General features: G+C 35.3%; 3 protein-coding genes and 4 pseudogenes across 3 annotated transcripts in view; 6 read left to right on the top strand and 1 right to left on the bottom strand.

Annotated features, from left to right (window-relative positions):
* LOC131837867 (olfactory receptor 6C1) overlaps window positions 1–452 on the top strand; it is a 939-nt gene extending 487 nt beyond the window's left edge. Inside the window, exon 1 of the mRNA XM_059183529.1 lies at window positions 1–452. This exon is cut by the window's left edge and continues 487 nt beyond it. Within this exon, the coding sequence (XP_059039512.1) occupies window positions 1–452 (452 nt within the window).
* A 15,452-nt stretch (window positions 453–15,904) lies between these two features.
* Window positions 15,905–16,843, top strand: LOC131837866 (olfactory receptor 6C3-like). Its single transcript, XM_059183528.1, has one exon. It carries the CDS (start codon window positions 15,905–15,907, stop codon window positions 16,841–16,843), a length of 939 nt encoding a protein of 312 aa, XP_059039511.1.
* A 5,831-nt stretch (window positions 16,844–22,674) lies between these two features.
* Window positions 22,675–24,885, top strand: LOC131839741 (olfactory receptor 6C1-like; annotated as a pseudogene).
* An 8,677-nt stretch (window positions 24,886–33,562) lies between these two features.
* LOC131837865 (olfactory receptor 6C1-like) lies at window positions 33,563–34,501 on the top strand. The gene has a single exon (XM_059183527.1). It carries the CDS (start codon window positions 33,563–33,565, stop codon window positions 34,499–34,501), a length of 939 nt encoding a protein of 312 aa, XP_059039510.1.
* Window positions 34,502–42,203: 7,702 nt separating this feature from the next.
* On the top strand, window positions 42,204–43,137 carry LOC131837864 (olfactory receptor 6C3-like; annotated as a pseudogene).
* Window positions 43,138–46,331: 3,194 nt separating this feature from the next.
* On the bottom strand, window positions 46,332–46,830 carry LOC131837863 (large ribosomal subunit protein uL1-like; annotated as a pseudogene).
* Window positions 46,831–64,630: 17,800 nt separating this feature from the next.
* On the top strand, window positions 64,631–65,563 carry LOC131837862 (olfactory receptor 6C3-like; annotated as a pseudogene).
* The last annotated feature ends 6,526 nt before the right edge of the window (window positions 65,564–72,089 follow it).

The following is a 72,089-nucleotide window of genomic DNA, read 5'->3' as shown; positions in this document are numbered from 1 at the left end:
ACCTTAATTACTGTAGATCTAATATTATTGACCATTTTACTTGTGATTATTTTCCCCTGCTGCAACTTTCATGTTCAGACACAAAATTCCTAGAGCTAATGGGATTTTCCTGTGCTGTGTTTACTTTAATGTTCACTTTGGCATTAATATTTCTATCTTACATATATATCATCAGAACAATTTTGAGAATTCCTTCTAATAGTCAGAGGACAAAGGCCTTTTCCACCTGCTTATCCCACATGATTGTTATCTCCATCTCCTATGGCAGCTGCATTTTTATGTATATTAAACCCTCAGCAAAAGACAGAGTGTCTCTGAGCAAGGGTGTTGCTGTGCTAAACACCTCAGTAGCCCCCATGTTAAACCCTTTTATTTACAGTCTAAGGAATGAGCAAGTCAAGCGAGCCTTCATGGACAGGGCAAGGAAGATTGTATTTTTCTCAAGCAAATGAAATACTATGGTACATGAATTAGACACACCCATTGCAGGCAGTTTAAAATACACAAAAATGATGTGCTCGTTTTGGCAGCACATATACTAAAATATGCAAAAATGAAGTCTGAGCAACGTCTCCAATTTAAAAGGCCTTCCTGTCATCCTATTCATTACTTCTTTCTAACAGTTCAAAGGACATTTAATATATTTCCCATTCAATTGATATAACTTCAGATGTCTGTCTGGTTCTCATTCTTCTGAACCCATTGTTAGCTGAAACTTCTTGAACAATAATTATTTTAATTTGGAGAGGTGTACTTTGAGATTTATTTGGGAAAACAACTATCACCCAGAATGGAAGGGATGTTGTATAATTATTGATATGATATTTTCTTTATTGTATACAGACAATATAATCTTTCATTTTCATTGATCTTTGTCAAAAATCCCTTCACCGTCTTGCAGTTCCTCTTGGAAAAGTTTTTCAAATGCCATATGATTTTTTGAAAATTGTGAATGTTTTTATTTAAAAACCAAAAACTGTTGCTTACCTAATAGAGTATGTCCATATAATTTACCTAATGCTAAAAATTAAAAAAAAAAGACCTTTAAGAACAAAAATAGACCTCCATATTTCCAAATATCATAATGACTCAGTAGATATAGACTGTTATACAGGGTAGATACATGCATATATATATCCACAGATATACAAATACTGTAGAAATTAGTGAAGAAATAGCTGTTTTAGATGTGTAGAATAAGTTAACTTTCCCTATTTCCATGGAATGTAAGCTCTGCTTTCTGACTACAATGGAATATATATGTATAGCTCCTTTATTAGGTTTAGACTAGTTTGAAACTGAGCATGTATCTAAATTTTTAATTCCAAAACAGTAAAATCATTTCAGTTTTGTAGAAAATAAAAAATTCATAACAGAACAAAATTTAGAATGTCAGCAGTTAAAATACTCGTCCACTCATTCAGCTTAAAGTATTAGCTATATTTTGGATGATGTGTGTGTATGCACATGTGTGTGTGGTGGTGTGTGAGAGAGAAAGTAAAAGAAGATTATGGATAGAATAAAGTATTCCAAATAATATAAACGATTATTTATACTATAGTCCTAATTAGTGCTGCACAATTCCTAATTATCTCTCTGCAATATATTCAACTGAGAAATACAGCACAGTACTTGCTGAGCCCGGCTCTTTCTGTAGTTTCACTATTGTGGTCATTGGGGTCTAAGTGCCCCTTTGGATCACTACCTTTGCATCTTTGGCTAAGTGCCTAATAGTGAAATTGCTGTGTCATAACGTAGCTCTATTTTTAACTTTTTGAGGAACCTGCATACTGTTTTTCAGAGTGACTACACTACCTTGCATTCCCACTAAGAGGGTAAGAGGGTTCCCCTTTCTCTGCCACTTTGCCAACAATTGTTATTTCCTGAGTGGTTAATTTTAGCTGTTCTGACCAGTGTAAGTAGTATCACATTGTGGTTTTCATTTGTATTTCCCTGATTCACTGTTGAGCATTTTTGCATGTGTCTTTTGTGCATTTGTATGTCTTCTTTGGAGAAGTGTCTGTTCATGTTTTCTGCTCATTTCTTAATTGGATTATTTGTTCTTTGGATGTTGAGTTTGATAAGTTCTTTATAGATTTTGGATACTAGTCCTTTATCTGATATGTCATTTACAAATATCTGCTTCAATTATGTTGCTTGTCTTTTGGTTTTGTTGAATGTTTCCTTTGTTTTGCAAAAGCTTTTTATCTTGATGAAGTCCCAATAGTTCATTTTTGCCTTCGTTTCCCTTGCCTTTGAAGACATGTCTAGCAAGAAGTTGCTGTGGACGAGGTCACAGAGGTTGCTGCCTGTGTTATCCCCTGGGATTTTGATGGATTCCTGGCTCACATTGAGGTCTTTCCTCCATTTTCAGTCTATTTCTATGTGTGATGTAAGGAAATGGTCGAGTTTCATTTTTCTGCATATGTCTGTCCAATTTCCTCAACACCATTTGTTAAAAAGATTGTGTTTTTGCCACTTCATATTTTTTCCTGCTTTGTCAAAGATTAGTTGACCATAGAGTTGGGGATCCATTTCTGGGTTCTCTATTCTGTTCCTTGAGCTACGTGTCTGTTTTTGTGGCAGTACTATACCATTTTGATGAGTGCAGATTTGTAATAAAACTTGAAGTCTGGAATTGTGATGTGACCTGCTTTGATGCTCTTTTTCAACATTCCTTTGGCTATTCAAGGACATGTCTGGTTCCATACAAATTTTAGGATTTTTTGTTCCAGCTCTGTGAAAAAAGTTGATGGTATTCTGACATGGATTGTGCTGAATGTATAGATTGCTCTAGGTAGCATAGACATTTTAACAGTAGTTATTCTTCCATTCCATGAACAGAGTGGTTTTCCATTCCTTTGTGTCTTCCCCAATTTCTTTCATGAATGTTATATAATTCTGTGGGTATAGACACTTTGCCTCTTTGGTTAGGTTTATTCCTAGATATCTTATTATTTTTGGTGCAATTGTAAATAGGATCAATTCCTTAATTTCTCTTTCTTGTCTCATTGTTAGTGTATAGAAATACACCTGATTTATTTGCATTGATTTTCTATCCTGCCACTTTGCTGAATTCCTGCTTGAGTTCTAGTAATTTGAGGGTAGAATCTTTTGGGTTTTCCATGTAAAGTATCATGTCATCTGTGAAGAGAGAGAGTTTGACTTACTCCTTTTCAATATGAATGCCTTTTATTTCATTTCATTGTCTGATTGCTGAGACTAGTACTTCTAGGAGTATGTTTTACAACAGTGGTAAGAGTGGACATCCCTGACATGTTCCTGACCCTAGGGGAAAATCTCTCAGTTTTTCCCCATTGAGAATGATTTTTGCCTGGGCTTTTCGTATATGGCTTTTATGATATTGAAGTATATTCCCTCTATCCCTACACTGTGAAAAGTTTTAATTAAGAAATAATGCTGTACTTTGTCAACTGATTTTCTGCATCTATTGAGAAGATCATATGGCTCTTGTCCTTTCTTTTATTAATATAGTGTACCACATTGATTGATAGGTGGATGTTGAACCACTCTTGCAGCCCAAGAATAAATCCCACTTGATTGTGGTGATTTATCCTTTTAATGTATACTTTTGGATCCTTTGGGCAGATCCTTTTGGTTAGATCATAATGTACTGTTGGATCTTGGTGAGAATTATTGCATCCATATTCATCAGGGATATTGGTCTGTAATTCTCCTTTTTGGTCTTTTTCTGCTTTTAAGAACAAGGTAATGCTGGCCTCATAGAAAAAGTTTGGAAGCTTTCCTTCCATTTTGATTTTTTGAAACAGCTTCAGTAGAATAGGTATTATTTCTTCTTTAAACATTTTAGTAGAATCATCCTGGAAAGCCATCTGGTCCTGGGCTCTTGTTTGACTGCTTCAATTTCCTTGCTAATTATGGGTCTGTTCAGGTTTCCTATTTCTTCCTGTTCACTTTTGATAGTGTATACATTTCTAGGAATGCATTCATTTCTTCCAGCTTGCCTAATTTGTTGGCATATAGTTGCTTATAATATGTTCTTATAATTGTTTGTATTTCTTCAGTGCTGGTTGTGCTCTCTCCTCTTTCATTCATGATTTTATTTACTTAGGTTCTTTGTGTTTTGGTAAGAATGGTCAGGGGTGGGATGCCTGGGTGGCTCAGTGGGTTAAGCTGCTGCCTTCGGCTCAGGTCATGATCTCAGGGTCTTGGGATTAAGTCCCGCATTGGGCTCTCTGCTCAGCAGGGAGCCTGCTTCCCTCTCTCTCTCTCTGCCTGCCTCTCCATCTACTTGTGATTTCTCTCTTTCAAATAAATAAATAAAATCTTAAAAAAAAATAAAAGAATGGTCAGGGGTTTATCTATCTTATTAATTCTTTCAGAGAACCAGCTTCTAGTTTCATTGTTCTGTTCTCCCGTTCTTTTGGTTTCTATTCATTGACTTTTGTTCTAAACTTTATTAATTTTCTTCTCCTCCAGGATTTGGGCTTTATTGCTATTCTTTCCCCTAGCTCCTTTAGGTGTAAGGTTAGGTTGTATATTTAAGAACTTTCTTGTTTCTTGAGAAAGGCTTGTACTGCTATCTACTTTCCTCTTGGCACCACCTTTGCTGCATCTCAAAGGTTTTGAACAGTTGTGTTTTCACTTTCATTACTTTCCACATTTTAAAAAAATTCTTCTTTAATTTCTTGGTTGACCCATTCATTCTTTAGTAGGATGCTCTTTAGTCTCCATGTATGTGAGTTCTTTCCAAATTTCCTCTTGTGATTGAGTTCACGTTTCAAAGTATTGTGCTCTGAAAATATATAGGGAATGATCCCAATCACTTGGTACCAGCTGAGACCTGATTTATGAACCAGTATATGATCTGTTCTGAGAATGTTCCTTGTGCACTCAAGAAGAGTGTGTATTCTGATGTTTTAGGATGGAATGCTCTGAATATATTTGTGAAGTCCATCTGGCCCCATATGTCATTCAAATCCTTTGTTACCTACTAGATGATCTATCTATTGCAATCAGTGGGGTGTTAAAGTTTCCTATGATTGTTTTATTATTATCAATGTGTTTATACTCATCAATGTTGTTGCATATCCTTACAAAAGAAAAAAGAGAATGAGGGAAATTAACAATGATAAAATGGTTAGAGCTTGTCCTGCTGAGCCTTTCTGATGATCCTGATCTTCTGGTTGAGGTTTTACCTTTCTTATTTATCACATACATATTATGTGTCACTGGCAACCTGGCTATCATTACTTGGTAGACTTCCGTCTACAGCCCCCTATGTGTTTCTTAGCTGAAACTACTTTATCTTAGAAATCTCATTTACCACTGTATGTATTTGTAGATTTCTAGGGACAATCATCACCATGCATAAAATCCTTTCTCATAAGAGTTGTACCATCCAATAACTTTTCCTTATCTTCATGGAGGTGAATGGATTTCCCATTCTAATTGCCATGTCCCTTTACCCCTCTGTTGCTATTTCTAAATCCCTTTATTACACCACATCATTAGCAGGAAACTATACATCCTGTTTGTGCCCTATGCATGGCTGGGCAGGTTCCTGACCATTTTTCCAGGTGTTATTTTTCTGCTCTAGCTGGAGAAGTGTACATCCAATATCAAGGATAACTGCCTGTGCATATCTTTTGCTTGTATAACTATCTTCTCAGATACATGATTCCTAGAAGTAATCTGTTTTTCCCTTGTTTTGGTTACTCTGTTATTTATTTATTATTTATTTGCATTGTGATTTTCTCCTAATATACATCACACATGCCAGTGAGAGAAAAAAGTTTTATTCCACTTATATTTCTCACCTGATTGTCATTGCCATTTTCATATATGCTAATTACTCAGCAGGGAGAAAAGGGGCTTCATTGACCAAAGAAGTAGCTATTCTCAATAGCTCTGTTGACCCTATGCTGACCTCCTTCATTTACTTCCTAAGGAGCTGGAAAGATACAAACCTTCAAAGATTTGACCCTTATAGTACTGTCTCATACAAAGAAATCAAAATTCTGATTAATATGAACTAACGTTATTATGAAGATTTAACAATAGAAAAATGAAATTTAAAATTTCTAATCTACTATCTTCTTATATCAATGTCACAGCTATAGGAAATGCTGAGATTATTTGTTAAACATTCTTTACATCATGGCTGAGTTGTGTCTTTCTTTACTGTAGGTTCTGTGTAAGTGATTAATAATTATGAATATAAAGTCCGTGTTTATGGAACATCAATCATTTTGCTCACTATTATAAAAAATATATATATTATATCAAAAACATTAGTTCTAAAAGATATATAACCCCCCACACTTTTACAGTATTCAAAATGCTCAAAATATGCAAGCAGCCTAAGTGTATGTCTATAGATGAATAGAGAAAGAAAATTATACATATACATATACACACAATGAAATATTGCTCAGCTATAAAAAAAAGAATGAGATCTTGCCATTTACAGTATCAAGCGACACAGAGGACACTATGCCAAGTGAAATATGCCAGATAGAGAAAGACGAATACCATATGCTTTCACTTATATGTAGAATCAAAAGCAAAACAAACAGGTAAACCAGAAAACAAAGCAGAAAAAGACCCATAAATACAGAGAACAATACAGCGAACACATATGATGACAAAATCACAAATGCCCGATGAAAGATTTTGGAGCGATGGGCACAATGGGGGAAGAAAAGTGGGAGGTACACGCTTCTATTTATGGAATAAATAAGTCACAGGAATAAAATGTACTGCAGAGGGAATGTAGTCAATGCTATTGTAATCCTGTTGTATGGTGACAGGTGATAACTACTCTTATGGTGAGCATAGCACAATGTATAGACCTGCTGAATTGCAACGTCATAAACTGAAGATACTGTAACATTGTGTGTCAGCAATACTCAATAAAAACAAACAAATAAAGCATTATTGATGAACAAGTAGAAGTGAACTGAGGTGCCAAAGGGGAAAGACCTTATGTGACTGTGAACATCCTAAAGGAGAAGTAAAAGTAATATTATTAAAACAATAAGGAAGAAACCCACAGGTATTCTGGAATGGAAAAGGTGAGGGTGGATGGGGTGAAGTGAAATTGAAGAAAAGGGTCAAATACTACTATGCTTTGGCCTTGGTAAAATTAGACACTTATATTGAGGATACTAAGAAACCTTTTTTCTTTTCCTGAAAAATGAGAAGTATGAATTTCTCAGACACATTGTAGGGGTCTGCTTGGCCGGAGGACCTGTTTCCTTGTAAGCTTGGATTGACCCTGCCCCTCCCGGAGGAACTTACTTGCAAACCCTGGATATAGGGGCGGGCCAGGTGGATGGAGACATCCAATCAGTGAGGCATACATATATTTGCTATGGTGAATTAGAATTCAATTGGCCACCCGTATTTCTGATGGAGTATGACTGTGCACTTTTCCCTGTGTGTTGCAGTCTCTTGGCTACCTATGTGTGGGCCAGGCTCAACCACCTCTATAAAGGTTAGTCTGTGAGGCAAGAAGGGTAGTCGTAGGGAGCAGCGCCAATAGAAAGAGTAGTCGTAGGGAGCATTGGGGTTGTTGGGGAGCGGCCTCTGCCTGGTAGGGGAGCTATAGGGTAGGGGATCCATGGGGTAGGGGAATCATCTGAGTTAATGTCCTGGTCATCGTTGTCTCTTTGTAAGAGATGGCCCAGACTGGTCGGTTTGATTTTCGATGCTTGGCGTGAAATAAAGCTTTGCTTAACTTTCGCTTTTTGTCGGTCTTGTTCCTTTGATCACGGATCCTAACAATTGGTTCTCTGAACTAGAAACATTACTTGTAGGGGATATCATGGCTTTGGTGTTTTAAGTGATTCACTGTCCAAAGTCTTATGTTATCCCTAGCCTAATGATATTAGAGAAGTTGACCATTTATTTAAAAAGAAAAAAAAAAGATTCATATCTTACATATGAATAAATTCCGGATGGATTAGGAAGCAAATGGGAACAGCAAAACCATAGAAACAGTGAGCACATGAATGTGTGGAAAGGTGCTCTAAGAAGAATAGGTTACCAAGAATTCATGATACTTTTTTTTTTTTTTTTTTTGAGTAGAAACACCTCATAAATAAGTTAAGGAGAGGCTCTGAAAACTTGATTCAGCAAAAATTCACCATGGGTTTATATCCAAGTACATAAATATCTCCTACTATTAAATAAGACATAATCCCCAAAAAGTGAACATGAGATAGGAATAGACAATTCATGGATGAGAAATAGAATTTTTAAAAGTGTTCAATCTCTCTAAAGTATGCGAACTGAAATAAGTGTGTCAGAGAAAGACAGATACCATATAATTTCAACTCCTAAGTGGAATTTAAGAAACAAAACAAATGTGCAAAAGCAAACAAAATAGAGACAAACCAAGAAAGAGAATCTTAAACTTTAGAGAACAAACTGAACTTTACTAAAGGAGAGGTGGGTAGGGGAATGGGTGAAATAGTTAATGCAGATTAAGGGGAACACTCCTTCGAATGAGCACCAAATGTTGTAGGGAAGTTTTCAGTTAGTATAATGTACACCTGAAACTAAAACGACACTGTATGTTAACTAACTGGAATTTAAATAAAAAGTTTTAAAAAAAGATGTGATTATAAACTTAAGTGTAGAAGTATATGGGGATTTTGCTGTGTTTTAGCCATCAAAACTCCACTATTTATAATCTTTCTCTCAAGCAGCATCTTCTTTTATTATGCTCTAAGTGTCTATAAACTTAAGTGTAGATGCATATGGGAATAACCCTGTGCTTATTATACACCCTATAATCATTCTTTCAAGTAGCATGTCTTTCATTAAAATACAAATGCCTGTAAACTTAAGTGTAGAAGCATATGGAGATTGCCTTATGCTTAACTCATCGAAATGGCTCTATGTTTGATCAATTGTTCAAATAAAATCTTTTTTAATTAAAATATATGTGTTTGTAAACAAACTGTAGGAGCGTGTGGATTACCCCTGTGCTTAACTCACTAAAGTTACATTAGGTACAAAAAATGTTCAACCTTGGGTGAGCCTGGGTGGCTCAGTCAGTTAAGTGCCTGAGTTTGGCTGAGATCATAATCTCAGGGTCCTGGGATAGATCCCCACCTTGGACTCTGTTTCTGCCTCTGCTCTGTACTGCTATCTCAGTCTCTTCCTTTTTTCTTTTTCTTTTTTTCCTTAAGATTTTATTTTTATTTATTTATTTGATAGAAACACAAATAGAAAGGGAACACAAGCAGGGGAAGTGGGAGAGGGAGAAGCAGGCTCCTTGCTCAGCAGGGAGCCGGATGTGGGGCTTCATCCCAGGACCCTGGGCTCATGACCTGAGTTGAAGGTAGACGCTTAATGACTGAGCCACCCAGGCAACACTCTCTGTCTCTTTCTCTCAAATAAATAAATAATATCTTCTTAAAAGAATGTTCAACCTCTCTAACAGTTGGGGAATATAAAATTAAATGAGTAAACATTTTTCTGTTAAGAACTTCCTGTATCCTAACTAGTCTGTAAGCACTTTCATTCATTATTTCATTTAATCTTTAGGATATCCTAGGAGTTAAGACTATTAGTCTTCTCATTTTATGAGTAGACTAATTAATGCTCAGAAAGGTTAATTAATTTTTCCAAGTTTACAAATATATTATGTCTCTTTACCCTTAATATCTGGGCTCTGTGATCTGGTCTTCACATGACTATCTTTAGTAGTATGTGTACTGTGGCTTCGTTTCATCTTTCCATTTGTAGAATATGTAAGTGATATTTACACTTACATATTTGAAGAACAGACATCTAATATCAGACATCTAATATCAGATATTAGATGAAGAGACATCTAATATCTGTGATGCTTGGCTTGCAATGGTGTTTATTCTTGTCTGTGGGAGGGAAATTTTGAAATATCTATCAAAATTTAGTTCTCACATATATGTTCTACCAGTACTTGTACATATGCAAGGGAATGAATGCAAATGGATTTAGCACTGCAGCTAATGATGTGATATTGGTAGCAACTGATTTCCTAAAACTTAACCAACAATGAAACTGCTAAGTTATATACAAGTCTCTTCTAATATCCTCTGCAATTCACTTGTATAATAAAAAAAAAAAAAAAAGTTAAAGTTTCAAATACTCTTCTGAGTTTTCAAGATTTTAAAATGCATCTTTGATAGGAGAAGATGGTGTGTGGGATGACCCTGAACATGCCTCCTCCACAGACCACACCAAATTATGCCTATTAGTAGTACGATTCCTCCTGAAGAACTAGGGCTGACTGAACCAACAATGAGCAACCAATGACAAAGACAAAGGCAAAAGCACAGAAGAAACAGGAGACACAGAACAAAGGGAGCCCCCACCCCCTTACTGAGAACATAAGTGGAAGAGGTAGTACTAAGGGACTGGGAATAGATTCCTCTGTCCTTGGGCAAGAAAAAAAAAAAAACAAACAAACAAAAAAAAAAAACGATGCAATTTAAAAACACCAAAGAGCTGCAGTGTTGCTGTCTCTCATCTACCTTAAAAGCCCAGACTGGACTAGCATCTGCCTCCAGTGAGCAATACCTATCAAAGTACCAATAGCATTTTTCACAAGAACAGATAATCATAAAATGATATATTACAAAGGTATAGTACTCAAAACAGTATGGTACAAAAATAGACACATAGATCATTAGATCAATGCAAAAGACTACAGATCCAAGAAATAAACCTGTGATCATAGGGTCAATTAATCTATGAAAAGTAGATAGGAAAATACAGTGGAGAAAGAACAGTATTTTCAATAAACAGTGCTGGACAGTTACACGTAAATGAATGAAACTGGCCATTTTCCAAAACCATGTACTCAAATTAAAAAAAAGTTCTAAAAAATAAACTCAAAATGGATTAAAAACCTAAATGTGAGACCTGGAACCATAAGTAATCCTAGAAGAAATCACAGGCAGTAATTTCTCTGATGACTGTAACAACAATTTTCTAGATATATCCCCTAAGATAAGGGAAACAAAAATAAAAATAAACTACTGGGACTGCAGAAAAATAAAAAGTTGTTACACACACACAAAAAATGAAGCCATCAACAAAACAATAAGTTTACCTACTGAATGACAGAAAATATTTGCAAACGATATATCTGATAAGGGTTTAATTCCAAAATACATAAAGAACTTATGAACTCTACACCAAAAAAGCAAACAGTCTGTTTAAAAAATGGGCAGAAGACCTGAACAGACATTCCCCCAAAGACATATAGGTAGCCAACAGACACATGAAAAGATGCTCAACATCATGAATCAATAGGGAAATACAAATCAAAACCACACTGAGATGTTTCTTTATACCAGTTAGAATTACTGAAGTCAAAATGACAAAAACAAACAAAAAAACAAAACAAAACAAAAACACATGGTGATAAGATATGGAGAAAAAGGACCCCACATGCATTGTTGGTGAGAATGTAAATTGTTACACCTACTGTGGGAAACATTATGAAGTTTCCTCAGAAAATTAAGAATTTAAAGAATTTAGGTCAAAAGTACTTTTTGACCTAATGGTTTTATTATTGGGTATTTACCAGTCCCCCCAAACCCACTAATTTCAATAATATATACACCTCTATGTTTATTGCAACATTATTTACAATAGCCAAGATATGAGACAACTTAAGTATCTGTCAACAGACACAATAGATGAATGGATAGGGAAGAGGTGATTTTATATATATATATAAAATATAAATAATATATATAATATATACAGTTGTGTGTATGTATGTACATATATATAAAATAAGGTGATACACATATATGTATGTGTATACATACATAAGTGTATGTGTATATATGCATATATATAATGGAATAATACACAGCCATAAAAAGGGTGAGATCCTGCATTTGAAATAACATGGATGGATGTAGATGGTATTATCATAAGTGAAATAGCTCAGACTGAGAAAGACAAACACCATATGATTCTCCTCATAGTCGCTACTTTTAAAAAAAAATGAATAAACAGTGCACCTGGATGACTTAGTTAAGTGTCTGCTTTCAGCTCAGGTCATAATCTGAAGAACCTGGGATGGAGGCCCAAATGGGACTCCCTGTTTAGTGGGAGAGTTTGCTTCTCCCTCTCCCCTGCCCCTGCTCATGTTTTCTCTCACTATCTCTCTCACAAATAAATAAATAAGATATTTTAAATAAACAACAAAAAGCAGAACCAAACATGTAAATATGGAGAACAAACTGATGGTTGTCAGAGGAGAGGTGGGTTGGGGGTTGGGTAAAATGGGTGAAGGGGAGAGGGAGATACAGGCTTTCAGTTACGGAATAAGTAAGTCATGGGAGTAAAAGACACAACAGAAGGAATACAATCAATGATATTGTAATACCAGTGTAAGGGGACAAATGGTAGCTAGACTTGTGATGAACATAGCGTAATATATAAACTTGTCAAATTATTAAGTGTGTACCTGAAACTAACGTAACAGTGTAGGTCAACTATAGTCTTTTTTTTTTTTTAATTAATAACAAAAAAGAAAGAATAGGTAAGTTTGTTGAGCATAGAGCAGACATTTCCAAGGGAATAATGAGATCCAGAACTGGTCCCATGGATTGTGGATACAGTAAGTAGGTTGGGGCTGAGAATTGACAAGATAAAGGAGGATTTTAGATCTGGCAGAGGATTTAATTCTCTAGTTTTTGGAAGAAGGTGATCAATAGCCTAATACTAAAGTCTGAAAATGTTTCTTGGGTTTGTTTTTTTAAACAATGAACTTGGTAATTGAGGCATTTTCATTTCAAAGCCCCATTTTCACTTTAAAGTTAGTAACAAAAACACACAACAAAAATAAATAAATAAAATAATTTGCTTATTCATTCTACTTTTTACAGGTGGAGGTGTATCATTTAATAAAGTCTGGCTGCTACTTTTGGTGAAGGATCCACTACTGTGTAGCTCAGCCCTGTATTTAACCAGTCCCAAAGGAACTAAGAATAAACGATCTCCTGAGTGTAGACTGAGCTCCATGAGCATATCAGGAAAAAGAAGTACACACAAATGGAAACTAGTCTGATTGTGTTGCTGCTAAGTATACTTTTGCTTTTATGTCACTGCATTGCTAGCTTTCTAGGAAGATGAATGTCACAGCATCACTATACTTCTTGAGTTTATCACTTTTTGCAACTTTTCCTTTCTTCACTCTGGTCATTCAGGGATTTATACAATGACCAGAGAAGGTAAGATTGTTTAGTATTTGGATAGTATTCAGTCAATCTTCATCTTATCCAGGGAGCTGTGAAATATTTTACCTTCCAATCATAGGGTTTTACCCCGTGGAAATCTCTTAAAGAACTCATAGGCTTACAATAGTAATTCTTGATGTTCAGGTCAGAACAATGTTTATGGTAATATGGAAAGATAAAAGTGATAAAAAGAAATTCCTTTGATTGGAGCAGAGGCTATAGAAAGCTTGTGTGCAATGAAGCCTGCATTTTCTCAGTGTAAGAGGCTTTTACATGACAGAGACAAGGATAAACTCATGACAAAAACCTCCTGAAGTAGATTATGAATGCACTGCCTCTCACATTTTAAATAAAGTAAGAAAATCTGGGGTTATATTTATGACTTGAAACATTAGACATAACAAAAAGTAAGTATGTTCCATACTTGTCAGTGAATGTGCTTACCTCCCATTTCTGAGGTTATTTTGTTGAAATATATTGCAGGGATCCCCAAGTTATCACATTAGTATATTTATAATAACTAATTTTATGATTTAATACTTCAGTCATTTTTCAAAATATGGTAGCAATCTCTGTCTTTTGATCTGACAGTTTTGCTGGTGTTTTATAATAGTAGTGTGTTTATTCCTGAAGGAAGAAAAGTTGATTGTCAGGAAAAATTAAAAGAAAAAAAGAGGCACAATATAAGCTTGACACTTATCCCCTACAGGATGAAAATAATACCGCAAATATTATTGAGAACTTATAGCATAGATAAAATATTGGTTTCTAAGAATAAAGACAGAACATGATGGATAAAAGTCATATAAGATTACATTTTTTTAATCATAAAAAGACTACAATTTTCTGCATTGAACATTTCTCTAAAACCAAATTCACTGAATTTGCTAAAAAAGAAACTTATTTATTTTGGTTAACTGTTTTTTTTTTTTTAATTGTACCAAAATGAGCTTCATTTTTAAAATAATTCTTTAAAAATTTTCTTATTATGTTCAGTTAGCCAACATATAGATTACATTTTTTTAAAGGATTTTATTTATTTATTTGACAGGGAGAGAGAACACAAGCAGAGGGAGCTGGAGGCAGAGGGAGAAGTATGTTCCTAACTGAGCAGGGAGCCTGATGCCAGACTAGAACTTAGGATCCTGGGACCATGGCCTGGCTGAAGGCAGATGTATAACTGACTTAGCCACCCATGTGCCCTATATTGATTACATTTTAATAATCTATAGTTTCTATAATGTACATTTTACAGAGAATTTTATTAATTCTATTCATTTACTCTTCTGGAAAGAAGACAAGGAGATATTTTGTGATCCAAAAATTCCCTTATGAACTCATCTTGTCCTCAAATATGGAGAGTAACAAAACAAAGTAAACATAGTTTAAAATGAAAAAAATAAAAGGGATGTCAATTGTTAATTTAAAAAAAGAACATGAAGATGACATGAATGGATCACTATGTTGTAAAAACTATGTTATTTATATTGCTTTTTCCATGTATTAAATGATATTTCTGGCTTCTGTTTTCTTTCATACAAATAAAGAATTTTACTCTCATTTACAACTAAGGCAATTCTAGTCTCATATTTCTAAGACAGGAAATACATTTATTTCTTCTGGTCACATTTAAAAAGTATATATGTTAAGAATAACAATAATCGTGTTCTTAATAAACTCAGGAATTATAACAGAGACATCAGCTTCCACCAAAATCAGAAGATGAAGTTTGTAAGTGGAATCAAAGTTAAAAATCAGAATTAGGTATTTCAGTCCTAAGAACACACAATCTTGGAAACTGGAAAACAATGCTTCAATATCTAAATTACAGATGTGATAACTAGTATTGCAGGAATGAATCTCCTTTGCCTCTGGAGACGTATCTAAAAAATGTTACTGTGGCCAATTTCAGAGAGATTACTGCCTGTGCCCTTTTCTAGGAGTTTTATGCTTTCAGGTCTCACATTTAGATCTTTCATCCATTTCGAGTTTAGTTTTGTGGATGGTGTAAGAGAGTGGTGTATTTTCATTCTTCTGCATGTAGCTGACCAGTTTATACCACCATTTGTTGGAAAGACTCTCTTTCTTCCCATTGGATGTTTTTTCCTCCCTTATGGAATGAAGACACTCTTAACTGTAGAGAACAAACTGATGATTACCAGAGGGGAGATGGGTGGGAGAAAGGCAGAAATAGGGGATGGGGATTAAGGAAGGAGTACACAGGCCCTGATGAGCACTGGGTAATGTATGCAATTGTTGAATCACTATATTGTACAAGTGCATTGAATATAAGTGCGTGTTACCAACACTGGAATTAAAATAAAATAAAAATTAAGAAATAAAAATTAAGACATATGTTGCATATATAGACAATTTGCTTACAGGTACAGGTGTTATGTAAAGTCACTCATGAGGGGACTTTTAACATAGACCTAATGATACGGTTTTCCTTTTCAAGAGAGGATGTATAAGATATATGTGCTTTAACAGACTGAGTGGATATTGCAAAACTGCACACAGGAAAAGTTCCATTGCTTCATTTCATTGGAGCTACTAATATGAACATTAAAATTTTTTAAACCTTTAATTCCTTTACTATTCACATACTCTTTCTTTTTGTCTTGTTTCCCAACAGTAGATTTTGCTTAAAGAAAATAAAAGGCAACATGAGAAACCATACAATGATTACAGAGTTCATTCTCTTGGGCATCTCAGATGACCCACAGCTTCAGGTTGTAATCTTCATCTTTTTATTTATGGCTTATTTATTAAGTGTCACTGGAAACCTAACCATCATCATCCTCACCTTGATAGACTGTCATCTCAAGACTCCTATGTATTACTTCCTGCAGAATTTCTCCTTCTTAGAAATCACATTCACCAGTGTCTCTATCCCCAGATTTTTGGGGGCAATCATTACAAATATCAAGACCATTTCCTATAGCAATTGTTTAGCTCAACTATTTTTCTTCATCTTCATGGGTGTTTCTGAATTTTTTCTTCTCACTGCCATGTCTTTTGATCGTTATGTTGCCATCTGCAAGCCTCTTCATTACACCACCATCATGAGCAAAAAATTTTGCACCCTGCTTGTCTTTGGGTCCTGGCTAGGAGGATTTCTTACCATTTTCCCACCGCTCATGCTCATCCTCCAGCTAGATTTCTGTGCTTCCAATGTAATTGATCATTTCTCTTGTGACTATTTCCCCATCTTACAACTCTCGTGCTCAGACACATGGCTTTTGGAGATGATTGGCTTTTACTTTGCTTTTGTCACTCTGCTCTTCACTTTGGCATTAGTGATTCTCTCCTACCTGTGCATCCTTAGCACCATCCTGAGAATCCCATCTGCTAGTCAGAGGAAAAAGGCTTTCTCCACGTGTTCCTCTCACTTGATTGTCATTTCCATCTCTTATGGGAGCTGTATATTCATGTATGTCAAGCCTTCAGCAAAAGAAAGAGCAACACTGACCAAAGGAGTAGCTATTCTCAACACCTCAATTGCCCCCATGTTGAACCCTTTTATTTATACCTTGAGGAATCAGCAAGTAAAACAAGCTTTCAGAAACTTGCTTCATAAAGTACTACTTTCTAGACACAAATGAAAATATATATTAACATGAATAGATGTCATTGTGAAGTCCCAATAAAGGACAAATAAAATTTCAACTTCTATAGTATCCTCCAATATCCATCTCACAGATATTTGTAAGGCAAAGCACTTTAATTTTTCTACAACTACATTATATCTTTCTTTCAAACCCTCCATAGGTTCCATTTCTTTATTGAGTTACAATTCTATACAGAAAGGCAGTGGCTATAAAATATACCTAATTTTGCTGATTGTTATGAATAATACAAATATTGTATGTGGTAATAGCTAAAGGAGTAAACATTTTAGTCAGCTTACTCTTAAATATTACTTTGTTACTGATATTGCAGTTTATTTCTTAAAGTTATAAAAAATGAAATATATTATCTGCAACAACCATATTTTTTACATAATATCTGCAGTGTTTGTCCAATTCCTCCCTTCAAGTATAGGATTGAATGTTTACTTTACTGCTTATAAATTATTTGAAGGTCATATATCTTCTATTTTGTAGTTATGCTTAAGGTATATGTTATGTCTTATTTTACATACTCTCCTTGTTTATCTGTATTATATTTAAAACTATGAGATAAGTGAGTATTCAGGCAGTCACTGTTACACTCATGCCACCTGGAAGTCTAATAGGAATTTCACAAATAATAATGTCTCTTTTGTAGAGAGCATTTATTCTATGCCATATACTCAACTAAGTATGTCCTCAATCATACCATATTTAGTTTTCAAAGCTATATGGCAAATTAGGGTGATTATCTCTTTTTCACAAATATGTAAATTGAGAGGTTGAGGTTTTGATTGAGGTCTTGAGCTATAACAGCTGATATAATAATCTGATTTGAAAATGAAACAAAATAAAATGACTAAAAAGTTATGCTTGTTCTACTTTACATTTTCCAAACTCTTATTGACCTACATATATTGCTTAGTTTTTACTAAAGACAGGCACAATTTTATTGGTTTTTTTACACTCACATTATATCATTTGGGGATGAATATATTATCATGATCAAGTCAAGGAAGGTGCCAATATATACTGGACATTAATCAATCAAAACAAGAACCTCCTCAACTGACATTGCTGGTGAGCAACAGAGTGAGAAAGGAAAAAGTATAAAGCACTAGCAGTATTAGAGTAGCAAAAATTCTTCTTGGAAGGCAGATTACAGTTAATAAAGGTGGGATGCCTGGGTGGTTCAGTGGGTGTTCAGTGGGTTAAGCCTCTGCCTTTGGCTTAGGTCATGAACCAAGTGTCCTGGGATCGGGCCCCACATAGGGCTCTCTGTTTGGCAGGGAGCCTGCTTCTGTCTCTCTGCCTGCCTCTCTTCCTACTTGTGATCTCTGTCTGTCAAATAAATAAAATATATTTTTTTAAAAAGTTAATAGAGGCAATGAATGACTTGGTACAATGTGGCAGTTTACCATTTTAAAAAAATGTCATGGTGTAAAGGCACTTTTGGTAGAGCTCTGAAGTATGAATCGAGATACTTTTTTGGTATTCTCTGTCTGAAAAATAATTTCTGTCAGTATGTTTGTTTCTCCAGAGAAACAGATCACATTTAGAATGGTTGTTTGTTCATTGTTATTTTTTCTGTGTCATTGGACACTGTCCCCCAAGCTTTTTTGTCAAATCTCAATTGTAAAGTGTATTATGTTTTATATTCATTACTGTTTTGAGTGCAGTCCTGTTCTGGCAATTTTGATTCACTGAATTATTTCTGCACCATCGGCAGAGAGAACAGATAAAACATTATGTAACTCATGCTACATAAGGTCTGTGTAGAAACCACATCAGACATTTTAAAATACTCTCTGGTGTTTTTTTCTTTCATACATCTGCTCCTCTCTCACTCTCTATACTCAAGAAATAACAGGAAACTTAGGACAAAAACATTAACAACAGAAAGCAAAGAGGTACACTAAGAGGATATTTGTTCAGGAATGCTGGTTTCCCTGGATTGCAACAATGCCAACTGCTAGTATTTTTTATGTGCTGGCCATTCTGAATGTTACTGAACCTGTATGAAAATCAGACTGTCGGACATATAGAAGGCAATGGAGTCTCCCAAACTGTGTCATTGCTTCATTACTTATCAGCTCAACTTTTTTTTTTTTCTTTAGTATAATTTTTTATTTTTTATAAACATATATTTTTATCCCCAGGGGTACAGGTCTGTGAATCACCAGGTTTACACACTTCACAGCACTCACCAAAACACATACCCTCCCCAATGTCCATAATACCACCCCCTTCTCCCAAACCCCCTCACCCCAGCAACCCTCAGTTTGTTTTGTGAGATTAAGAGTCACTTATGGTTTGTCTCCCTCCCAATCGCATCTTCTTTCATTTATTCTTCTCGTACCTACTTAAGCCCCCATGTTGCATCACCACTTCCTCATATCAGGGAGATCATATGATAGTTGTCTTTCTCTGCTTGACTTATTTCGCTAAGCATGACACGCTCTAGTTCCATCCATGTTGTCGCAAATGGCAAGATTTCATTTCTTTTGATGGCTGCATAGTATTCCATTGTGTATATATACCACATCTTCTTGATCCATTCATCTGTTGATGGACATCTAGGTCCTTTCCATAGTTTGGCTATTGTGGACATTGCTGCTATAAACATTCGAGTACACGTGCCCCTTTGGATCACTACGTTTGTATCTTTAGGGTAAATGCCCAAAAGTGCAATTGCTGGGTCATGGGGCAGTTCTATTTTCAACATTTTGAGGAACCTCCATGCTGTTTTCCAGAGAGGTTGCACCAGCTTGCATTCCCACCAACAGTGTAGGAGGGTTCCCCTTTCTCCGCATCCTCGCCAGCATCTGTCATTTCCTGACTTGTTGATTTTAGCCATTCTCACTGGTGTGAGGTGATATCGCATTGTGGTTTTGATTTGTATTTCCCTGATGCCGAGTGATATAGAGCACTTTTTCATGTGTCTGTTGGCCATCTGGATGTCTTCTTGGCAGAAATGTCTGTTCATGTCCTCTGCCCATTTCTTGATTGGATTATTTGTTCTTTGGGTGTTGAGTTTGCTAAGTTCTTTATAGATTCTGGACACTAGTCCTTTATCTGATATGTCGTTTGCAAATATCTTCTCCCATTCTGTCAGTTGTCTTTTGATTTTGTGAACTGTTTCCTTTGCTGTGCAAAAGCTTTTGATCTTGATGAAATCCCAAAAGTTCATTTTTGCCCTTGCTTCCCTTGCCTTTGGCGTTGTTCCTAGGAAGATGTTGCTGCGGCTGAGGTCAAAGAGGTCGCTGCCTGTGTTCTCCTCAAGGATTTTGATGGATTCCTTTCGCACATTGAGGTCCTTCATCCATTTTGAGTCTATTTTTGTGTGTGGTGTAAGGAAATGGTCCAATTTCATTTTTCTGCATGTGGTTGTCCAATTTTCCCAGCACCATTTATTTAAGAGGCTGTCTTTTTTCCATTGGACATTCTTTCCTGCTTTGTCGAAGATTAGTTGACCATAGAGTTGAGAGTCTATTTCTGGGCTCTCTATTCTGTTCCATTGATCTATGGGTCTGTTTTTGTGCCAGTACCATGCTGTCTTGATGATGACAGCTTTGTAATAGAGCTTGAAGTCCGGGATTGTGATGCCACCAGCTCAACTTTTAGTCAGATTAAATAGGATATGTTGGAATTTCATTTTTCAACTGGATTTATTTTTAACAATGTAAAGGGATGTTAGTATATTTTGCTTTATTATATAATTTATTCATTCTCAAACAAAAGGAAGAAATTATCATCTCTGTGGCTGTGTTTCTAATTGAATATAAGTTATGTAGTACTTTCTTTAAGAGAACAGACTTTAATTTTAGGTAGTCTCTAATATATTGAACACTTGTTAACAAAACAAATATATCTAAGGTACAAAACCACAGTACCCTAGTGCTTCATTTGGGGACAAAGATAAAGTTCTATCAGGGTGTCATAAAAGTTAGTGAGATAGAATGTAAAAGTCCTTAATATTTCATTTGAATAAATAATGCCCTTGTACAATCACATTTACTATGAATATTCTGCTCAAACTTGGAAAACAATTCCACTAAAAGAAGATAAATAAACCAGCTCTTCTTAAAGCATATTTAATGCCATATGGTTTATACAGCACTTTCATTTATATTATTTCAATTAATTCCCAAAATGCCCTTGAAATTTTACATCCATGGTAAGCCGAGAAAACAGATGCTTAGGGAAATTAAGTACCAGCTAAAGTCACAAATCCATTAAACAGCCCATTTGAATTTTTAGCTCATGTTCCTCTAACCTGCAGATCCCATAAACTTTCTGTAAGAGCTATTTACCTTAGATTGTCACAAGTAAGAAATTAATAAGATTTTTATACCATGATCTTGTTATGAGTTTATATATTTTTCCTTTTTTATTTGATTATTGATGACTAAATGAAGAATGGAACAGTGATATTTTTGGAATGAAACTTGAAGGTACTTTGTGGCCATCTTATTTAACAAACACAAAGTATTATCACTAACTTTGAGTTTGAATAGCTCAAAGTATATGCCTCAGGGGTTCTTAGAAAGGGTTCTTGATTTTTAACCAAATGGGTGGAAAATAATTTAAGTTGAACCTAACCCATGTTCTTCCAGGGGAAATATGGATCTGTGTTCAGAAATAAAAAGATGGGCTAAATTCTTAGAATATCCTTCATACTCTGCATGAGTACATCCTTGGGGTGGCTTCAGGCTTGAGAAATCATATGCACCTTGTTAAACCTAGAGGTTTTTTTCTCCCCAAATCCTGCTGAATTAATTAATGAATAAATGAATGAATGAATGAATGAATAACATCCATGTTGGCAATGTTGGTAAAAATGAATGAATATAGTAAATGAATATAGTCCATTGATATTCATTAATATTTTTACATAATAGTACAGTGTGCTTCCCCCAGGTCTGTGATATTAGATCTTCTCTTGGTAGAGTTGTTTTAAGCCTATATTCACTGATCCTAGAAAATTGGCCTTTAAGTACTCCTTTTCAGTAATGCTCACATAAACGTTTCTATATATATTAATACCTTCTTTCACAGCTCTTCATACATTTCCTCGTATGTTTCTTCAGTAGCCAAAATGTGTAATTCAGTCAAGTTATTCTTTTTCAGAAAGTGTTGAAATTGGTAGGAAAGTTAGGAAAATAAAGAATATGCAAAAAAAAAAAAAAAAAAAACCTTGAAATAAGGTTAAAAATGCAGTGTATTGACACATTATTACCTATGGAAGAGTAATAATATGCCTTTTTAAAATAATATCTCCAAAGGCAGTAAATTTAGTGCAGAAATTTCAATTTGGGGATTGAATTGAAATTCAATTCAAATGAAACCAAATATTGCCTATTTGATGAGAATGCATATTGAGGCTCCCAGGTGTTATGAGAAACTAGTGCTTCATAGGAAAAGCAAACCCTGATGAAGGAAGAGCATTGTTACTGAGCAGGAGTAAAGTTAATTAAAAGAAAGCATTCTAAAGAAATTTAATGAGACCTATTTTGAAATAATGTTTAATGAAGTTTTTTTTTTATTATATGTCAAAAATTTGGGGCTTCTTTTACATGTCCTTTCTTATAAAAGAAAGGGGAAAACATCTTATAAAACAAAGACACAACCTATGTAATATGCAGCCAGGAATTGGGCATACAATAGAGAACTTCACCTGATGGGTGTTTGTGATGCAAGAACAAACTCAGAATGAATGAGTGAATTAAGTAGACAAGTAAAATAAATTTAAGCCCCTGTAACTTCCAGGCACTTGACTGTGTTGCAAAAGCTTTGAAGGTCAGACTCTTCCTAAACTTTCAGACATGCACAGCATAGTGGAAGAGTTCATAGGAGATTTCAGCAAGACGTTTGTGGGTTGGGAAGAATCAGTCAAAGATTCATAAAATCTCCCTTGTAGATGAAAGCACATAGGGTTTTTTTGTTTGTTTGTTTTTGTTTTTGTTTTTGCCAAATTCTGTCTCCAAACTTGGACCTCTGCTAATCCTCTCTTCGAGTTTCTTCCTTGTGTTTTCTCCTAGAGGTCTGGCAGGAGAACAACAAATAAGCAACTGGAGAAGGAGAAACCACACGGAACTAACAGAGTTCATCCTCCTGGGATTGTCAGATGACCCGCAGCTTCAGGGAGTGATCTTCGTCTTTCTGTTCATCACCTACATGCTCAGCATCACTGGGAACCTGACCATTATCACCCTTATCCTGCTGGATGCCCACCTCCAGACACTCACGTATTTCTTCCTCAAAAACTTCTCCATATTAGAGGTTTCATTCACCACTGTTAGCATACCAAGTTCCTAAGCACTCTGATTACAGGAGATAAAACCATTTCCTTTAATGATTGCATTGCTCAGTTCTTTTTTTTTTTTTTTTTTTCATTCTGTTGGGAGTCACTGAATTTTACCTGCTGGCTGCCATGTCCTATGACCATTATATTGCCATCTGCAAACCTCTGCATTACATGACCATCATGAATCCCAGAGTCTGCATACTCCTTGTCTTCTCTTTGTGGCTGATTTCATTCTTTTTTTTTTTTTTTTTAAATTTTTTATTTTTTATAAACATATATTTTTATCCCCAGGGGTACAGGTCTGTGAATCACCAGGTTTACACACTTCATAGCACTCACCAAATCACATACCCTCCCCAATGTCCATAATCCCACCCCCTTCTCCCAAACCCCCTCCCCCCGGCAACCCTCAGTTTGTTTTGTGAGATTAAGAGTCACTTATGGTTTGTCTCCCTCCCAATCCCATCTTGTTTCATTTATTCTTCTTCTACCCACTTAAGCCTCCATGTTGCATCACCACTTCCTCATATCAGGGAGATCATATGATAGTTGTCTTTCTCTGCTTGACTTATTTCGCTAAGCATGATATGCTCTAGTTCCATCCATGTTGTTGCAAATGGCAAGATTTCATTTCTTTTGATGGCTGCATAGTATTCCATTGTGTATATATACCACATCTTCTTGATCCATTCATCTGTTGATGGACATCTAGGTTCTTTCCATAGTTTGGCTATTGTGGACATTGCTGCTATAAACATTCGGGTGCATGTGTCCCTTTGGATCACTACATTTGTATCTTTAGGGTAAATACCCAATAGTGCAATTGCTGGGTCATAGGGCAGTTCTATTTTCAACATTTTGAGGAACCTCCATGCTGTTTTCCAGAGTGGCTGCACCAGCTTGCATTCCCACCAACAGTGTAGGAGGGTTCCCCTTTCTCCGCATCCTCGCCAGCATCTGTCATTTCCTGACTTGTTGATTTTAGCCATTCTGACTGGTGTGAGGTGATATCTCATTGTGGTTTTGATTTGTATTTCCCTGATGCCAAGTGATATGGAGCACTTTTTCATGTGTCTGTTGGCCATCTGGATGTCTTCTTTGCAGAAATGTCTGTTCATGTCTTCTGCCCATTTCTTGATTGGATTATTTGTTCTTTGGGTGTTGAGTTTGCTAAGTTCTTTATAGATTCTGGACACTAGTCCTTTATCTGATATGTCGTTTGCAAATATCTTCTGATTTCATTCTTAATTGTATTCCCTGCACTCATGTTGCTCTTAAACCTTAATTACTGTAGGTCTAATATTATTGACTATTTTGCCTGTGATTTTTACCCCCTGCTGCAACTTTTTTGTTCAGACACAAAATTCCTAGAGATAATGGGGTTTTCCTGGTCTCTGTTTACTTTAATGTTCACCCTGGTAATAATAATTCTGTCCTACATATATATCATTAGAACAATTTTGAGGATTCCTTCTGCTAGTCAGAGGACAAAGGCCTTTTCCACCTGTTCATCCCACATGATTGCCATCTTCATTTCCTATGGCAGCGCATTTTCATGTACATTAATCCAGCAGCAAAAGACATAGTGTCTCTGAGCAAGGGTGTTATTGTGCTAAACACCTCAGTAGCCCCCATGCTGAACCCCTTTATTTACAGCCTAAGGAACCAGCAACTCAAGGGAGCCTTCATGGACAGGGCAAGGAAGATTGCATTTTTCTCAAGCAAATGAAATGTTATGGTTTTACAAATTAGACACATTGCAGGGCAATTTAAAATATACAAACATGAAATTTGAGCCACCTTTAAATGGCAGTGGTCTTCCTGCTATCCTTATTCATTCTTTCTTTCTAAGAGTTTATAAGCACATTTAATATATTTCCCATTCAGATGAAATAACTCCATAAGTTTTTCTGGTTCCCATTCTTCTGAAACTTTGATTAGTTTCAATGTCTTGATTATTAATTCTTTTAATTTGTAAATGTAATTTACTTTGCATTTTGTTTAGGAAAATGATTATCACACAGAATGGAGGAGGCACTGTAATTATTGATGTGATATTTTCCTTACTCTATATAGAAAATATAATTTTGTGATTTTCAGTGATCTTTGCCAGAAATCCTTTCACAATCTTGCAGTTTCTCTAGGAAATCAATTCTTCAAATGCCATATGATTTTTTGAAAAATGTGAAAGCTTTCATTTAAAAACCACAGAACATTGCTCGCTAAATAGGGTGTTTTCACATAATTTATCTATTGTCAAAAAAAGAATAGATACTTAACATATATACTTTTGTAGATATGCTGCTAAATACATCTCCTTATTTCCAAAATCCATTATGACTCACTAGATATAGGTAGATATACAAGTAGATGCAGACATACATACATGTATACATACAAACACATACACATACTGTAGAAAATAGTGAAGAAATACCATCTTAGATATGTAGAATAAGTTGGATTTCTCTAATTCCATGGTGTAAGTTTTGCTTTCTGATAATGCTGAAATATATATGTATAGCTCCCTTCTAGTTTTGAACTAGGCTGAAACTGGGCATGTGTCTAAATTATTTGATGCCTAAAAAGCAAAATCATTTAAGTTTTATATAAAATAAAATCTTCATAACAGATCATAACAGATCACAACTTTCATATAAAGTTAGAATTTCACCTGTTAAAATACTCCTCCACTCACTCTACTTAAGGTATTAAGTGCCTAAAGTATTTTGGAAAGATGGATGCGTGTTTCTCTATGTGTGTGAGAGAGAAAATGAAAGAAAATTATGAATACAATAAAGTATTCTAAATAATATAAATGATTATTTAGTAATAGAAAATATACTATAATCCTAACTCATGCCATACCATTCCTAATGATTTCTATGTAACATATTCAACTGAGAAATACAGCACAGGAATTATAGAGAAAAAAATAAAATAAGTAATAGAAAATTGAAGGGTATTCAAAATGTAATAGACAACTTATGAATGGTTTCTCAATTTCATTCTATCTGAAGTATATTTTGTATATGAAAGAAGGCAAATAGTTGACAAAGTTAGGGTTTCTATGTCCTCTCAATATATATTTTCCCAGAGGTAAATCAGGTGTCAGATATCTGGCATATATAATGTACCATAGGGATGAGAATGAACCTTTCAAGCACACAGCATAATTAGCTATCAATAAATAGTAGCTATTATTATAACATTGTCTTTATTAACTGCTATGGTTGTGAATAAGTACAAATTATATTTATAAAGTGGTGAGAACACTTAACTTGAGATTTACCCACTTGTATTTTTAAAGGCACAATATAGTATTGTTAACTGCAGGCAAAATGTAGTACAGTGAACAATGTTCTTCAACAGTATTCATCTTCAACATCTTGAAAACTTATCCTTCTTACAGAACTGAACTTTATACCAGCTAATAGCAACTCCCCATTGCTGACCCTGCCCCACCCTAAGATAGTTGCCATTCAACTCCATTTCCATGAGATAGACTGATTTTAACACCTCATAAAAGTGGAATCATGCATTTTTTTGTCCTTCCACTTGTTTCACTTAGGGTAATGTCCTCCACATTCATCAGTGTAGTGTCATATCTTTGATAGAAATAAAAATGGAAGAGAAAGAAATAAACTACCCCACAATGATCAGAGTTTGTCCTGCTGAGCCTTTCTGATGATCCTGATTTTTTTTTTCATTTATTTATTTTCAGCATAACAGTACCATTATTTTTTCACCACAACCAGTACTCCATGCAATCTGTGCCCTCTATAATACCCACCACCTGGTACCCCGACCTCCCAACCCCCCACCACTTCAAACCCCTCAGATTGTTTTTCAGAGTCCATAGTGTCTCATGATTCACCTCCCCCTCCAATTTACCCCAACCCCTTTCTAACTGCCCATGTCCTCCATGCTTTTTGTTATGCTCCACAAATAAGTGAAACCATATGATAATTGACTCTCTCTGCTTGACTTATTTCACTCAGCATCATCTCTTCCAGTCCCATCCATGTTGCTACAAAAGTTGGGTATTTGTCCTTTCTGATGGAGGCATAATACTCCATAGTGTATATGGACCACATCTTCCTTATCCATTTGTCCGTTGCAGGGCATCTTGGTTCTTTCCACAGTTTGGTGACTGTGGCCATTGCTACTATAAACATTGGGGTACAGATGACCCTTCTTTTTTACTACCTCTGTATCTTTGAGGTAAATACCCAGGAGTGCAATGGCAGGGTGATAGGGAAGTTCTCTTTTTAATTTCTTGAGGAATTTCCACACTGTTCTCCAAAGAGGCTGCACCAACTTGCATTCCCACCAACAGTGCAAGAGGGTTCCCCTTTCTCCACATCCTCTCCAACACATGTTGTTTCCTGTCTTGCTAATTTTGGCCATTCTAACTGATGTAAGGTGATATCTCAATGTGGTTTTAATTTGAATCTCCCTGATAGCTAGTGATGATGAACATTTTTTCATGTGTCTGATAGCCATTTGTATGTCTTTATTGGAGAAGTGTCTGTCCATATCTTCTGCCCATTTTTTGATATGATTGTCTGTGTGTGATGATCTTGATTTCTGATTCTGATTTTACTCTGCCTATTTATCCCAAACATGTAAAGTGTCAATGGAAACCTAACAGTCATCACCCTAACTTGGGTGAGCTCTCCTCTACAGAGGCCTCTGTATTTCTTAGCTAGAACTTGTCTTTCTTAGAAATTTCATTTTCAATTACATGTATTCCTCGATTTCTGGGGTTAATTATCACCAGGGATAATATCATTTCCAATAACAGTTGTGTTGCCCAACTATTCTTTATTTTCATAGGGGTAACTGAATTTCAAATTCTAATTGCCATGTCCTTTGATCACTATTATTGCCATTTGTAAGCCCCTTCATTATACAACCATCAAGAACAGGAAACTCTGTAACCTGTTTATGCTATGTGCATTGCTGGGCAAGTTTCTGATCATTTTTCCACCACTTATACTGGTTTACTCAGCTGGATTACTGTGTTTCCAATGTCATTGAACACTTTGCATGTGACTATCTTTCCTTTTTGCAATGGACTCATTCAGATACATGACACTTTGTAGTAACTGACTTTTGCTTGGTTGGGGTACTTTGCTATTTACTTTGGCTTTGGTGATTTTGTCTTACATATACATCACAATTTGTTCTATTTATTTGCTAACACCAAGCCAGTCCACAGGAAATAGTGAAAGGGACCTCTAAGCAAAAAGAGAGCCTAAAAGTAGTAGACCAGAAAGGAACAGAGACAGTATACAGTAACACTCACCTTATAGACAATACAATGGCATAGCATGTCTAAATTCATTTCTTTCAATCGTTAACCTGAATGTAAATGACCTAAATACCCCAATCAAAAGACACAGGGTATTAGAATGGATAAAAACACAAAACCCATCAGTGTGCTGTCTACAAGAAATTCATTTTAGACACAAAGACACCTCCAGATTTTAAGTGAGGTGGTGGAAAACAATTTACCATGCTAATGGACATCAAAAGAAAGCTGAGGTGGCAATCCGTTTATCAGATAAATTAGATTTTAAGCTAAAAACAACAATAGGAGTTGAGGAAGGACACTATATCATACTCAAAGGGTCTGTCCAACAAAAGGATCTAACAATTTTAAATATCTATGCCCCTAACATGGGAACAGCCAACTAAATAAACCAATTAATAACAAAACCAAAGAAACACAACAATAATAATACAATAATAGAAGGGCACTTAAAACCCCCCTCACTGAAATGGACAGATCATCCAAGCAAAATATCAACAAGGAAATAAAGGCCTTAAATGTCGCACTGGATGGACATTGTAGATATATTCAGAACATTCCATCCCAAAACAACAGAATATGCATTCTTCTCTAGTGAACATTCTCCAGAATAGATCACATCTTGGGTCACAAATCAGGTCTCAACCAGTACCAAAAGACTGGGATCATTCCCTGCATTCTTGTTATCATTCTATATTCAGCGTTTTTGTATACTTTATTTGATACCTACTAGCTTGGAGTGCCACTTTTATGGAGATGTTTTAGTATGATAAAAATGTAATGTTTTCATATAAGATTAAGTTGTCCCAGTATTTTACTCAGCAAAAGAAGAATGGGAGATTCTATTCTTGAGAGAAATCCTGATTCAGGATTAGTTATTTTCTCATTTAGATTATATGCAAAATATTCCATGTGCTTCTAGCTGATTTCTTATGCACTTTCTATCTCTTTGGGCATTATCCCAAAAGTTTCTGGTTCCAATATTGGTGCAACTGTTGATAACATTTGTACAATCCTTAGTGTATTTTCCTCTAGGCCCTTGTTGGCACATTTGATTCACTGGAGTATTTGCTCTGAGACATGAGTATATATGGTAAATAAAAATGTGCATTAGGCAAGAGAAAATCCACATGAAATCTTCTTCCAAAAGATCCAAAGTAACTCCAAATCTAACTTCTCTTCACTATTTTAGCTCCCATACGTATAGGGAAAAGTGTGTAAAAGAATATTAGTTACAGAAATAAAGTAGCTCCAATGTATTGAGAAATACTGGTTTTTAAAATACTGAATCTCTTAACCTAAAACTGAAATAGTTGTCATTTTGCTTTTTTTTTTAACCATTTCAACCAGCTGATGATGTCTTTTGTGTGACAAATAGAGGTAAGATTGTAAAGTTGTAGTCAACAGAAAATTTCTTTTTCTTAGCACTGATTCATTAATGTTTACCTAACTTTATTTTGGAATACATAGAATAATTTGGGTTTCTTATGTCAGCTGTATTTATCAAGGATTATGAAAAATGAGTATGTTACATTTCCTGTTTGTCATAATATTTTATTCCTCTATTACTTTTCATACAATTATTGTCTCTCAATTTGATCTTCCTCATTGAATACATGTTTAATAAGTAGTAAATGTGCTGGTTTCAAGCAGAAAGACTTAGGAATTCCAATTCTACTATCAACTAACATCTGATGTCTGATCTTGCTTATTATACTTAATCTCTTTCATTGTCAGTGTCTTCAAATTAACATAGATAACTCACACTGAGTAAATGAGATAAGTGCATACAGTCTTTCACTGTCTCAAAAATGGTTTTGGTGTTTAACGTGGGGCTATATTCCTCAAATATGTTCATTGACTTTATTTTGGGGAGAATAAAGATAATATTAACCACTGTTTGGGAGTACATTTTATACAGATTTTGTATGATTTAATTTTACTTTTTCTTAAATTTGTCCTCATGACTATTCCATGAATTATTATTCCTATTTTTTAAATGAAGGAAAAAGTAAAATTCAGAGAGATTAAGTAACTTGTCCAAAGTCACAATACTATGAGTTGCATTTTCAATCCATTTCTCTTTGAAGGCAAAGCCCACAAGTGCCCCAATAGTATCATTCCTTATAAATAAATATTAAGGTCTGATGCTTTATGTTTTTGAAGAATTCCTTTCCTTCTTTACATTAAAAATTATACCCAAATATAGATACCTAGTTAACAAATTGAGATAATCAGGATATATGTAGAATATCTTTATGAAAACCTACAGATTTTGAGAGTAATTTATGATTACTGCTTTCCCTTCATTATTCCTATTCATACTGGTTGATGCTTTGATCTGATTTGGGATCCAAATTCTCCCTTTCTATTAGGAAAAAAAAAACAGGTAATTTTTTTCAGGGTACTGAGGGAAAAAAGATTCTGATCCAATTTGAGGAATATTCTGAGACATTACTAAAGTAATAATCTGAAAAAAAAAAAGAAACTAAATTGGTCCTTCATGAGATTTTTTATATTCACCATAAAGTTCTTGCATGACATTAGCTGTAAGCAAACATGGTCAGGAATGGAGTGAATCATTCCAGAAAAAAAAAGTTAGTGGTTGTTATAAAACCAAATTATTACTCAAGATACCACATTAAACCAATATTTTGTTCTCTTATTTGACAAATTAGCCTCACATCTAAATCTAACACCAAGAAAAGGAGTGTCACGTGAGAGAGAAAGAGAATTAGAAAATTGTGTGTTAATTTGTGGGTGAAAATAGTAAGTAGCTTGTTTATACAATATGTTAATTTTCACTTTCAATGAATGACACACTTGATTCAACAATTAGATAGATATCCATGACAGAGTAGAATTCATTGAAAAGAAAGGAGCAGGGGCCCCTGGGTGGCTCAGTGGGTTAAAGCCTCTGCCTTCAGCTCAGGTCATGATGCCAGGGTCCTGGGATTGAGCCCCGCATCGAGCCCCGCATCGGGCCCCGCATCGGGCTCTCTGCTCAGTGGGGAGCCTGCTTCCTTCTCTCTCTGTCTCTGCCTGCCTCTCTGCCTACTTTTCTGACAAATAAATAAATGAAATCTTTAAAAAAATTAAAAAAAGAAAAGAAAGGAGCAAATGGGACCACAAATCTTGTGAACATAAGTTACATATGACTGGGTAAAAGAAACCTGGATAAGTAGTTAGGAAGGAAAGCTTGAAATAATCTTTTAGAGTCTTGGATATATTTTTCATGACTCTACCAAAAACATCACAGAAATAACTTACAGATCAAAGAGTGTACACACAGTGTTAATTATTGAGGATTATTCATTGAGAAAAATGACTGCTATGATTGAAATATCGATCATACATTTGAATTGCCATAAGTTTGTTTACAAAATATGTCACTGTGATGTCTGTTTAAAAGCCCTTCAGCCTGCTTCCTCTAGTCCTGAGAAATAGCAAAAGAAATGTTCATTTCCTGTGATTTTCACATGCTTTCGCCATAGCATTGGCACTATCCATCTTCGTTGGAATTTGGAATTTGCGTTAATCAACAGCAACACTTCTTTGCTAAACAGTGTGAAGTGAGTGAAAAGAGAACTCAGACATGTTGGGGAAAAAGAGATCAAGAAACTTCACAGTATTATGATGTATTATATACCAGTAATCAATAAGTCTACATCTTAAACTAAATATCCTATTGCAAAACTTCCTTCATGACTCTGAATTGAACACTTTACTATTTAGTGAGAATACACAGATTGAGGGATATGATAATGGACTGGTTTGATTTACTGAGAAAAATTTAACTTCACTTTAAAATGCATTGTATTATTTAAGTTATTATTATTCAGGAAAAGAATATAAAGGGAGTTCATGGGCTGTCTTATCCTGTACTCCAAGGTGTTGACCTAATAAAGCTTCTATAAATGTAGATAAAAGGAAATATATAAAATTATAATATGGGATAGAAAGCAGAATTCATATATAAAGAATAATACCAACAACATTTAGATAGAAGAAACTCTGAAAGAAAAAATGTTCTATAAAATAATTTTAGATATAAATACATTGCTTCTTTAGCCCATGAATGTGTAAATCGACCTGCTAAATTTCTACCATGCCTTCTGTCTATAGTCCGAGGACATCATGTCAAAGAATTCATTAACTGTGGCTTCAGATAAGGTACAGGAGGTTGGAAAAGAAGAATGTGAACCAGAGTAAAAACTTTGGAATTTTGTCACAATGTTAAAAATTGAACTTCATTGACTTTCAAATTTTGGTCACATCCCCAGTTGAGTGACCTCCCTATAAACATACCGTCTTTTCTATGTTATACTTCTAAGTAATAATGCTAATACTAATACTAACAATACTAAGTAATAATTCACCTAATTCATGTGACAGAAATGAGGAAATGAGACAATTTGTGGTTGGAAGAGGACAAAGATTTTCTCAATGGGAAGGGAATCCATCAGGGAATTACTCTGAAGAGTCAACAGGAAGCATTTCTATTCCAGTTATCAAATATTCAGAAAAACCTGGGTTAAAATTCCTGTTCTTCTCATGTAGGGCATGTATTGCAGATAAGATTTTTAAAAATCTTTTTAGAATCAGTTCCCAATCAGTGAAATGAAGGTTTCATGAAGAAACATTCTATGTAAAACACAGAGTGTGGCACAGCTAAAAATTTACTTTAAACATGTCACCTACTCGGGGCGCCTGGGTGGCTCAGTGGGTTAAGCCGCTGCCTTCGGCTCAGGTCATGATCTCAGGGTCCTGGGATCGAGTCCCGCATCGGGCTCTCTGCTCAGCAGGGAGCCTGCTTCCTCCTCTCTCTCTCTGCCTGCCTCTCTGCCTACTTGTAATCTCTCTGTCAAATAAATAAATAAAATCTTAAAAAAAAAAAAACATGTCACCTACTTTTATTAAGTTTTCTTAAAGTTCTCTTACATTAAATTAATTAAATTAATTTAAATTAAACTAAATTAAATTAGTTTACTTCCACAGACCAACCCCAGCAGCTTCCTATATGTAATCCCCTTTCTCTAATCCTTCTGTTTGTGTTTTCTCCTCTAATCTACACAAAAGAAGAAAAGAAATGAAAAACCACACAGAAATAACAGAGTTCATCCTCCTGGGATTGTCAGATGATCCACAGCTTCAGGGGGTGATCTTTGTCTTTCTGTTCATCACCTACATGCTCAGCATCACTGGGAACCTGACCATTATCACCCTTACCCTGCTGGATGCCCATCTCCAGACTCCCATGTATTTCTTCCTCAGAAATTTCTCCTTGCTAGAGGTTTCATTCACAACTGTCAGCATACCCAAGTTCCTGGGCACCCTGATTACAGGAGATAAAACCATTTCTTTTAATGACTGTATGGCTCAGTTGTTTTTTTTCATTCTGTTGGGAGTCACTGAATTTTACCTTCTGGCTGCCATGTCCTATGACCGTTACATTGCCATCTGCAAGCCTCTGCATTACATGACCATCATGAATCCCAGAGTCTGCATACTCCTTGTCTTTGCCTCTTGGTTGGCTTCATTCTTAATCATATTCCCATCACTCATGCTGTTCATACAGCTTGATTACTGTAAGTCCAACGTTATAGATCATTTTACCTGTGATTATTTCCCCTTACTACACCTTTCTTGTTCAGACACAAAATTCCTAGAGACAGTGGGTTTTTCCTGTGCTGTGTTTACTCTACTGTTCACTTTGGCATTAATAATTCTGTCCTATATATATATCATTAGAACAATTTTGAGGATTCCTTCCGCTAGTCAGAGGACAAAGGCCTTTTCTACCTGCTCATCCCACATGATTGTCATCTCCATCTCCTATGGCAGCTGCATTTTCATGTACATTAATCCAGCAGCAAAAGACAGAGTGTCTCTGAGCAAGAGTGTTGCTGTGCTAAACACCTCAGTAGCCCCCATGCTGAACCCCTTTATTTACAGCCTAAGAAACCAGCAAGTCAAGCGAGCCTTCATGGACAGGGCAAAGAAGATTGTATTTTTCTCAAGTAAATAAAAAAAAATTAAAATGTTGTCATAAATTAAAGACATACTCAAGAACAAGTAAATAGGAATCAGGGCCCTGCAAAAGTCTATGAATATCCACATAGTTTCACTAGAGTTCTGTATCATTGCTTATATTTCTATTGCCAGCAAAATACTGAGGATATTTGAGAAATATTGTAAAATACATATATACATATGTAGATATATGTACAAATATCAAATATATACATATATTTGAATATATATATATTTCCACTTAAATTTCAATCACTTTCTCATGCATTCCTCTTCTGTGAGATAGTCTTTTCACTCTGTAACTATGAGACTGACCTTATTTCCTTCGAAATATTTTTAAATACCTTTTTTTTTTTTTCACAATAAAACTTAGAAAATCAAAGAAAGACAAAAAGACACTGTAAGATCAATGAGTTAAAATCATTTTATGATTTTACCAGGAAACATTCTTTGAAGGAATTCAGAAAATATTGTCATGTTTAACATTATTTTGATTTTACTCTACAAAAACTGTGAATATTACTTAGTCTTATTGGAATATTACATGTACCATCCTCTCCATATGATAGCATACTTAGTAACTATGTAAAAAACTATCACTAAGAAAGTGATGTATTTACTCTTTTTGAGAAGTCTCAAGTATTTTTGAAGTACCCCGTTTAAAATTTTCTGTGCCATATAATTTACCAATTTAAAATGCAATTATGAAGTCACACTTATTTATGGAAAACATGAAGTAGCCCATATTTCTAGCAACTCCTTAATTAACACATAAATCATATCAGTTCTTTAAAAAAGCCTGAAGACATAAATATTCCTAGATACCAAATATGAGTATATTTACTGTTTCTTTTTTTTTTTTTTTTAAGATTTTTTAAAAAGACATACAAATGGCTATCAGGCACATGAAAAAATGTTCATCATCACTAGCCATCAGGGAGATTCAAATTAAAACCACATTGAGATAGCACCTTACACCAGTTAGAAAGGCCAAAACAACATTTGTTGGAGAGGATGTGGAGAAAGGGGAACCCTCTTGCACTGTTGGTGGGAATGCAAGTTGGTGCAGCCTCTTTGGAGAACAGTGTGGAGATTCCTCAAGAAATTAAAAATAGAACTTCCCTATGACCCTGCAATTGCACTACTGGGTATTTACCCCAAAGATACAGAGGTAGTGAAAAGAAGGGTCATCTGTACGCCAATGTTTATAGCAGCAATGGCCACAGTCGCCATACTATGGAAAGAACCAAGATGTCCTTCAATGGATGAATGGATAAGGAAAAGGTGGTTCATATACACTATGGAGTATTATGCCTCCATCAAAAAGGATGAATACCCAACTTTTGTAGCAACATGGACGGGACTGGAAGAGATGATGCTGAGTGAAATAAGTCAAGCAGAGAGAGTCAATTATCATATGGTTTCACTTATTTGTGAAGCATAACAAATAGCATGGAGGATATGGGGAGTTAAAGAGGAGAAGGGAGTTGGGGGAAATTGGAAAGGGAGGTGAATCATGAGAGACTATGGACTCTGAAAAACAATCTGAGGGGTTTGAAGTGGCGGCGGGGTGGAAGATTGGGGTACCAGGTGGTGGGTATTAATTATAGAGGGCACGGATTGCATGGAGCACTGGGTGTGGTGAAAAAATAATGAATACTGTTATGCTGAAAAAAAATTAACTAAACAAAAAAGATTTTATTTATTTATTTGGCAGACAGAGATCACAAGTAGGCAGAGACGCAGGCAGAGAGAGAGAGAGAGGAGGAAGCAGGCTCCCTTCTAAGCAGAGAGCCTAATGCAGGGCTTGATCCCGGGGCCCTTGGATCAGGACCTGAGCCGACAGAAAAGGCTTTAACCCACTGAGCCATCCAGGTGCCCCACATTTGCTGTTTCTTAATAGTGTATTTATTTTTTAAAACAGATTTTTCTTATTTATTTGACAGAGAGAGAAGTTACAAGTAGGCAGAAAGGCAGGCAGAGAGAGAAGGGGGTTAAGCAGGCTCCCTGCTTAGCACCACATGGGGCTCAATTCTAATTGACTGAGATCATGACCTGAGCTGAAGGCAGAGGCTTAACTCTCTGAGGTACCAAGGTGCCTGTTAGTAGTGTATTTAAATGCTTGACTTTAAACTGCTCTTTTTGATAATCAACACCTAAGATAATAAGTTTCTGATACCTTTTTTGGCTCTTTTGATATAATACCTTACAAATACAATTCATTTAAGTGCAAATGATGCAAAACCTTATTTGTTTCATTATATACTTTGTTCATAGAAAAATCATTTTAACAAAATTCAGTTACAAGCTCACTATCATTGTGTTTATTCAGTACTATACTGGATGTTCTATCCAGGAGACTAGCAGGACAAGCACCAATACATTTACTAATATTGGAAAGGAAGAAAAAAATATATCTTTCTTAGCAAATCATATGATGTTTCCTCCTAAGGCCTTAGTGCATTCACACTAGATTGTATTTAAACCAGACAACACTCCTCTTCCAGATATATGCATGTCATCTCAATAAGTCCTCCCCAATTTCTCTACATACAATTATAGTAGCCCCCCACTTCCAACGTTTTTCAGTTTTCTCTTTCTTTACAAAACAGTTATTAATTTATAAAGGACCCTATAATTTAGGAATTAATTATGTTCATTGCTTATTGTCTGTTTTCTCTCACATCCCTGAGCCCAGGAGAGCAGAGATCTCCAACTCCCCTGCAGACAAAATGCTGTGGTCCACACAGAAGGGTGCAGGGCCTGACTAGATGCTTCCCAAAAGCCAGTTGTGCTGTGTCTTCTCAATTCTGCATTCAGAAAGCCCACATCAGTAGCTTGAAACCTGCCATGTGAGAGACTTCACTTCCTGGAACAGGATCAGCTCTACAGATCAGCCCCTCACCTCCACCCCCTGAGAAGCCGTTGTTAGACTTTTACCAGAAGTCACTAATACTCTTCCCTTAGAACTGGCATCTGCCACGTAGTGGGTTTTTGATAAACATGTTTTAATATATAAATACATTTGAATAATTTAGAATGGTTGCAATGCTACTGTTCTGACTAAATATTTTACCCAACATAAACACATGTAATAATGTACATAACACTGAATTAGCTTTTAAAACAGTGATTGAATAAAATGTGCATTTTATCATAACTAGACATTTTGTATGACAAAGGAATAATTAATTGAGTATTTTCTAAGACATTTGGTGTTCATTTTCCTCTTTTATTTTACATTAGGACTTTTGACAACTATGCAAAAATCAATTGATTTGATGCGTATTGAAGTTATTGAAAACAATTCTTGTTAAGGTTGGCATTGGAACTTTCTAATGGTAGGAACTTCCATGATGCAAACCCTTATTTTTTTCACACACAAAAAAGATTCTCTTAACTATATGGGCTACACCTAGAAACTTATCAGGTCCAACAACATCTGTCAATCGATACACTTCTGAGATTAAAAATTCAATTTATAAAATAATATCTCAATAAAATCATGGTAGTTAGTAAGGAAAAGGCCATCCAGACATCTTGTGGAGAGGCTTCCCTATAAAGCATGATAGTATATCACTGAAAATGATTAGTAATACATACCGAAAATATTCAGTAATACGATGCCAGTTAAGGTTTTAGAGAAAGTCTTAAAAGATTTGGATCCTTTAGCCATTTGATTTAATAAATTTTATCTTTTGATTTAGAACATGTTACAGCAAACCACTATTTGTAATTAAAATCCATCCTCCACTCTCTGAGGAGAGTGAAACCTGGTAGCTTGAACGATGTTTCATTGACCTAAAACATAATCACTCATCAACTTCAGAATACATGGAGGTAATTGACAAATTATTAAAAAGCAGATGCCTAGTAGCTTGTGGATAGGAGGGTAACAGGTGTAATCAGTCTTCATTAAAAGTGAATTATTCCAAGGCCTTGAGAAAAGCTAGACAGCTATTAGGAACTAGGAATAAAGCAGTAAGGGTAGAAAGTTAGAGAGTGAGAGGGTGATTGATCAAGGAGGAAAGGGAGAGATAATCCAGTATCTAGGAGCTTGAGAAAAGGCATGGAGAAGAAACATGTCTAATAGGATATTTCATGAAGTACAGTGCTTTGTGAGATAGAAATTCATTCCCTTTCCCTGTGAGTCACTGAAGATTGTATTGCTCCAAACACACAAATGGTGGACATCAGGTACTTTAACTTCTTTCTGCATCAGACTCTTTCTTTACCTGAATAATAATAGCACTGACCTCAGATGGTTTTGTATTGTCTGCTTGTTTGAAAAAATGAGATAATTTTATGGTCAGTGCCTGGTAATCAATAAAAGCTCTGAATAAAATATAAAAAGAATTGCTATTTGAATACAAAACTAAAGGCAAAGGAATAGAATTTTCACAAGTAGAGAATCAGTTTCACCATCTCCACTGAAATATCTTGAATAAATATTTTCAACGCCTATTTTAATGTGTAGCAGTTATAAATTCTACACATCTCAGCATCTATGTATTGTCTCTGCTGAGCAGAGAGCCTGATGTGGGGCTTGATTCCAGAATCCTGAGATCATGACCTGAGCTGAAGGCAGAGGCCCAAGCCACTGAGCCACCGAGGCACCTCTATATTTCTATACTACTTTACTCTTCTAGTAATAAAAATGATGTCTCTGATTGAAGGAATGTGGAAATAAACAAGTCAAAATATCCAATGCCAGATTTCCAGATATTTATTTTATTGATTCATAATATTCTCAATATGAGAAGATGTCATATGCACAAATATAAATAACTGTTTAATGGAAGTAAATAACACAGTGAAGAATGTCATCAAAGGCTAAAGCCACATTAGGGAGGGGCTTAGGAATGGCTTCCTTAAATTCAAAGGGTCAATATAGGTATAAACCTCCTCATCAGTCTTTAAGAGGTTGTCCATTTCTCGGGGCGCCTGGGTGGCTCAGTGGGTTAAGCCGCTGCCTTCGGCTCAGGTCGTGATCTCAGGGTCCTGGGATCGAGTCCCGCATCGGGCTCTCTGCTCAGCAGGGAGCCTGCTTCCTCCTCTCTCTCTCTGCCTGCCTCTCTGCCTACTTGTGATCTCTCTCTCTGTCAAATAAATAAATAAAAAATCTTTAAAAAAAAAAAAAGAGGTTGTCCATTTCAGAAGACAATGTCATACTAGAAATCCACAGCAGTGTTTTCCACCATTTCGTCTTGATAAATAATTCTTCTCTAGGTTGCCAAAATTCAAGAGATAACAGCACACTAATTATACTGAAGACAAGTCCAGTTTCAGGAAGAAAAATGTGGATTCCTTATGCAATCACAGAAGAGTGAAATTCTACACTTGATCTTAGCCAAAAGGCCGAGAAGCAATAGAAGTGTGAAATTCTAAATCAAGCTTTCCCATACTTAGGATCTTGCCATTTGTTTATTTGTTATTTTGCTCTTTGTACTTCTTAATCAATATTTATAAAAAGGATTCACCTCTGTCTTTAATGATTCTTCTTGGCAATCTCTTTACTTAATGAATTCCCCCAGGCCAACAAAAATACGCAGATAAAATAAGTCCAGTTCCATTTGTTTGTCAGACATAGAGAAGAACATTCCATATTTTCTGTTTCTCAAAACAGTGTTTGCAGGAAAATATAGCAGTCCATGAACTTAAGGAAAATATTACTTAGGTTTTATAGATGTATGATCATAGAATTACAAATATTGATTTTAAATGTTTGCATGAATAGAAAGAAAAATGGTTGAATAAAGAGTGCTTTGCAGCAACACACTTAGGAAAACTATCATTTAGGGCCAACTGCATATTTGTATGCTGTGCTGAGCATGGGATAAAGGCTTGGGCAAATTAGCCCAGTTAGCCTAAATAAGGTCGTTGTAAAATTACATTTCATGCATTACTGGGTCCATCAGGCACCAAAGTAAATACAATGCACACTCCTTCCCAATCCAGATTGATGGTGATGAGCAATCTCTCACCTGGGTAAAAATAAAAAAAAAGAAAAGAAAAGAAAAATAAAAAAGTGCTTTGTATTATATGAAAAGAGGCAAATGGAAAAGTAGTAGTCAACCAAGGTGTAACTGAATTTGCATGTGGAGTTTGAGAGAGACATGAAAAGCAAGAATGAGTTGAATTATAATAAAATGTTGTCAGCATTTTATGGTATCAGGAATAAGGATACCATGAGTCAAAGAGAATTATAATCCCGAAGAACCATGAAAAAGTAAAATCAACACACTTCTTTTGAGAGCACAGTAGAAACCAAATATTTTGCTAACTCGATTTACCAGCTCTGAAATTGTGTATATGTTTCAGCAAATCAGATGATAATAATTGAGACTAGGTCATCAAGAAGAATCAGGAAGTAAGTAAATTATTTATTCTTCAATATAATATATGGAATCTTCATTTTACTTAACTGTTTTAAAGATCATGTTTGCATATATGTTTGTGGATTTACAACCATTATAATATTAAAAATTAAATAATTGCTAGGGTGCATGGGTGGCTCAGTGAGTTAAAGCCTCTGCCTTCGGCTCATGTCATATTCCCAGGGTCCAGGTATCAAGCCTTGCATAGGGTTCTCGGCTCGGTGGGGAGCCTGCTTCCCCCTCTCTCTTCCTGCCTCTCTGCCTACTTGTGATCTCTGTCTGTCAAATAAATAAAATCTTCTAAAAAATTAAATAATTGCTTACTAACAAGAGACTATTAATAAAATCCTAAAGTAGGAACACAGAAATAAATATTGGGTTGTTCATTTTTTTTCTAATTTAAACATGTACTCAGTCACAAAAACAAGATTACTTTTAAAATTGGAAAGAATATCTGCCTCCAAGTTGATGTTATTTTGACCATCCACTTGTTCATTTTCCATAGCAGTATTGTAAACAACAACAAAAAAAAAAAAAAAAAGAAAAGGATTATGCATTGAATGATTTCAACTACTCTAGCAACTATTTAATTTACTAATAGAAGGTTACCTTATTGTCCTTCTGATCTTTTTATCAATAAAGCAAAAAAAAAAAAAAATTATGAGTGTGATAGCATCAACCAAACCCTTAAGAAAGTAATTTTATGAGAGAATGCCAACAAAACATTCCCATGGATAAACATGCGCATTCTACAGTGAGATGATTACTATGGTTACTAATTGTTTAACCTTGTGAAAGTTTCCTAAACAATGTAGGTCTCCAAATATAAAATGTGGAGGTAGGCCTAAATAACTCCAGTGAGATTTGAAACCCTGTATTTAGATTATCCATAATCCAGACTAGTTTTTATAATATTGAGGAAAAGAAAAATGTCAATTAGAGTATTTTCATGTTTATAAAAAAGGAGCTAAATGTTTTCAGGAATAATTAGAATATTATTTTTAAAAACATTAAAATAAGTAGCTTCTGCTTAAATGTTAGCATAAGATTTTTTTTTTTTTATCCATTGCCCATGACAGTGCATTTTCAACAAAAGAAAGTCCGTATTTAACTTCAAATAATATGTATTACTTGAATGTGAGGTCGAGTAGAATTTGGAGAGTTGCTGAAGGAAAACATTTGTTTTTGGGTTTCATAGATTATTCATCACTGTGGATATTTTTAAGATTCTGTACTCTAACCTCAATCCTGTTTTAACTTTTTATGTCCTACAGGGGAACACACAGTTTCTGCTCTAAAGGGGGAAAGAAAGTATTGGCAATGAAAAACCGCACAGTACCCACAGAATTCATTCTTCTAGGGCTATCAGATGACCCATAGCTTCAGATTATGATTTTTCTCTTCTTAATTATAACATATATATTAAGCGTCACTGGTAATTTGACCATCATCACTCTCACCTTGGTTGACTCCCATCTGCAGACCCCCATGTATTTCTTCCTCAGGAACTTCTCTGTATTAGAAATATCCTTTACAACTGTCTGTATTCCTAGATTTCTGGGCACAATTATCACCAGAGACAAGACGATCTCATACAATAATTGTACAGCTCAGTTGTTTTTCTTCATCTTCATGGGAATAACTGAGTTTTACCTTCTAACTGCCATGTCCTATGACCGCTATGTTGCCATCTATAAACCCTTGCATTATACCACCGTCATGAACAAAAGAGTCTGCAATTTACTTGTCTTTTGTGCTTGACTGGCAGCATTCTTAAATATCTTCCCACTATTCTTTTTCTCCAGTTAGATTACTGTGGCTCCAATGCCACTGATCACTGTGCTTGTGATTATTTTCCCCTCTTGCAATTATCTTGCTCAGACACATGGCTCTTAGAAGTGATCGGTTTTTACTCTGCCATAGTGATTCTGCTTTTTACTCTGGCATTAATAATTTTGTCCTACATGTCATCATTAGAACAATTCTGAAACTTTCCTCTGCCAGTCAGAGAAAAAAGGCATTTTCTATGTGTTCCTCACACATGATTGTCATTTCCATCTCTTATGGAAGCTGCATATTCATGTATGCCAACCCTTCTGCAAAAGAAAAGACATCATTGATCAAAGGAGTGGCTCTTCTGCATACTTCTGTTGCTCCTATGATGAATCCATTTATATATACTCTCAGGAACCAGCAACTAAAGCAAGCCTTTAAAGACACTATCCAAAAGGTTATGCTTTTCTCCAGTAAATGAAAGTATAAGGAGCATTAAAAGTATGATGTTCTTGTAAATACTAAAATTCACACTTCTCAAAACTCCCTTTTCTTTACTAAAGTTATGTATTTTCCCCATTTTTCCACTCCCATATTAAACTTTCCAATTCTTGACCTCAATACATTTAAGGAACTGAATATTGTTTCAGAATTTTCTGTAAATTCTGGGTTCAATGCATTAAAACATCTGGGTTAATGATTGTGATTTTGAATGGTAGTGGTTTGCCTTTGAAGAGAAACTGGGCATTTACTTTGATGGAAAGAGTGTCAGGATTGATATGGATTTCTGAACTTTTCATTCTTACCCAGTAATAGAAATGAATGTTATTAGAAAACTTTGATTCCCTTTCTCATTTCCATGAAATCAAGTAAACACAATCACCAGAGGACTGGGAATAAAATCCAAATTTGTACTTCAAAATATTAAAAGATTAGAGACTCATACATACTAAAAATATTTATATCATTTATAATAATTAAGATGCTAATGAGGAGGAAGAGAAAGGAGCTAGAAGGGGGTAGAACATAACAAAAGTTTTCAGCAATTCCTACCTTCTAAAGCTATTGTTTTCTTTGTATTGACTCATTTAATCCTACCAACAATTTCATGGGGTGTTATTAATTACTAATCGCTCTTAGTAAAAATTAAAAAATAGGCAAAGAGCAGACAATGTAAAAACACACCAGATATATAAAATGGATGAAACTATGATAAGCCACTGGAAGTTCACCTTTCTGGAGAACCGAGCTTTATTTGTGGCATCTAGAACTGACGTTAGGGTTTTGGGAAGTACGGAAGAGAAATAACATCTACTAATAATATTCTACACGCACTACTCTGTATTAAGCAAATCACATGCAGTATTTATTTTACAAAACTTCTTAGAAAGCGAACATTATTGCTTCCAATTTATAGGTGAATGAACATGATGAAATTGAGGTAGAAAGTTCAATGTACAGAGATTGCAGCTTTCAGAACTGGCATTTCAGTCACTTTCCTTTCATCTCAAAACCCAGACTAGTTGGGTTACTTTCATCTTCACCCTGACTTTCACTTGTAGTAAATTATGAATAAAAGCTCATGTTCAATATTAGGATTATTACATTAAAGGACTTTGTAATGTTTAATGAATTCATTCCGGCTTTTCTTATTTATGGCAAGCCTTGGGGATTCAGTGATGAGAAGGAGGTTTCTTGCTCTAACTTATCTCAGATTCTAGTGGGGGAGAAAAACAACATGAAATTAAAATTTAACTTGATCAATGCAGCACCTTAAGCACGAGAAGCCTATCGGCCAGGTAATGTTATCATTGTCAAAGAAAATGTCAGTTTTCCTGCCTTAGCACAATTAGTGTCAGTTTCACAATAATTGCTAAACGTCGATTCTTTTTAACCCTAAAGTCACATGCGTAAGACGAACCTTGTCTGCTTTGGGTATTATCTTAATTTTCACCTTTATTTTATTTCTTGGTCATTATCACATCTGTTTAAAAAAATAAAGTCACACTCTCTCCTAAGAATTTTTTTAAAATATTTATTCATTTATTTGACAGAGTTAGACACAGTGAAAGAGGGAACACAAGCAGGCGAAGTGGAAGAGGGAGAAGCAGGTTTCCCACCAAGCAGGGAGCCTGATGTGGGGCTCAATCCCAGGACCCTGGAAACATGATCTGAATGGAAAGCAAACACTTAACTACTGAGCCAACCTCGTGCCCCTGTAAGAAGGGTTTTTGAGAATAGGATTATGATAGTCTCCAAGACTCTCCAGCAAGGTTCACTTTACCCTCATTACTGCATTGTGGATCATACATTCTTCTTACACTTCGTTTACCCTGCTACCACACCATATCGACTACTATCTCAGATCTATTTTGAAGGAATTTATATCAATGACCACAGTCAAGATTTCTAAGACTTTTTCAGGCATTTATCAATTTACATTAGGAAACACTGTGATGTATTTGACAAATTAAGTTCATGCACAAACTATGTAAACTAAAAGAAAAACCAATAACTATATTTAATACCTATTATGTGGATATTAACAGCTTCTTAAAGTTATATATAATTATATATAATATATTATAATTATAGATGAGGAAACTCACAAATATAATTTCTTCCTCTTTTTTTTTTCTTACCTATTGGACTTTTTAATGCTTTATAGGAACAAATGATCAAGATTTTTTTCAGTTCTTCACATTCTGTGTCTTCTTTGCCTTTGTGGTCGCATTTTTTTTTAATATATATATAATGCATTATTTGCTTCAGGGGTACAGGTCTGTGAATCATCAGTCTAACACAATTTACAGCACTCACCCTAGCACATACCGTTCCCCAATGTCAACCATCCAGACACCCCACGCCTCCCTCCCCACTCCCCAGCAAACCTCAGTTTGTTTCCTGAGATTAAGGGTCTCTTATAATTTCCTCCTAATTCTTGTAGGGAAAATCATTCAGATGTTATTTCTGAAAAGACTTTGAAAGCAACTACATTGCAAGCATGCACTATCCATTTGGATTATTAAACTAGACCATCACCACCTTATAAGATTTTGAGCAACAGATAAAAAGGTAGACATTTAGGTATGGGATTATTAATCTTTTATAAAAACATATACCCAGGGCCATATGAATATAAAATATAGGACTGCTCACAGCATTTGCAATAATGCAATAAGAATTCCAAACAAAAGTAAAAAATATTAATAAATGAATATCCTGGGCAAAGAGAATAATGATTGCAAATGACAGGTATTAAAGTGAGCGAAGTGAATAGAAATAATGTGGAGAGAAAGAGAAAACTGAAAGGAGTCATTACTTCTCTTTTATGCTTTCCATGAGAAGCTGATTTTATTGACTCAATTCATTATGCACAGAAAAAAATTATGTTATAAAACCATATTCATATGGTTCATATTCATATGGTTCGTATTCATATGGTTCATATTCATATTCTCATATGAATATTTCATTTTTTTTCTTTCTTTCTTTATTTCTTTTTTTTTTTTTTTTAATGTTAGCACTGAAGTTTATCGAGACGTCCCTTAGTACAGGTGCTGGGGATGCTTTTGATGTATAAAGCCCAGACCTCCTGTCAATTCTTCTTAAGCAACAACACCTGGAAATTGACAGCTAAGTGGATGTTGCACACAAGCTCATCATCTGCCATCTTCATGTGACCAAAGTCACTGCCAGACATAGAAACTTCTTCATCTGGAATTGGACTGTGGACTTTACTTCATTTACTTTGGGCCCCATGTTCTCATTGTGGGTCAGCATGGAAGGGAAATTGCCAGCTTTATTCAGGCCTGGACCCAAAGCTTGTAGAATCTGCTTGATCAGAGATTCTGAAGCCAATAAGGCATCACACTTCTTGCTCATCTTCTTGACTATTTTTTTTTTTTTATTCTTGTTGAGTTTCTTCAGTGTCTCAGTGTCCATGTGGGGAATATCCACAACCTTGGACTCATCACAGTGTTGCCGGTCCCCCAAAACTTGGGGCAGGGAGTGGACTTGAGCCTAATATGTCTGAGAAGCATTTGTCCTTCTGTGGGCTATAGTTCTTCAAGCTGATCTGCAGCTCCAGGAACTTCTGACACTGGCACTGATTCCCATTCAGGACTTCCCACACCACCAGTACAAAGTGTCACTTGGAGACTTTGCTGCTCATGGTGCCTCATGACACAATAACAAGATGAAAAGAGCAACATTATATGTTTTAAACTCTGTTTAACATTTTGCTTACCCCCCAAAAGATATTAACAATCCCTTTAATGAATATGCTTTCTCCTCCTTTTAAAGAAAGAGACAGATATTAATAGGAAACAAATAATGTATATATGGCCAATATGCATCTGAACAGTGATTCAGATCAAAGCTGTTCCCCACAAAGAAGCCATTGTACCAATTGCTGGGGGAGGTGAGAAATCTTGCAACATGAACATATACCAAAAAATCTTGGAATGTCAGAATAGGATGCTATTTTTTCCACAAAAGCACTTTCTTCACAAGAGTACTAAATAAGTTCATCTAAAATGCCAGTTTTGGCTTTTGGGGATTTCTCTCCGAAATATCTTAGGAAATAAAAATTCAGAAGACAACTACTCTCTTGGAATTAAACTTAAATCCCTAAACTTTCATGCAGAAAATTGCTTTCACTAAAGAAGCTTAGAATCCCAAACTCTTCCACTGGTAATCTCAGATGTAACATATGCCAGTTTGATAATATCATTTCTCGTTGGCAAGAGTTTCTGTCATTTTTGGATTGAGCACTGAGTTATCCACAACAACAACTGCAGCCATAACCATAGAATATGGGATTAGCAACAGATTCTCTCACTGATAGATAATACTTAGTCATTCTCCATCAGTCTGATTTGAGTCACAGTAAGTCTTTGTATACTTAAATAATCAGATCTCTTTAGTGTTCATCGTGCCCTATACCACTCTGTCTGATGGTAGATCTCCAACGCTAAAGTCCTGAAATTCTCATTGCCCTCTTTCCTCCATCTATAAAATTGTCTTTGTATTGCTGCAATTTGTAGTCAAATAGGACATGAGCCTCATGGTACTGTATGCTTATCGATATGATTAGAAGTTTCACCATATACTGGAATGTCATCTTTCTCGATGCTAGATCTTCACAGACTATGAACATTTTGCTAGAAAATGGGATACTTTGTTCATTATTGCCTACCAAAGGGCTTACCATAGTGCCGCCACTTACTAAAATATTTGTTAAATTAATCAACAAAAGGATGGAGATCTCAAAAAGCCTATTCCTTTCTAAATTGTTGAATTTAATAATTCTTGAAATTATTATTGTTCTCCTCTGATACCTTGTTTGAATAATTTTCTATGACTGGGTTTTCTACGATGGGAACTGAAATTAACCTCTCAAGCCATAAGAACTGTGCCGTCAGCAAGACTCCACAAGAATATCCAAGACAATGATCAATTTCAATTACTGCCTGCCTTCCCCTACCAGCTCACATTTCCCACATCTCCCTTGTTAAGTCTGGGAGGACTTTGGCACTTTGGACAGAGTCTTTGAGATGTTAGTCCACTGTCTTCCTGGTGTTAGTGTCACTGAAATAAATTCCTTTCCTGTTTCACCACCATGCATTTCTTTGCCGTTGTATTTTGTCAGCAGTGAGTGGCCAAACCTGGTCTCTTTGGAAGCCCAGAGCAAGGGGCACTTACTCCTCTGTATCCTGGTTTCAGTAGGAATTAAATATGTCTTAAAAATGAATATAAATTAAATATTATAGATGTCTTCTCAGATCATTACAGTGAACAAGAAGATGAGTGGAGTGGAGTGTTTGTTGTTTCTATCAGATACGAAAAAAAGAATCTGAGATTTCTAAAATAATGTAGAATTCTCACCCTTTGCTGTAAGAAGAAAATTACACATACAGCTGTCGCTAGCATCTTTGTATTCTCCAAAACGAAGCTTAGCCCAACACATAATAAACATCCAAGAAGCTATCATTGAATGAATAATCGGTAATGACTCTAATCATGGTCAGGTGTTCTATGTCACAATTCAGTGGGAAGATACAAAACATAAAGGCAAATCTGACATCACTTATGGTGTAGAAGGATAGAGACCTCAGCCCCAGTCTAAACCAACACAATGAATTTTTAATATTTTCCCTAAGATTAGAGAAAAAAATTCACTTGTTCACAAATTAATCTGCTGCTATTGCGAAATTGTTATTCTGTGTTACCCAACTGTTAAGTTTCTTATCCTTGTGCAGTTATGGACTATTATAGAAATTTAAACTCTTCTATTATTTTTCTGCTCTGATTTCAGGTCATTATCGCTGAAATATTATATCTAAATTATGTCCTAATTTGGACTACAGGTTAATGCTGGTGTCTTGAGAACACAAAACGCCATGGTACCTTTTGTTTATCCATTCAGCTAATCCCCTGCATCCATTGTTAAGAAAGCAGATAAAATTATGGCTAGCCTGAATCATTAACATTACTAAGATCATATCATCTTGCCCAACAAGCTTGGAAAGACATTGTATTAACCCTTATTTTAACTATAACTGGCTTCATTTTAAGTGTTAAAATAATACCTCTTTAAGTGACAAATCATAGGGTAATTTGGAACCTTCGATCCTTAGTGAAAGTTGGGTTGGTGTAGAAATGAGATTATCTATGCCCTTTGTATGAAATTATAGAGAAGTTCCTGGAATTATTTTTTATTTTCAATATTTCAAGTATTTGTTTATAAATACAAGATGGCAGAGAACAAACAGATTGCAAAGACACTTGAAAAAGCACTTATGTTTAAACAAATTAAAGAAGCCATTAAAAGTGACCTTGCCTAAACCAGTCATAGTTACCACAAAATATGTCTTTAATACTTTCTTTCAGGAATATATGTTTGCTTTAATAGGGTAAATTTATGCTTTATTCAAGTAATCTCAATTATGCTCAATGGTATATGTGAATAAAATTAAGCCACACAATTTATATGAAATACATAAATGAAGACATTCTTAAAACTGCTACAATTTAGTAAGAGTTTCATACATTTTTGTTCATTATAACATTAATTGGTAACTGATAGGACCACATGATGGTTTTATGTTCTTATCTAAATATCTTTTAATGATCACTTTAATATAGTCAATATCAGGACATCATGTAATCATTCCTGTACAAAATTTAAAACACTTTATTTCATGTGTCTTAACACTGAGAAGATCTACTTTATGCTTCAGTTGTGCCCAATATAAATTTTTTAGAGTGAAAGTTAGCATCCAGCATATACAGCCAAAAAGAATCAGTATCTTATGACCATAAAAAGGACAGATGATGGAAAGTGGAATAATTCCCTCCCAGAAATTTTGTAGGTAAAGAATTTTAGTAAGCTCATTAACATATTAAATTAATTGGTAATTCGGAGTAGATATTATTCCCTTTGAAAACTCTGAAACCTCAGAAGGATCTAGAGAACAAATGAGACATTACAGACTTGGACAGGCGTCTGGACAGATAAGCATTTCTTAAAATGATCTTAGATATCAGTATTAGTCCCAGACTGGAAAGACCCTTTCCCAAAGAACCAATGTAGGTCATTAGGACCAGCTTGGTGGGCCCTCAGACTAGCACAAACCACTGCACACAGCACATCTACTGACTAGAATTCTGCAAAGCTTCAGCTCTAGTGGAAATAGCGTCAGGTATCTTTTAGCAAGCAGACCAGAAGACACTTGGTTAAAACTCAACCACACTCTGGCAAAGGTCCAAACACTCCCTACTGGATACAAGGAGAAACACTGCAGAGGACTGACCTGAGGAAAAGAGCTGCCATAACATAGGAGCAGAGTCCACACAGCACACAACCAGAGACACATCCTGGAGCACTGGACATGGACATTATATGAATTCTTCTTCATAAATATGTTAATATCAGGAGCAGAAAACATAATAAGATTGCATAACACACAGAAGAAGAGATGTAGACTAGAAGCCAAGATGGAGGAATTCATCTCAAAAGAAAGAACAAGAAAAGGTCATGGCCAGGGATCAAACTGAAACAGATATAAGTAATATGCCTGATCCAGAATTTAAAGCAATAATCATAAAGATATTACTTGTGCTTAAGAAAAGCATACAAGACTTCAGGGAGGCCACTACCACAGAGATAGAAGAGCTAAAAATTAGTCAGCCCTAAATGAAAAATGAAAAATAACTAAGATGTGAAACCCATTGGACGTAATGACTATATATATATATATATATATATATATATATATATGTCTAGAAACAAATGAAAATGATAACACATTAGCCCAAAACCCTTGTGAAAAGAAAAAGTGGTTCTGGGAGGAATGTATACACCAATACAGCCCTACTATATGATGCAAGAAAAAACTCAATCTAAATTCATACTTTAAAAAGCTAGAAAAAGAACAACAAATGAGCCCTAATGCCAGTAGAAGAAAGGAAATGATAAATACTAGAGCAGAAAAAAAATTACATAGAACCAAAAAAATCACATAGAACCAAAAAATGACAAAGAACCAAAAAAAAAAAAAAAAAATCAATAGAACATATCAATGAAGCCAGGAGCTCATTCTTTGAAGAAAAAAATTAATAAAATTAATTGGGAGCAAGGTGGCAGAGGAGTAGGAGACCTAAATTTCCTCGTGTCCCAGGAATTCATCTATATAGCTATCAAACGACTCTGAACATCTACAAACTCAACAGGAGATAGAGGAAAAAAATAGCAGCAATCCCGTGAACAGAAAAGCGGTCACTTCCTGGAAGGTAGGATATGCAGAGAAGTGTATCTGAGGCAATTTGCAAACACCAAGCCAGCAGAGCACAAAATCAGAACTTATAGAATCCTACTCTGGTGAGGGACATCACTCCAGTGGCTAAGCGGTCGGATGGTGGGGGAGGCGGTGGGGAGGGGTATGGAACCCTCACTGGGACAGTGTGGTCTCAAGACCCTCGGTGTCACAGAAAGACCAGGGGTGCCTGAGTGTGACAGAGCTCCTAAGTATCATAGTGGGGAAGCTGGCTGCAAAGACAGAGCTGAGAAGTGGGCTGTAAGGTCTGGGTTACCCTAATTCATGATCTGTAGCATAGTAGAGCCACTATTCTTCAAGCAGGGACCCAGAAAACAACAGATCCAAAGAGATTTCCCTTCCTCCCCAGGGAGGAATGACATGGGAACTCATGGTAGGAATCTGCTGGGTTTGGAAACTCCAAACAGGGCCATGTGCCAGAGATACTAAAGCTTGGTCACAGGCCGGGTAATCATGGAGTGCGGCCAGAGACCAGGGAGAGAGGAGTGATTGACTGCTTTTCTCTGAGGGCTCACTGAAGAGTGGGGCCCTGAACTCTTAGGTCCACTGGGGCCAGAGATTGGGAGGTCACCATTTTCATTCTCATCTTCCAAAGATGCGTTGAAAGCTCTCAGAGAACAAAAGCTACCAAGACCAAACCAGAGCAGATGACTAAACCTGGCCCCTGGCAAGGGAGGTACAATTCTGCCTGAGGCAAACACATTTGTTAATCACTGCAACAGGACCATCCCCGAGAAGATCAACAAGAATATCCAGCCAAGACTAAGTTAACCAATCAATGAGAACTCTAAAACTCCAGTGCTAGAGGAAAATAGCACATAAAATTCATGGCTTTTGTCCCATGATTCCTTTTTTTTTTTTAAATAAATATTATATGATTCTACTTATAGAAGAATCTAGAATAGCCAAATTCATACAGACAGAAAGTAGAACAGTGGTACCAAACTCTGCTGGGGGACAGGGGAGAATGCAGAGTTGTTGTTTAATGGTATAGAGTTTCAGTTTTAGATGATGGAAAAATTCTAGAGATGGATAGTGGTGATCATTGCACAACAAATTGAATGTACTTAATGTCGTAAACTGTACACCTAAAAATTTTCCCATGTTTTTAGTCTTTTAAAAGTTAATTTCTTTAATTATCATTTTTTATTTTTCTATTTCTTTTGAATTTTTCTTCTTTCCTTTTTCAACCATCTTATGGTTGAAATTAATTTAAAAGCTTTTTAAAAGCTTTTTAATTTACATTTTTACAGTCACAGACTATCCCTTCAATGTATTTAGCCTTATTTTTTGTATATATATGTTTTTCTTTCTTTAAAATTTTGGGATACAATTTCTTCTAACAGAAAAAATATACCATAAATCTAGTATATGGCTTTATTCTAGTGCTCTGCCTCATCACATTCTCTCTCTTTTTAAAAAAAAAAATTTTTTTTTAAATAGCAATTTTAAATTTAAAAAATTTTGAGAAAATTCTTTTCTCAATAAACTTTTTATCAATTATTTTTTAAAAATGTTTTTCAATTTTCATCTTTACAGTCATATTGCATCCCTTCATCATGTTTAACTATATATATATTTTTTACCTTCTTTAAAATTTTGGGAGACAATTTCTTCTAACAGACCAAAATACACCCCAAGTCTAGTTCTGTGTGTCTATTCTATTAACCAGCCTGATGATACTCTATTTTTTCCCCTTTCTTTTTCCCCTGGTTTCCTGTCTCTTCTGATTTCTTTAGCGTATATATTTCTGGGGTTGTTGTTACTCTTTTAGCAGTTGGTTCTCTTGTTCTCATTCATCTATTCTTCTTTGGATAAAATGAAAACATGGAAAACTTCACCTCAAAAAGAAAAAAAAAAAAAAAAAAGACAAGAGGCAGTACTGACTGCTAGGGACCTAATTAATATGGGCATTAGTAAGATGTCAGAACTGATGTAAAGATACTAGCTGAGCTTGAAGAAAGCATAGAAAATACTGGAGAATCCCTTTCTGGAGAAATAGAAGAACTAAAATCTAACCAAGTCAAAATCAAAAAGGCTACTAATGAGGAGCAATCATAAATGGAGGCTCTAACTGCTAGGATAAATGTGGGAGAAGAGAGAATGAGTAATGTACAAGACCAAATAATAGAGAATAAAGAAGCTGAGAAAAAGAGAGATAAATAAATGCTGGATCATGAGGGGATCAAGAGATTAAGTAATATCATCAGATGAAGCAATATTAGAATAATTGGGATCCCAGAAGAAGAAGAAAGAAAGAGAGGGACAGAAGGTATATTGGAGCAAATTATTATTATTTGACAGAGAGAGAGATCACAAGTAGGCAGAGAGATGGGCAGAGAGAGAGGGGAAGCAGGCTACCCGCTGAGCAGAGAGCCCGATGCAGGACTCAATCCCAGGACCCTGAGATAGTGACCTGAGCCAAGGGAAGAGGCTTAACCCACTGAGCCACCCAGGCATCCCACCAACTGGAATTTAAATAAAAAAATTTTAAAAAGAAGCAAATATGAACATTTAAATCTTTAATTCCTTTACTATTTTATTCCTCTACTATTCGATTCCTTTACTATTCTACTTTTTCTTTTTGTTTTATTTCTCAACAGTAGATTTTGCCTAAAGAAAATAAAAAGCAGCATCAGAAATAATACAATGATTACAGAGTTCATTCCCTTAGGCATCTCAGATGCCACAACGATATCTTTTTATTTGTGATTTATGTATTAAGTGTCACTGGAAACCTAACCAGCATCATCTTCATCTTGATTGAATGTCATCTCAAGACTCCTATATATTACTTCCTGCAGAATTTCTCCTTCTTAGAAATCACATTCACCAGTGTCTCTATCTCAAGATTTGGGGGGGCAATCATTATAAATATCAAGACCCATTTCCTGTAACAATTGTTTAGCTCAACTATTTTTCTTTATCTTCATGGGTGTTTCTGAAATTTTTTCCTTCTCACTGCCATATCTTTTGATCATTATATTGCCATCTGCAAATTTCTTCAGTACATCACCATCAAGAGCAAAAAAATCTGCACCCTGCTTGTCTTTGGGTCCTAGCTAGGAGGATTTCTTACCATTTTCCCACCACTCACATTCATCCTCCAGCTAGATTTCTGTGTTCTGATGTAATTGATTATTTCTCTTGTGACTGTTTCCCCATCTTACAACTCTGGTGCTCAGACACATGGCTTTTGGAGATGACTGGCTCTTACTTTGCTTTTGTCGCTCTGCTCTTCACTTTGGCATTAGTGATTCTCTCCTACCTGTGCATCCTTAGCACCATCCTGAGAATCCCATCTGCTAGTCAGAGGAAAAAGGCTTTCTCCATGTGCTCCTCTCACTTTATTGTCCTTTCCATCTCTTATGGGAGCTGTATATTCATGTATGTCAAGCCTTCAGCAAAAGAAAGAGCATCACTGACCAAAGGAGCATCTATTCTCAACACCTCAATTGCCCCCGCCCTGAACATTGAACCCTTTATTTTATGTCCTGGTGAACCAGCAAGTAAAACAAGTTTACAAAAACTTACTTAACAGTGTTGTTGAGAAAGAAATGAAAATATATATTAACATGAAAGGATGTCATCGTGAAGATTCAACAAAGAAAAAATAAAATTTCAACTTCTACAATATCCTCCCATATCCATCTCAGAGATGCTTGCAAGGCTGAGCACTTTGTTGAAGCTTTCTTTAAACTGAAAATAATCATGTTGTGGCTTTCCTTCAAACTGTCTGTAGGTTCCACTTTCTGACTGATTTATTATAAAATATAAGTTATTTTCTGATTGTTCTGAATAATAAAAATATTGTATTGCATACTGTAATGGTGAATGAGTAAACACTGTCTTAATAAACTCTTAAATTTTTTTCTAATACCATGGTTTCTTTCCTAAAGTTATAAAAAATATGAAATTATCTGTAACAGCCATATTTTTTGCACACTATCTTCAATGTCTGTCCAATTCTCCAATTCAGCAAGTTGGCTGGAGTGTTTCTATTACTACAAATGATTTGAGGTCATATGTCTTCTGTTTTCTAGTTATACTTAAGGCATGTGACATGCCATTTTTTACATACTCTCCTTCTTTATCTGCATTATTTTTATTTATTTATTTATTTATTTAAAGATTTTTATTTATTTATTTGAGAGAGAGACAGTGAGAGAGAGAGAGCATGAGCGAGGAGAAGGTCAGAGAGAGAAGCAGACTCCTCATGGAGCTGAAAGCCCAATGTGGGACTCGATCCAGGGACTCCAGGATCATGACCTGAGCCGAAGGCAGTCGTCCAACCAACTGAGCCATGCAGGCATCCCACTGAATTATTTTTAAATATATACTAGGTGAATAGTTAGGCAGTCATCATTACACTCATGCCACCCGAACATTTGATGGGAATTCCATACAAATCTATTCTATAGAGAACATTATTATTGTGCCTTATGCTGAACTAGATATGTCCTAAACCACATCATATTTAATCTTCACAGGTATATGGCAAATTAGACTAATTATCTCTTCTTTACAAGTGTGTAAATAGATGTTCAAAAAAGTTGTACTATTTGCCTGAGGTCTTCAACTATAACAGCCAGTATCATAACCTGATTCAAAAAACAAAACAAACTGACAAAAAATTATTTGCTTTATTATATACACAATTGAAACTCACTAAAGACCTCCATACTTTGCATAGCTTTGACTAAGGACTTGCACAATTTTACTGGTGCTTTTCATTCATACTATCTCATTTGGACATGACTATATGATTATAGTCTAGTCAGAGGTGGTACTAACTCCTATTACTGTACTTGGCATATAAAATAGAACATTAACTAAAATAAGAAATTCTTCAACTGCTGTTGGTGGTGAGCAATAGAGTGAGTGAAAATAAAAAATAAAAACATATGAGCGGTATTATGACACCAAAACTTCTTATTAGAAGTCAGATTAAAAATAATGGAGTGAATGAATTGACTTAGTACAAGATGGTAGATCACCAGTTTAAAAAACATGCTAATGAGTAGAGATGCATTCAACAGAGATCTGCATTAGGAATTAAGATATTTGGTTGCTAATCTCTGTCTGAAAAGTAATGTCAAAGGAAACAAACTTCACTCTTAGTGCTTGTTGTTGCTTGCTGTTGGGTTTTATTTCTCCTATCTCATTGGACACTATCTCTCAAGCTTCCTGTTTCAACTTCAATACTAATGTGTACTATTTTATATTCTTTAGCGTTTGTACACATTCCAGTTCTGGCAATTTTTTAAAGATTGTATTTATTTATTTAACAGACAGAGAACACACATAGGTAGAGAGGCAGGGAGAAAGGGGAAGGAAGCAGGCTCCCTACTGAGTGGAGATGCTGATGCGGGGCTTGATCCCAGGACCCTGAGATCATGACCTGAGGCAAAGGCAGAAGATTAACCCACTGAGACGCCCAGGTTCCCCCATTTCTGGCAATTTTGATTCACTGAATTATTTCCCTTGAGCCAGGGAACACATAACATATTAACTACTCTGTACAAGTTAAATCTGTGTAAAAACCATGCCAAAAGTTTTAACACACCTACTGATATTTCCTTTTTGTCTTTTATGTATTTGGCTCTTTCTAACTCTCTATAGTTAAATATGTATATTCGTCCTGGGAAAAAATGGGAAGAACAAGACAAAAATATTGATGATAGAAAACACCATTGTTCAATGGCAAAGGAAGGCTGTCAGAAATGCTTGTTCCCCTAGATGACAATGATGAGATTTGCCAATATTTTACTATTACAGGCAATCTGTGTTGTGAACCTGTATGAAAAGCAGAGTTAAGCCTAGCATATAGAAGGCAGTGAAAGTCTCTCAAGCCTTATTGACTCATTAGTTCAACTTTAGTCAAATTAAATGAAGTATATTGGGGTTAGGATTTGCAACTGGATATATTAAAAAGTATAAAAACAGGACAGTATATTTTGTTTTACTGTAACAATTAATTCATTTTCAGTTAAGAACAGGAAGTTACTATGGCTATGTGTGTTGCCATTTGGAGATAGGCTATGGATATTGTGTTCAAGAGGACAGACTTTAATTTCAGGAAGCCTAAGATTATATTTGATACTTGCTAGCTATGTGAATTTGTGTAAGGCATACCATCTCTACGAACCTCAGTTCTTCAATGGGGATATAGAATAAGAGAATAAAACTTTCATAACTGTGTTTAAGGACTAAGTGAGATAAATAATAAAAGTGCTAAATATCACTGAAATAAATTGTCTTTGAAAAATCACAGCTACCATGAGCATCCTTCCCAAAGTCTGAAATTAATGCCAACTAAAACAAAAATAAATAAAGCAGCTATTTATATATCCTAGTGTCATATAAATTATAGAGTGTGTTCACTTACATTAGTTGAATTAATTCTCAAAACACTCCTTACATTTACACTCCATGTCAAATGAAGAAAAATGAAGCTTAAAAAATTTTAGTAACATCCAAAGTCACAAATCTACTAAGTGGCTCTTTTTTCATTTTTAATCCTTGCCTTTCTTTTTTAAAAGATTTTATTCATCTACTTGACAGACTGAGATCACAAGTAGGCAGAGAGGCAGGCAGAGAGATAGGGAAAATCAGGCTCCCCACTGAGCAGAGAGCCCTAATGCAGGGCTCCATCCCAGGCCCCTGGGATCATGATCCCAGTGGAAGGCAGAATCTTTAACCCTTTGAGCCACCCAGGCACCCCAATCCATCCCCTCCTAATAACAAACAAACAAAAAAAATCTGTAATAAATAAACTAACCCTATAATGTCAAAAATATGAGTTAATAGTAAGTTTTAATGTCATAATTTTATTAATAATCTATTTAGTTTCCTTCCTCATTCAAATTATAGATGGATGATTGGTAAACCAAAACTATAAGGTTATGTGTTAATATTCAGCAAAAACCCCTAATGATATGAGTGTTATCATTTCTGAAAATACTATTAAATGTAATTTGGTGCTTTCTTTTTTCCTTGATTTGTTTCTATACACAACTGTATGGATTATAAAAACTGGCCTTCCCATCCTTGATGAAATGAATAAATGTAAATAATTGTGATTTCTCCAGGAAAATGGTCATCCAAAATAATATAAAGAACAGTGAAAGACAATTCCAATAAAATAATTCTTCCAGTCACTCAGTGGAGTCAACTGTGGAGATTTTGTTTCATTTGGACAGAGATTTCACATGATCTCTAGTTAATTTGTCAAGAATGAATGAGTAGTGCCAGAAGTGTATTCCAGTGTTACTATAAAGCTGAGCTAGATATTGCCCATAACATTAATTAATTTTTTTCTTTCCTCTAATATATTAAAATAAATGTGAACAACTCATTCTGAACAATTTAATAAAGGAAAAAGAAACACAGTAACATGAACAATAGAGCAAATTTCTTTGGAGTACTCTCTGAATATATCTTTCTAATGACTTTTAAAGGGCTTTAACTAAAGATAAGTGAATAAACACATAAGATTAAAAAAAAAAAAAAAAGACTATCAAAGCTAATGCATCACTTAGGGAGACTTCCATCCAGCACAACAGAAAGAATTATTTTCGTTTTCTTTATTTTAAAATACCTGAAATAAGTGGAACCAGGCAAAGGGTCCTCTCTCAGACTGTCAAAGGGACATCCTATGAGACTTCAATCTCATGTATTTTTTAAAATAGAGTTATTTTCTTACCTTGAACATCAATGAAATTGCCATTGACTAGTTTATCAGAAGTATTAATTAATCATCATTCATATGTACTTGATGGTAAAAATTTCAAAAGGGTAAGATATCAACTTTTCTTAAAAGATTTTATTTATTTTAGAGACAGAGAGAGTGGGTGTGAGCTGGTAGAACAGAGGGGACGGGGGGGGAATCTGAAGCAAATTCCATGATGGGCATGGAGACTGACTCAGGGTTCCATCCCACAATCTTGAGATCATGATCTGAGCCAAAACCAAGAGTGGGTCAGTCATTCAACCGACTGAGCCACTCAGGCACCCCATGATATTGATGTGTTAAGAACAAAACCTCTGAAGATGCTTCCTAGACTTCTTATTCAGCCAATGTTCAGTATTATGTTTCAATTTCAATTCTATTTAATATTTGTTAAAAAAACATTTATTTTTGTGAGAGAGAAAGAGCGAGAGAGTGGGGGTGGGCCAACGGGGGACATAGAGAGAATCCCAAGCAGACTCCTCCTTGAGCACTGAGCCTAAGGTAAGGCTGGATCTAATGACCCTGAGATCATGACCTGGACCAAAACAAATAGAGGCTTAACTGACTGGGCCACCCAGACACCCCTCTAGTTTCACTTTTCAATGACTCCATGAATCTGTCTCAGGAATCCTCAGAAAGCAAGTCAAAATTGTTTGAAAGGAGTGGAAAGAAATGTGTATAATGGCATAAGCCATTATACGGAACTGTAATAAGTATATTTAATATATATTTAGTTAATGAGATAACCAAATGAGGTAGAATTATTCCAAGAGATCTTAAGTGCTATAATTGAACTGTACATCCAAGTGGGATTTAATCTAAGAGCAAAAACAATAGCTTAAAAAATTCTTAAGTTGTTCCTAGGTAGGAATAATATGGTGGATAGTAGTGCTGTCACTGTTATTCTAATGTTACTTTATGGGCAGCGTGAGGAAAAGAAGCAAATGAAGATTAATACAATATTAGAATCTTCTCTAATTCCATCAATAGCCAGGGTTCTAATTATGAGATAAAGAATATATAAAGGGGTGCCTGTGTTGTTCAATTAGTTATGCATCTGCCCTCAGTTCAGGTCATGATCCCAAAGTCCTGGGTTTGAGCCCTGTGCCAAGGTCCCTGCTCAGCAAGAGAGTCTGCTTCTCCTTCTCCCTCCACCTTTACCTCCTGCCACACTTATGCTCTCTCAAATAAATAACACTTTAATTAAAGATATATACATATATCTTTATCTTATTAATGAATATATATTAATATATTATATATATGCATGTATATGGTAGAAGGAGTTTCACAAAAATATTGTAGTCCTAAATTTGAATGATAGATTGAAATTGCACTCATAGGCATTTTACTTAAATATATATATATATATATATATATATATATATATATATATGTGTGTGTGTGTGTGTGTGTATGATTCTTGGGTAACTCAGTGGGTTAAGTGGCCACTTTTAGCTCAGGTCATGATCCCAGGGTCCTGAAACTGAGCCCCACCTAGGGCTCCCTGCTCAGTGAGCAGTCTGCTTCTCCCTCTCCCTCTGTTCTTCCCCCCTTTCCCCTGCCACCACCCACTCATGCTTTCTCTCTCACTTGTGCTCTTTCTGTCTCAAATAAATAAATGAAATATTTTTTAAAAAATTCTGTGTGTTGGCCCTATCCACTGAAAATACCTAGAAAGGATGATCAAACTCATAGTTTCTTAACCAGTTTCTTACCTTGATTCACATTTCCTAACCAATGTAAGGAGGCCTCTTTGGAGAAATGACTCAGTCCAGTTCTAATACAGAAAAGTGTAGCATGAGCCTGGAAACACTTGTTCTACAAGATGCAAAGGAAACAATCAAAGAGGAAAAGTGTACGGTCCAAAAGAGAAGGGTCTCCCCCAGACTAAAGCACTCCAAAGAGAGAGGGATGACAATTTCAATCTCCCTTGAAATACGTATGTCAATCACTAATGTGACCTACAACAAATACAAAATTTATAGAGCCGTGTATTCCTTTTTTTTTAACTTTTTATTTTTTATAAACATATATTTTTATCCCCAGGGGTACAGGTCTGTGAATCACCAGGTTTACCAAAGCACATACCCTCCCCAATGTCCATAATCCCACCCCCTAGAGCCGTGTATTCCTAAAGATACCAACAAAAAGATACTAGACAACCAACTCTGACTATGAAATAGAAATGAAGTAGGTATTCACCTGGGCTTTTTCGTGTAAACTGTAACAATGAATAAGCAAATGGTAAATAACAGATTAAGAACATCGCCATTTTGCATCACATCATGAATTAAAGGATCCAGCCATTGATCAACAGTACCTCCTAAGAATAAAAAAAAAAAAAAAAAAAAAAAAAAGAAGAAGACTAAACATGTGTCTCCTCTTGATAGTTACAAAGAAATTCCCAAACCTAAATTTTTGCAAAATAAGAGTCCCCAAACCTAAACCAGGATTAAGCCTCTAAACCTAAACAGCAATTACAGGAAATCCTGGGAATGAGAATGCAGTCAAATGAGCATTTCTGCACCTGTGCTCCCCACGAATATGAGAGAGTTTCTTGTTGCCTATTAATTGGGCTTTTAGGGTAAAAACATGACACCATTTCATTCTTGCAATAGAACTGATCTACAAGATTACCATATTATATACTTAAAGTTGCTGAGAGAGTAAATCTTAAATGTTCTCACCACAAAAAAGAAAAGGTAAATATACAAGTGAAAGATGGGCTAACTAACCCTACCTTGGTAATCATTTCACAATGCACAAGTGTCTAAAATCAACACATTGTTCCCTTCAAACTTACATAGTATTATATAGGTTAATTCTAGCTCAACAAAGCTGAAATAAATATAAATGAGTGGACAAGGGCATCACTCCCTATGATATAAAGCCACATTTGCCAGCATGCTCCTTTACTGACTGCTCCTTTAAGTACCTTAAGTAAACACAGTATTCACAGTCATAAATTTCAGTTATGCCTACATTTTCCTTCCATTTTTCTTCCCACTCTGTTCTAATTCCTCTCTTCCAGTAAGTAATTTCCGAAAAGTCTTGCATTCCAACTGTGATTTACTTCTGCATCGGTAACTATGTCATTATCTGATTATACAAACTGACAATTGTATTTTTTATGTTAAAGTACTTATGTCTTGTTATTATTTTTATATATACAGCACTTATTTAATATTAAATAGTTATTATTTAATGCGTATTATTAGTTTATATAATTATATAACAAATGTATGCCTTACTTTTAACTGATTACATGTAGTATAATTTTTATTATCAAAATATTTGGGACATATAAAAATGGCATTTAAAAATCAATAATAATTCACTATCCAGAATTTCAAATAAGTAAAATATTAGTACTTGGTGATATTTCTCATTAGAATATTAAAGATAAGACAAATAAATATAAAGGCCAATTTTAAAAATTAGATGGGCAAATTGACACTGTAATTAAATATTCCTATTTGTACTGAGGGTTAAATTAACATGTATATTGGAATTTTTAAAAAATATAACCAAAAGGTGCCTTATAATAGTTATTATTTAACTTAGAATTACAAAATAACCTTGTTTCTCAATGCTTCAACACCAAGAAAGTCTAAGGATAAATAATAAAAAGGGCATATTTAGAAAGATTTATATTTCCGGATGATTAAAAATAAATTAGATTGAGTTTATTTTTATAAAAAAGGTTTCACAACAGTTTTTATTATTCACAAAATATTAAGAAATTGTGATTAATGGATTAATTATTTTGTAGAAGTCAACATTTTAGGTCCTCTGTGGGATACAAAAATGAACACAACCATTCTCAAGGGAGATTCACTATAGAAAAGAATTAAAAGGCTACTGAGAAATGTAAGGATGGCTTCCAGGAATCCCTCGTGGTCTGTAAATATACAGTCTGACCTGGACTTGGTCTTGTTCCCACTAGATCAATGAACAACTTTCTTTTGAGGTCAAAACAAATTGACTTGGAAAATTTGAGCTATAAGTGCAAGTGGAGGAAAATCAATCTAGTTTAAGAATTCGCACTCATACACCAATGATGTTATATCCTTCTCAGTCCTCTCTTTAATTAGTGCTTTCCTAAGTTTTTAGATTAACATTATTGAAGAGGACTATCATATTATTTCCACATTTTTTAAGGTTTTCTGACATTTTGTATTTATTTCCTGAACTGTTTCCTTCGAGCCATCAAAGGAAATCTAATCAAATCGAATCAAATTTGATCAGAGTGAACTTTGCTGAAGTCTGGCAGAGAAGCAATGATTTGCATTCTGTTCTTCACAGCACAAATTTAATTCTTAAAATATAAAGGAGATAACTGTCATAAATTTAATAATCAAAATCTATAGCACAGGATATCCAGCACAACTGGGAATTGCCTGTATGTTAGTACAAATAGAAGACATTTTCCTGTATGTTTCTGAAATATCCTTATGGATCACTGTTCTCATGTAAAAGATAAGTGTGAGACAGAATTACAAGAGAACCAGATTTTTTTTTTCATAAAGCTAATAGCTCAGGAAGAAGGATGTTCAAATGGAATAGGCACTGGGCAACAATCTGGGTGACAGAACTGCTAATATCTGAGGCAAGTAGTTACTTTTCAAATTTGTGCTTCAGTGTAAAATTTTTTAAAAAAAGGTGCAGCTCCATTAAGCTCAAAAATAAAAATATTTTTGTATGTATATTTCTAGCAAGTCACAGAAGATATGAAAATTAATAAAAAACTAGTGAAACATTCATTTTGATGGAATTACAAGAAAAAACAATAAATGAGTAAGTGAATATATTCTTTATTTGTTAAATAAAATAATAGGGCTATTACCTCTCTCACACAGTAAGTATATATAATATGCTACTATATATGTATACAGCATTCTCACACTATTTTGAAAATTATACCCCAAATTATTAATATATAAAATAAAATTAATGATTAAATTAAATAATTAATAGTGATAAATTACTTGTAAGAAAATCATTAATTGATTTCTTATGTCAGAAGATGTATAAAGGTTGTTACTTAAGCCTTCTTTCACTACCTTGTGATGGAATTAAGAACATTTCTGTTTTTAGGTGGTGGTATAACTTATAAATACATAAGAAAGATTATTGCATGAAGATTAACAAACTTCTGCTACATTTCAAATAAGAAAAGTAATAAAGCAAAACTCACAAATATGCATTATAACCAAATGCAAACAAGAGGATCAAAATAAGATCAACATGAAGTATAGAATATATTTTATAATTGTATCAGTGATGGTGATATTGATCATCATGAATTACACCTTTCATATCCTCCCTTTAATGCTTTTGCCATCTAGATATCTTTAAAGAAACAGGAGACAGAGAGAAGGAGGGAGAGCAAGAGAGGAATGAACCACACAGTGATCACAGAGTTTGTCCTGCTAGGCCTTTCTGATGATCCTGACCTTCAGATTGTGATTTTTCTCTTCTTATTTATCACATACTTATAAAGTGTCACTGGAAACCTGACTATCATCACTCTAGCCTTGGTGGACCCTCATCTGCAGACACCAATGTATTTCTTCCTCCGAAACTTCTCTTTCTTAGAAATCTCATTTACAACTCTGTGTATTCCTAGATTTCTGGGAGCAATTATCACCAGGGATAAAACTATTTCCTATAACAACTGTGCAGCCCAACTCTTTTTCCTTATTTTCATGGGGGTGACAGAATTTTACATTCTAACTGCCATGTCTTATGACCGCTATGTTGCCATCTGCAAGCCTCTTCATTACACCACCATCATGAGCAGGAAAGTCTGCACAGTGCTTGTGCTCTGTGCGTGGCTGGGCGGGTTCCTGACCATTTTCCCACCCCTCATGCTTCTGCTCCAGCTGGATTACTGCGCTTCCAATGTCATCGATCACTTTGCCTGTGACTATTTTCCCCTTCTACAACTATCCTGTTCAGATACGTGGCTCCTAGAACTGATTGGTTTTTACTTTGCTTTGGTTGCTCTGCTATTCACTTTGGCACTGGTGATTTTATCTTATATGTATATTATCAGAACGATTTTGAGATTCCCATCTGCCAGTCAGAGAAAAAAGGCTTTCTCCACATGCTCCTCTCATATGATTGTCATTTCCATTTCTTATGGAAGCTGTATATTTATGTATGCTAATCCCTCTGCAAAAGAAAAGGCATCATTGACAAAAGGAGTGGCTATTCTCAACACCTCTGTTGCCCCTATGCTAAACCCCTTCATTTACACTCTGAGAAACCAGCAAGTAAAACAAGCCTTCAGAGATGTGATCCATAAAGTAAATATTTTCTTCAAGTAAATTAAATATTTCTCCTGGGGCGGGGGTGGGAGGGAAGGAGAGTCTAAAGAGTAACTAGGTAAAATCCTGAAATTCCTAATATCTATATCAATATGCTTCTTCTTATAGTCTATGGTGTGTGCTGTGAAATGTGTAAGTCTGATGATTCACAGACCTATATATCTGGGGCAAATAATACATTATGTGCTAATTTTAAAAATCTACACTCCCAAAGTATTGTATATTAAATTCTGTTCTTAGAAGTAATAAGTAGTTGTGATTTGCACTTTAAATGTAGAGCTTTGTATTTTGTGAAATATAGTGCATATTACAAGGTAAATATTGATCATGATATTATGTACTATTTATAGAATTTCCATGTTCTCTACCATTTTTTTAAGTATTCATAGTTGGGGCACCTGGGTGGCTCAGTCAGTTAAGCATCTGCCTTCCATTCAGGTCATGATCCCAGGTCCTGAGATGGAGTCCCGCATCATGCCCCCTGCTCAGCAGAGAGCCTGCTTCTCCCTCTCCCTCTGACCACCGCTCTGCCTACTCAGGCCTTCTCTTGCTCTCACTTGTTCTGTCAAATAAATAAATAAAATCTTAAAAAACTATTTATACCTGTTAAAGATTTGAAGCAAATGCAATAAAACTAAAACACATGCCATTTTCCTAATTCCTTGAGTATCTTATGACAGTTATTTTGAATAATTTGTTAGATGTGCTTATATTTCTCTAGACTCTGCTAATGAAAATGTTGTTATTTGATTAGAGAAATTTTCTCTGTTTCTTCATGTTTCTTGTACCTTTGGGTTGATACATTTGAGAAAACAATGGCCTCTCACAGTCTTATAAACCTGGATTTGTACAGAGTAAGACCATCACCCTTCAGTCTAGTTTCAGTCCACAAAATTCTGGGGGCCTCTCAGACCTTTTCCAAGGATGTGCCTTCTCACACTTTTACAGGGATCTTCGAAGAAGATCAAATTCGAAGATTTTGCCCGTTTCCTTATTTTCTTATTTCATGGAGTTTGATCTCTTGCTCGCTCTGTTTCTGTGTTACCTCAGGTCCTTGAAGCAACATCTTGCCATCTAGATCCTTCTTATTCTCAGCAGCCTATAATACCTAGAGTATGCCAAGTGCCCTAAGTTAACAATTTTTTTTTTAAATTTTACCTTAGACTCTTCTTTCTGCAGTGCTCTTTCTTACATTATGTAAATCTCTGACATAGTGAACTATATTATTTTCCTTCTTTCTAAAGCATTTTTCTTAACAATTCCATCCAGCCTGAATATTGACAACACAAACATTTAATCTCTTTTCTCCAAGGAATTCTTTATTTCTTCAGGAAGTGTTTTTGTTGTTGGTGGTGGTGGTTGTGGTTGTTTTTTGTGTGGGGTTTTTGGATTGTAATTTTCTCTGCTTATCTTTCCCTTCTGTTCTTACATTTCATCTACTTTATCCACTAGATCCTTGCAATATTAATCACATTTATTTCAAATTTCCAGTCTTAGTATGCTAACACCTCACCCATGTCTCGTTCTGAATCATTCTCTGCCTCTCCAAAATTTTTTTTTACCTTTGTTATGTTTGTAAACAAATACAGAACAGATAGACGTTTAGAAATGTGATGTTCTCAAAAAAAAAAAAAATTCTTGCCATTTGCAATGATATGGATTGAACTAGAGGGTATTATGCTTGGTGAAGTAAGCCAGTAAGAGAAAGACAATTATCATATGATCTCTCTGAGGAATTTAAGATCTGGGCGGGAGGTTGTGGGAGAAAGGGAGGGAAAAAGGAAACAATATGGGGCCAGGGAGGGAGACAAATTATAAGAGACTATTAATCTTAGGTAAGAAACTGAGGATTGTAGGGGGTGTCGGAGGAGAGATGGGGGGCTGGGTGATGGACATTGGGAAGGGTATGGGCTATGGTGAGTGCTGTGAATTGTGTTAAGACTAGTGACTCACAAACATGCACCACTGGGGCAAATAATGTTAATTATATGTTATTATTATTTGTTATTATTATATGTTAATTTTAAAAATCACAATAAAAGAAAAAAAGGAAAAGAAATGTTATGGTTAGGCATGGGAGAAGGGGACGGATTCTATAGTCCTATGGTTAGAGCTCAGTGTTTTAGTGAGCCTCCAGCCTCTGGATTATAAACTTCGTGAGTGTTTCTCAGATTTTTCTCCCCACTTAAATAGAACAGGAAGGTTAGAGTGGGCTGAAGTTGGGTATTTTCTTTTTCCCAATGGAAGTCTAGAGGATACTGGAGTTGGGTATTTCCCTGTCTGGGGTGAGTTAAGCTCTATCGTGTCCCAGCAGGTTAGACTCTGGTCAGCTAGATTTCTGTGAGGGCTGGCTCTTTGTGAGGGCTGGCTTTCTTAAGAGCACAGCACTCTCATGTATTTAAAAACGGTCCCTTTTCCTCTTCCCATGAAGAAGCAGGAGGTGATATTTCTGACATTATACTTGAGGTTTTCCTACTCTAGCACTGGACCTTATGGCAGTTCCTGCTCATGAGCCTCTGTTCCCTTAAACCTTCACTTCTTATATTTATCTGTCTGATTTTCAATCTTGAGGGCAGTGATTTGCCTGCTCTAAGGATCCAAAATAGTTGATTTGTCAGGCTGTTCCTCTTTTTACTTATTGTTATACCCAGGTGGTGATTTGTGACTTCTTACATGCAGAACTGCAAACTGAAGGTGTCATATGTCTTAGACCACATTATTTTTCTGTTTAATCTCACATTTCTATACATTCCTTGCATGACTATTGATCTCTCTCAAGCTACTTCTTCTTATAGAAACAGAGAGCTCCACATACTATGTTTTATTTAATTCGCTAAAAATTTACATTGTTAAACTTTTTTAGAAATGAAGAAAGAGGGGTGCCTGGGTGGCTCAGTGGGTTAAAGCCTCTGCCTTTCGCTCAGGTCATGATTCCAGGGTCCTGGGATCAAGCCCTGCATCAGGCTCTCTGCTCAGCAGGGAGCCTGCTTCCCTGCCCCCCTCTGCCTGCCTCTCTGCCTACTTGGGATCTCTATCTGTCAAATAATTAAATAAAGTCTTTAAAAAAAGAAATAATTCAGGAAATTCAGGAAATGTTCCTCCCCCCAAAAAAAGAAATGGAGAAAGAAAGGCCTTTAATGTGAATAAATAACAAAGCTTGAATTTGAATCTATCTCTCTTGGATCTAAAACTCCTTTAAAAAAAAGATCCTTGTGATACACTGCCTTCCATTGATATTCTTATATATCATAGGAACTTACATATAAAACTAAAAATATTTTTTAGAAGTTTTAAGTCCTGAAAGTAATAAACTTATGTATATATGAAAACTTCAATAGAAATTAGGTATCTGTTAAAATAGCTCTTTTTAATGATATGCTGGTTTTACTGATTAACTTTGATATGAACAATTAGATCATCACTCTTAAATTACTTGGATCACATAATTTATTAAATACTGTGGTTGAATCAGAATAATTTAGAATATTTAACAAGCAAAAAAATCACTACTTTGGGGCAACTTTTGGTGAAATGGGAATCAACAGACAAGTCAGAAAATGTTAAAAGTACAATTTTGTATAATTTTATATTTGAAAAATGACAAAAAAATAATGGGTTCAATAGTATACATTATTTGGTATAATGGAGTAAATTTGCTGATTAAAAAATGGTTTGGTGTACTAAAAAAGTTCTGAACTGATAGGTTACTTTATAACTTTCAGAACATATTCTCTCATTTGGCTTCCCTTGATTTTTAGTAATTGTGTGGCAATAGAAATCTTATCTATTTTGATTCCGTTTTATCCCCAGTGCTTTATATATTATTTAAATGTAGCAGATCAGTGAAGATATTTGTTGAAGGAAAAAAATAGTGATTGATTCAACAGATTGCTTTTTTGATAATTTTCTAAAATGAGACAGAAAGAAATCAGAATTGTAAAATCCTGCCAATTTACTAGATTTTATGTTTCCATCAATTACAGGGATAAACCCAGCACATCCTTCAAATGGAAAGGGATTTTCTGGGTAGTAGATGCTTCTCAAGAATCAGCACCATTACTATGATGGGAGAATGACTTCAAGTGATTCTTGGAAAAGACTGAAGAGTTCAATGAGTATTTAATCCATAGTTTTTCATGCCTTTCAATGGGAAATCACTGAGCACTGAACTCTATCCCATTCTCCTTATCATTCTATATTCAGTGTTTTTGAATACTTTATTTCATACCTACTAGCTTGGAGTGCCACTTTTATGGAGATGTTTTAGTATATGATAAAATCTAATGTTTTCAGATGAAATTAAGTCGTCTCAGTATTTTACTCAGCAAAAGAAAAAATAGGAGATTCTATTCTTGAGAGAAATCCTGATTCAGGAAATGCAGGAAATGTTCCCAAAAAACTGCATATTTAGTTATTTTTCATTTAGATTATATGCAAAATATTCCAAGTGCTTCTGGCTGATTTCTTATGCCCTTTTTTTATCTCTTTGGGCATTATCCCAAAAGTTTCTCGTTCCAATATTAGTTCAACTTTTGATAACATTTGTACAATCCTTAGTGTATTTTCCTCTAGGCCCTTGTTGGCACATTTGATTCACTGGAGTATTTGCTCTGAGACATGAGTATATATGGTAAATAAAACATGTGCATTAGGCAAGAGACAATCCACATGGAATCTTCTTCCAAAAGGTCCAAAGTAACTCCAAATCTAACTTCTCTTCACTATTTTTGCTCCCATAGCTATAGGGAAAAGTGTGTAAAAGAATATTAGTTACAGAAATAAAGTAACTTCAATGTATTGAGAAGGACTGATTTTTAAAATACTGAATCTCTTAACCTAAAACTGAAATAGTTGTCAATTTGCTTTTTTTTTTAACCATTTCAACCAGCTGATGATGTCATTTTTATGACAAATAGAGGTAAGATTGTAAAGTTGTAGCCAATGGAAAATTTCTTTTTTTTAGCACTGATTCATTAATGTTTACCTTAACTTTATTTTGGAATACATAGAATAATTTGGGTTTCTTATGTCAGCTGTATTTATCAAGGATTATGAAAAATGAGTATGTTACATTTCCTGTTTGTCATAATATCTTATTCCTCTATTACTTTTCATACAATTATTGTCTCTCAATTTGATCTTCTCCAATTCTACTATCAACTAACATCTGATGTCTGATCTTGCTTATTATACTTAATCTCCTTCATTGTCAGTGTCTTCAAATTAACATAGATAACTCACACTGAGTAAATGAGATAAGTGCACTGAAAGACCTGGGGATCCCCTTACCCAAGAATTCAACACTGCCACAGGATGCAAACAGCAAGAGGTTCTTTATTGTTTCTGCAGGCGCCTGAGGGTGGTCAGTGAGCGCCTGAGGGTGGTCAGCAGCTCCTGCTAGCTGAGCACACCAGGCTGGGGTGGTGCAGGATTTTTATGGACAGATACAAACAAGTTTCGGGAGGGGCTGAGCTGACTGATTGATAGTTTGAACAGGCATACTTGGCGTCAGTGGAGTTGATCAGGGGACCCGAGCGCGAAAGCAGACAAAGCAATCTTACAGAAGCAGAACTGGCCAGTTAGCCCATGCATGCGAATGAAAGCACTATCAGGATATTGAAGGCCTGGTTACTATCAAGCCAAGGCCATTTTCCCTCTAATGAGGCACTAACATAAAGACAATTGGGAGTCTCCTGGTGAAATGTTACATTCCTGCTATCAAAGGTAAGGTAACTTCTTTGTTGTAAATCTCAAGAACATTTGCAAACCAAGGGAGACTCCTACCCTGCAGGACTGTGATTTCTGTAAATTAACTATTTATAATGCTACACATATGGAGGGGAGCAGGTGAAGTGGGGGGGTGCAAGGCGCCAGCTTTTGCTTTGTCCTCAGCCAGCCTCTTGCTCCTTAGAGTTGAGGGTTTAAGCAATTTTTCATTTCTTAGCAGAACATTAGAAGCATTATTATACAGAAGCCAGAAACAGCTGGGTTAACACAGATTTTTGCTATTCGTTATCCTGTTATGCTGCTTGCTGACTCCCTTATCTATGGCCAGCTGGCCACAGTTTCTTAGTTAGCATAAGCTGGTTATAAAAAGAATGTTAAAACTTATAGGCTATAGTATAGTTCTGACCTGGGGTCCTTCATTCAGCACACAGTTTTCACTGTCTCAAAGATGGTTTTGTTATTTAAACTGGGGCTATATTCTTCAAATATGTTCATTGACTTCATTTTGGGGAGAATAAAGATAATATTAACCACTTTTTGGGAGTACATTTTATACAGATTTTGTATGATTTAATTTTACTTTTTCTTAAATTAGTCCTCGTGACTATTCCATAAATTATTATTCCTATTTTTTTAAATGAAGGAAAAAGTAAAATTTAGAGAGATTAAGTAACTTGTCCAAAGTCACAATACTATGAGTTGCATTTTTAATCCATTTCTCTTTGAAGACAAAGCCCACAAGCGCCCCAATAATATCATATCTTATAAATAAAAATTAAGTTCTGATGCTTTATGTTTT

The sequence above is a fragment of the Mustela lutreola genome, chromosome 8 (assembly GCF_030435805.1).
Source record: "Mustela lutreola isolate mMusLut2 chromosome 8, mMusLut2.pri, whole genome shotgun sequence".
NCBI lineage: Eukaryota > Metazoa > Chordata > Mammalia > Carnivora > Mustelidae > Mustela > Mustela lutreola.
This window is presented reverse-complemented; position numbering and strand designations above follow the sequence as displayed.

Coding starts and splice junctions, on each gene's coding strand:
- LOC131837866 (XM_059183528.1), top strand. CDS start 15,905: ATGAGAAACCATACAATGATTACAGAGTTCATTCTCTTGGGCATCTCA.
- LOC131837865 (XM_059183527.1), top strand. CDS start 33,563: ATGAAAAACCACACAGAAATAACAGAGTTCATCCTCCTGGGATTGTCA.